The 72,089-nt window shown below is 41.5% G+C and overlaps 1 protein-coding gene and 4 pseudogenes across 1 annotated transcript; 2 read left to right on the top strand and 3 right to left on the bottom strand.

Moving 5' to 3' along the window:
• Nucleotides 1-23,524: 23,524 nt before the first annotated feature.
• On the top strand, nt 23,525-24,483 carry LOC127675203 (uncharacterized protein C12orf29 homolog; annotated as a pseudogene).
• An 11,076-nt stretch (nt 24,484-35,559) lies between these two features.
• Nucleotides 35,560-36,090, top strand: LOC127675211 (ferritin heavy polypeptide-like 17). The gene has a single exon (XM_052171222.1). It carries the CDS (start codon nt 35,560-35,562, stop codon nt 36,088-36,090), a length of 531 nt encoding a protein of 176 aa, XP_052027182.1.
• A 4,381-nt stretch (nt 36,091-40,471) lies between these two features.
• On the bottom strand, nt 40,472-41,093 carry LOC127675208 (ubiquitin-conjugating enzyme E2 E3-like; annotated as a pseudogene).
• Nucleotides 41,094-41,551: 458 nt separating this feature from the next.
• Nucleotides 41,552-42,040, bottom strand: LOC127675526 (vesicle transport protein GOT1B-like; annotated as a pseudogene).
• A 12,909-nt stretch (nt 42,041-54,949) lies between these two features.
• On the bottom strand, nt 54,950-55,909 carry LOC127675205 (uncharacterized protein C12orf29 homolog; annotated as a pseudogene).
• Between the last annotated feature and the right edge of the window lie 16,180 nt (nt 55,910-72,089).

Raw genomic sequence — 72,089 nt, 5'->3', positions numbered from 1 at the left:
AATTCTTCTCAAGTAGTGCTACTTCCTGATGGCTAAGCATGCAAATGTATGAGCCTCTGGGGGCCATTTTAATTCAAACTGTTAACAGTCATGCTGTGTTTAACCCTCCAACATGTGTTTCTGCTTCAAGAGATGCATTAGCTATCCTACGTTTTTTTACAGTTCATATAAATTTTACAATCTGCTTCTCAGCTTCTACCACACATCTTGCTAATATTCTGATTGATATCGCATTGAGTCTGTGAATAAATTTTATGAAACTGGACATTTTACTAATTTTCACTGTGGTAACCTCAGAACAGAGTATCTCTCTACTCCCTTAAATTTGTTTCTTTCTGCAACAATGTGACTTTCATTTTATAAGTTGTCTGCCTGTTTTAAACATCTTAGAATATCACATATTTTGCAGCATTTTCATAGTACTGGCTTTTAGTATTTGTTAATTGTTTGGATGTAATTGTTTATTGGATTTTTTTATTCGATATAATTTATTTACATTTCAAATGATTTCCCCTTTTCTAGCCCCCCACTCCCTGAAAGTCCGGTAAGGCCCCTTCTCTTCCCCTGTCCTCCCACCCACCCCTTCCCACTTCCCCGTTCTGGTTTTGCTGAATACTGCTTCACTGAGTCTTTCCAGAACCAGGGGCCACTCTTCCTTTCTTCTTGTACCTCATTTGATGTGTGGATTATGTTTTGGGTATTCCACTTTTCTAGGTTAAAATCCACTTATTAGTGAGTGCATACCATGATTTACCTTTTGAGTCTGGGTTACCTCACTTAGCATGATGTTCTCTAGCTCCATCCATTTGCCTGAGAATTTCATGAATTCATTGTTTCTAATGGCTGAATAGTTCTCCATTGTGTAGATATACCACATTTTTTGCATCCACTCTTCTGTTGAGGGATACCTGGGTTCTTTCCAGCATCTGGCAATTATAAATAGGGCTGCTATGAACATAGTAGAGCATGTATCCTTATTACATGGTGGGGAATCCTCTGGGTATATGCCCAGGAGTGGTATAGCAGGATCTTCTGGAAGTGAGGTGCCCAGTTTTCTGAGGAACCGCCAGACTGATTTCCAGAGTGGTTGTACCAATTTGCAACCCCACCAGCAGTGGAGGAGTGTTCCTCTTTCTCCACATCCTCTCCAACACCTGCTGGCTCCTGAATTTTTAATCTTAGCCATTCTGACTGGTGTAAGATGAAATCTCAGGGTTGTTTTGATTTGCATTTCCCTAATGACTAATGAAGTTGAGCATTTTTTAAGATGCTTCTCCGCCATCCGAAGTTCTTCAGGTGAGAATTCTTTAACTCTGTACCCCATTTTTTAATAGGGTTGTTCAGTTTTCTGGAGTCTAACTTCTTGAGTTCTTTATATATATTGGATATTAGCCCTCTATCTGATGTAAGATTGGTGAAGATCTTTTCCCAATTTGTTGGTTGCCAATTTGTCCTCTTGATGGTGTCCTTTGCCTTACAGAAACTTTGTAATTTTATGAGGTCCCATTTGTCAATTCTTGCTCTTAGAGCATACGCTATTGGTGTTCTGTTCAGAAACTTTCTCCCTGTACCGATGTCCTCAAGGGTCTTCCCCAGTTTCTTTTCTATTAGCTTCAGAGTGTCTGGCTTTATGTGGAGGTCCTTGATCCATTTGGATTTGAGCTTAGTACAAGGAGACAAGGATGGATCAATTCGCATTCTTCTGCATGCTGACCTCCAGTTGAACCAGCACCATTTGTTGAAAAGGCTATCTTTTTTTCATTGGATGTTTTCAGCCTCTGTCGAGGATCAAGTGGCCATAGGTGTGTGGGTTCATTTCTGGATCTTCAATCCTGTTCCATTGATCCTCCTGCCTGTCACTGTACCAATACCATGCAGTTTTTAACACTATTGCTCTGTAGTATTGCTTGAGGTCAGGGATACTGATTCCCCCAGATTTTCTTTTGTTGCTGAGAATAGTTTTAGGTATCCTGGATTTTTTGTTGTTCCAGATGAATTTGATAATTGCTCTTTCTAACTCTGTGAAGAATTGAGTTGGGATTTTGATGGGTATTGCATTGAATCTGTATATTGCTTTTGGCAAAATGGCCATTTTAACTATATTGATTCTACCGATCCATGAGCATGAGAGGTTTTCCCATTTTTTGAGGTCTTCTTCCATTTCCTTCTTCAGAGTCTTGAAGTTCTTGTCGTTTATTGGATTTTTGAGTTTATATATGAATCCTGTGCCTTACAACAATTCAAGGTTCCTTGTGCTGAGGAAATTTTCAGTGAATTGCATTAAATTTATAATGCAGATTATGTTATAATCTCTATAATTTCTGATGCCAGTATTTAGTAGCTTTTAGTGCCTGTCCCAAGGTCTTGGCCTTACTAAGCAAGTGCTGTATCAGTGAGCATATCACCCAATATGTTGACATTATTGTATTTGTGAGGTAGCGTTACTGGATCTTTCATTAAATTTTTTTTCTTTCTTTTTTCTTGAAAAGGGAAGAAAAACACTTTATGATAAAATTAAAGATTTACATGGAAAATACTTCAGATAAAATAGAAGAGACAAAGAAAAACACGTTAAAATTGACATTTTTTATGGAAAATTAAAGAGTAAAGTGGTACACATAAAACAGTGCTAAATTAATTGAAATATGAAATAGAAACATTTTCTAATAGAACTGAAGATTGATGTGGAAAATATTTCTGATAAAATTGTAGAAAAAACATGTTGGATTTGAAGACTATCATGGAAAATTTTATATAGATTCAATAATGGTAGGCATAAAAGTATCCCTAAGTTGATTAAAAGTGGAATTATAAGCATTTCCTGATAAACTTGAAGATTTACATGGAAAATATAATTTTCTGATAAAATTGAAGAAATATATAGAAAAACATGTTAAAATGAAAGATTATCATGAAAATTGTAAAGATAAAATGATAGGCATAAAGATAATACTAAGTTGACTGAAGTTGGAATTATAAACATTTTCAGATAAAATTGAAAATTTACATGGAAAATATTTCTGGTAAAATTCAATAATTATGTAGACAAACACATTAAAATTGACTATTTCATGGAAAGTTTTACATATAAAATGATAGATATAAAAACTCTTTCTAAATTAATTGAAGGTGGAATTAGAAACATTTGTGATAAAATCAAAGATTAACATTGAAAGCATTTCTGATAAAATAGAGGAAATATATAGGAAGAGATATTAAAATTGAAGATTATCATGAAAAATAATGCAGATCAAATGGTAAACATAAAAACATTGCTAAATTATTTAAAAGGGGAATTACAAACATTTTCTGATAAATTGAAAATTTGCATGAGAAATATTTCTGTTAGTCTATGTCTTTTTATTGGGGAGTTGAGTCCATTGTTGTTAAGAGATATTAAGAAATAGTGATTGTTGCTTCCTGTTATTTTTGATGTTATTTTTATGTTTTTGTGGGTATCGTCTTTTGGGTTTGTTGGGAGAAGATTACTTTCTTGCTTTTTCTAGGGTGTAGCTTCCCTCCTTGTGTTGGTATTTTCCATCTATTATCCTTTGAAGGGCTGGATTTGTGAACAGATTTTGCGTAAATTTGTTTTTATCATGGAATATCTTGGTTTCTCCATCTATGATGATTGAGAGTTTTGCTGGGTATAGTAGTCTGGGCAGGCATTTGTGTTCTCTTAGGGTCTGTATGAGGTCTGCCCAGGATCTTCTAGCTTTCATCGTCTCTGGTGAGAAGTCTGGTGTAATTCTGACAAGTCTGCCTTTATAAGTTACTTGCCCTTTTTCCCTTACTGCTTTTAATATTCTTTCTTTGTTTAGTGAAATTGGTGTTTTGATTATTATGTGCCAGGAGGAGTTTCTGTTCTGTTCCAGTCTGTTTGGAGTTCTGAAGGCTTTTTGTATGTTCCCTGGCATCTCTTTCTCTAGGTTAGGGAAGTTTTCTTCTATGATTTTTTTTGAAGATGCTTACTGGCTCTTTAAGTTGCAAATCTTCGCTATCATCTATACCTATAATCCTTAGGTTTGGCCTTCTCATTGTGTCCTGGAGTTCACGGATGTTTTGGGTTACCAGCTTTATGCATTTTGCATTTTCTTTGACTGTTGAGACAATGTTTTCTATGGTATCTTCAGGACCTGACATTCTTTCTTCTATTTCTTGTATTCTGTTGTTCATGCTTGAATCTATGACTTCTGAATTCTTTCCAAGGTTTTCTATCTCCAGAGATGTCTCACTTTATGATTTCTTTATTGTTTCTACTTCCAGTTTTAGATCCTGGATGGTTTTGTTCAGTTCCTTCACTTGATTGTTTGTGTTTTCCTGTAATTCTTTAAGGGATTTTTGTGTTTCTTCTATAAGGGCTTCTGCCTGTTTACCCATGATCTCCTGTATTTCTTTAAGGGATTTTTGTGTTTCCTCTTTAAAGGCTTTTACTTGTTGACCAATGTTCTCCTGCATTTCTTTAAGGGAGTTGTTTATGTCCTTCTTGAAGCCCTCTATCAGCATTATGAGATACAATTTTAAATCCGACTCTTGCTTTTCTGGTGTGTTGGGGTATACGGAAATTGCTGTGGTGGAAGAACTGGATTCTGATGTTGCCAAGTGGCCTTGGTTTCTGTTGGTTTGGTTTTTGTGCTTGCCTTTCACCATCTGGTTATCTCTGGTGTTAGTTGGTCTTACTGTCTCTGGATGGAGTTTGTTCCTCCTGTGGACCTGACGCCATCTATATCTGCGTGTCTCCTCTTCTGCTCTCTCATGCATTTCCCAGGCTCCCTTTCTCTAAAAATATTTTCTTCTTTAATATATATAATATTTTAATTAATTCTCTGAGATTTTCATATAATGTATTTATATTATAATCACCCTTATATTATATATAATATAATACATTATACTCATACCTCCAGTTCCTTTTTCCTCTACCCCAACCTTTCTATTTCCATATCTTCTTGTTTTCTTTGTTTTTGAAACATATTTTCTCGTGAAGCAAACAGGAGAAAGGATATTCTTCTAAAGCAAGAAGGTGAAAGGACACGTGAGGAAGGATTCTTTACTTAGAGCACACATGTATTGGTCCACCTTATTTCATGTACCTGGGCTCCATTTGTAGGGACTCCATAGAGAGAAATGCACCAAAAAGCTTCTTTTGGTGTGTGTCGGCTTCTTGCCACTTCCAAGGACTTGGGAGGATTGGTAGAGTGATGTCAGCTGAGACAGAGATAGACTCACGTGCTGTGACAAGACCCATGGAGGACATGTGATGTTTGGAGTGAGTATAAATAAGACTCCACACTGACAGAGGCTGAGCTTGGCTTGCTTATAGATGTATAGAGTTAGCTTGCAACACTTGTTCTAGAGTCTTTGATGATCTTTGCTTTGCTGAGAGAGGCTGGGCCAAGGACTTCTCCTGGCATTCCTGCTGGTCCTTCCTGCTGACTAGTGCTGAGACTGAGGCTGAGGCCCATCTGTCTCTGCTAGGTAGTGCCATCGCTGCTGATTTGTTATCTGACTCTATTGAACTGGACTGCTGGTGTACCTGTGAAGTGTTTTCAAGTGGATTGAGCTGCTGTTGCTGACCTGTGAACCGAACTGCCAATTTCCAGACAACAAAGACAGGAATTTGCTCCAAAGAGCCATTTTTAAACTAATCCACTTCCCCTGTATCCTTTCTTTTCCACAACCTCTGGTGGGTGGTGCGTTAAACGGAGGTTAAAGTGTTTAAGAACCATCATTAAAAAATAAAGGTCGATGTCCTTCAATAGAGGAATGGACACAGAAAATGTGGTACATTTACACAGTGGAGTACTACTCAGCTATTAAAAACAATAAATTCATGAAATACTTAGGCAAATGGATGGAACTAGAAAATATCAACCTGAGGTAACCCAATCACAAAAGAACACACATGGTATGCACTCACTGATAAGTGGATATTAGCCAGAAGCTCAGAATACCAAGATACAACTCACAGACCACATGAAGCTCAAGAAAAAGGAAGACCAGTGTGGATGCTCTGGTCCTTCTTAGAAGGGGGAACAAAATATTCACAGAAGCAAATACAGAGACAAAGTGTGGAGCAGAGACTGAAGGAAAGGCCACCCAGAGACCGGCTCACCTGGGGATCCATCCCATATACAGTCACCAAACACAGACACTATTATGGGTGCCAGCAAGTGCTTACTGACAGGAGCCTGATATAACTGTGTCCTGAGAGGATCTGCCAGTGCCCGACAAATACAGAGGCAGGTACTCACAGCCAACCACTCAACTGAGCACGGGGTCTCCAATGGAGGAGTTAGAGAAAGGACTGAAGGAGTTGAAGGGGTTTGCAAGTGCATATGAAGAACAACAATATCAAACAACCAGAGCTCCCAGGGTCTAAACCTCCAACCAAGGAGTACACATGGAGGAACTCATGACTCTAGCCATATATGCAGTAGAGGATGGCCCTGTTAAGCATCAATGAGAGGAGAGGCCCTTGGTCCCGTGATGGCTCCATGCCTCAGTTTAGGGGAATTTGAGGATGCGGAGGTGGGAGTGGGGAGGTGGGTGGGTCTGTGGGAGGGGGCACACCCTTATAGAAGCAGGAAGAGGGGGATGGGATAAGGGTTTTCTAAAGGTAAAAATAGGGAAAGGGGATAACATTTGAAATGTAAATAAATAAAATATTCAATAAAAATAAAAAAGAAAACTACACTTAAAAAGATAAAGATTGAAAAAATAAAGTTACACATGTGTATAAGTGTTTTGACAGCATATATGTGTTTAAACCACATGCATCCCTGCCTGGTGTCTGAAGATGTCCAAGGGAGTTATTGGTTCCCAGGGAACTGCAATTAAGAATGATTGTAAGCCACCTTGTGGGTGCTGGTGACCACAACTCACATTCTCTGCTCATACATATGGAACCATCTCTCCAGCTCCTCTTTCTGCCTTTTTATTATCAATCCATGCTAATTTTGCTATTTGTGTACTACTGTGTGTGAGACCATTCACTGAAGAGTGGCAATGTGTGTGATATGTATTTATTGTAGTCATCTCACACTATAACATCCTGTTGCCTTTCAATTCACATTCCTATTGACCCCTTTAAATTTCCAATATAGTATAGCTTCAATGTTCTTGTCTTTTTTGGGGGGTGCTGTCAAGTGATGAGTTTGATTATGGTTACTTAAAATAGCATGAGTAGAGGAGTTATTTAACAGGAGAATGAGCACAATTCTGAAGCAAACATCTCTTCTGTCCCTAGATAGAGGAGTGTGACCTCATGATCCTCTTCTCCAGCAACTGTCAATTGTCTACAAGTCTTCATGGAGGGAATGGGCTTCCTGAACTTCTAACCCTTCCTTGGAAGAGTGGTCAAGGGCCAATTGTACATGGACTCAAAGTTACCGAGAGTTCAGGATTGTAATTAACTATACCATAACTTGAAGACTGAACTTAGGAAGTTCTTCTTTCTCCAGCTTATAATAACATTTTATGTATACACTTCCTGAATGTTTCTTGACTCCTGGAGTGCGTGATATATGTCCCATTCAATGCAGAATACTCACTAGTAACTTACTCTCAGCACTTTGGCCACTTCAGAGTCTCTGCAGAAACTGTTGCCTAATGCAAAAAGACAAATTTCTAAGCCAAACTGAAAGCAGCCTTAACTTATGAACATAAACATAAAGATAACTATTTAGAAGACAAGTGGACTAAATTTGGTGAAATATTCTTATTTCAGCAATGGGCTTACTTTTTATATGCAAGTTTGCCCTTTTAATGTATAACTCTTTTAGTACATTTTACTGAAAAGTCTATAGAAAATTGAACATAGAAACCATTTCACAAGACCTTTCACTACAGATTTGCTCTCTTAATCAGTGAATGGTTAGTATTTTGATTCCCAATCAAAATTTTTATTCCTGTTTTTCTTTCTCAGGACATTCAGACTTTCCTATCACAGTCAGTGTGAGATATACGTGCTGAATTGTGGGGATAGAGCTCAGGGATACTTCTAGACCTTCATTAGTGTCCAGAACAGCTCCTACTAAAAGAATGGTGCATGTAACTCCAGCCACTATTTATTAGAAGCAGGTGCACAGTCAAATTGTTCAAAATACCTAACTTGGTCAAAGAGTCCAGTGTGAGCAGATGTAGCAGAGCAAGGATAATTTGAAATTTCACCTTTCATCAAGTCCTGTACTAGCTCCAACTTTTGCTTTGTGTTTGGAAACACTCCAGGATACTCTTAGCCTTCAGTCACCATCATTGCAAGACACAATCCTCTTGACATGATCAGCTACTTTTCTTCTTCATGCTGCTAATCTCATGGAGATAAGCGAAATTGATGATATCAATTCCAATCCAATATCCAATTGGATATCAAATCCAATTCTCCACTCCAAAAGGTGTTTCTGGGGAAAGAGCTAGGCCAGACATTCGAAGAATAAGAAGAGAGGTATAAAGCATTTCAAATGAGCCTCTGAAAGTAGGAGAGCTAAGAACCCAATTGACCAGCATCCAGAGCTCAAACAATTCCTCTAGCATTGACTCTACCCTTCACTTCCATGTACCGGCAGCTTTTTCAACATATGCCACCTTAATTTCTAGCTGACATCATAGAGTGGGCTTCTGAACCTCTGGAAGAATGGATATATGAAGAGGATGGTTATTTTGGACCCTATAAGAAAATCCTCTCTTTTGTTTTATTTTGACAAGGTGTGTCCTGAAATAAATATCAATTCAATATGAAAAAAATCCTCACTCAGTTGGCTCATCAAGCACATTACCCTTGAAGGCTGGCCCCCATGTTAAATATCAATGTCCTTTTAGGTGGATCTAGATCTACCTAGTGCTTCCACATTGGAACATTCAGATGTCAGTGTTCATCCAATCCTGAATAACTTGACACAAATTCATGGTCCTCCTATCCAGAAGTTCCAATTGTCCTATTGGCCTTCGGATCAAATAAGTTATACTAGTTGTGAAATCAGTGCTTTCACCAAATGTTATCGTTTATTTGACACTCAGCATGTGCAAAGCACTTGATATATATCCTCTCAGGTACATGCTGGGCCCTGGGTATCATTATTCACTTCTAAAGACCGTAATGCAACCTGATTTAGGCAATATTTCTTGAAACATAGGTCATGGAGCCCTTCCAGTCAACTTTTGATTAAACTGCTGTAGCTGCCGTAGCCTAGAATCTATATATCCAGAGACAAACAGTTGGACCAAATGACCTGCTTGGGCACAGACACTAGAGGAAATGGACACTATAGCTCAGTACTAATGGTGTTGGCTGTTCATCCTTTCTGAATGCTCTGATGATGTAACAGCTGTTACTGAGAAGATTCTGTGTTTCCTATCCCCCCAGCCCTGTAGTCTCTCTTACCATGTAGAAAAGATGGAAGGCACTGGGCTGCAGTCCTGCTATCACAACTGCTATAAACTATTATGTGTCCCCATGTTTTGTTGAGAAAAATTCTGTTTCTTTGACATAATTCACCATCTTCTTTTCTCACCCTCTTTCTGAAAGATCCTTGAAACTTGTTTGTGTGTGTGTCGGGGGTTGGGGGAAGCTGAGAGGGGGGCGGAAGTAGGCACACGTGTGTCACATTAAGGACTAAGCATTACAAAGGCTCTTATGCTCTTCACAGTAAACAGCCAAGGATTTCTATTAATTGCCATCTACTTCAGCTTTCTCTGAACAAGGTCAAAAGATGCTCTAATCTATGACTATATCAATAAGTTGTTGGGAGTCACTTTAATATTAATGTCTGTTTAGCAGAATAACAGTAGTGGGTTGTCCCCTAGTATCTATGGCTTATCAAGTTGCAGGTTCTTAGACCCTTTCACAGAACCAGATGTGTATACAAAATCATATAGTGAGCTTTACAGCCAATCAGAGAATGGTTGACTACTCTTGTAATATTCCTGCCACTATCGATCTAGTGCACACATCATATCAGGCTAGGTATTGTCGTTTTGAACATTCACAGTTGAATGAGACTAATGATTCCATTTTCACTCTTGTAGCATGCATGGCACCATGAAAAGCATACTTCAGGTTGGCTCCCATTTTAATGTCTCCATGTTCCATGGCACAATTTAATCTTAAGGAATATATATATATATATATATATATATATATATATATATATATAGAGAGAGAGAGAGAGAGAAGAAACGGAAGTTGTAATTAAATTATAATTATGGAAGATGTAATTAAATTATAATTTTTTTTTTTTGGTTTTTCGAGACAGGGTTTCTCGTATAGCCCTGGCTGTCCTGGAACTCACTCTGTAGACCAGGCTGGCCTCAAACTCAGAAATCCACCTGCCTCTTCCTCCCATGTGCTGGAATTACAGGTGTACACCACCACTGCCTGGCTAAATTGTAATCTTAAAAATAAAAAGTAAAATGGATGATCTCTAAGAATCTGGTGTTTTGTATAGCATATGCAGAGTGCCTTGTGTTTTATGACTTCAGAGATCAGGAAATCTGTAATATACAGGACAAGCCACAGACTAGCAGCTCATGAAATAACAGTTGGCAGTTTGAAGCAGAAGATATTTAGCTTATAGACCTAGGAAGAACTGATGCTGTGAATGAGGTCTTCAGGAAATCCGCATGTTGACAACTGCTTCCATTCCCCTGCTTCAGTTCAGGTTCAACCTTGCTACCCTAAAACCAATAAGATAGCCTGTAGGTCAGAAGGCTAGGTAGATGCTAGGGGGTGCTTGACCCAGAGTCAGACCAGTAGGAACAGAATGTTTGAAACATAGCATGAAAAAGAAATGTTAACAGCATGCTTGTCACTCAGTAAGAATAAAGCATGTTCGAGAACAATGCCTGCAATGCAGCACACAGTGAGAACAGTGGTAACACCATGTTTGCAGTGAGAAAGAACAGCACTAGCACACTCTTTTCACGTTGTAGGAGCCAGGGTTGAAGAAGCTGCAGAGATGTCTCAGTAGTGTAAAGTGCTTTCTGCTTTCCCAGAGGACCTACGTGGGGAGCCCATCATTCACATTAGACAGCTCGCAACCAATTGTAGCTCCATCATCTCTGAGGAATCCAGTGTTGTCTTCTGGCCTCTGTAGCTCCACCCCCACCCCACCCACCCCACATGCACTTACACATTCCTTAAACACCCATGGGCCAACACACACATATTGGTAAAAATAAATACTAAGTCTTAAGAAAACAGAGAAGCAGATTTGGGGACACTGACACTGAACCCTTCACTGTAGGAAATATTCATTTCACTTAGCTGTAAGTTGATATTCAAGATTCTAGTGGATTGCCTGTGCTCTGGAGTGACTGCTATATTCTCATCATCAACTTTTCCCTCTGTCTGGGGCTGAGAAAAGAAACATTAGTGACTTTCCATAGCTGCTCAACCAGTCAGTAAGTCTTCCTGCTGCCCAGCAAGGATTTCACATTCTCCTTCTATCCCATATCAGAGCCTGCATGCACACTAAGCAAACCCTCTGCTCAGGTCGCAGAGACAGCCTCATCTGGTGTCTATGCTGCCTGCACATTGAGACCCAGAACGCCCTGGGTAAGGAAGGCTCTTACTATCCAGAACATTGGTAGAGAAAATCATGAGATATTTCATTGAGACTCGACGCTTTACTTCAATGCATTTGAATAAGTCGATCACTGTGACATAGGAAAAGGGATGATTTTAGAATAAAAGCAATACTGTTCCAAGCTCATTTGCTCTATGATCTTCTGGCCCCTCCCATTTTCATATGCAGATTTCCCCTCTCTTCCCTCACTACAACATTCTCCTATCCATATTTCATTTAGCATGATATTGTGAAGGTGATGCTGTATATAAGATACTTAGTAGAGCAAGCTGTATTCCAGGTTATCCTGGAGAGAGAATTTTTGTGAGCAATTGTGTTCTGAGGCTCTTGGAATTTCATGATAAGCTTGTAAGAGTATTTGAATAAACAAGTCTTTAACTATATCCCATGGACTAATGATGTAAAGTCCAGAGTGTGTTGAAGACTTTTCCAGTGCCACATGGGTTTTTAGATCGAGGACAAAGGAGAGTGTGATTGCAAAGTAGTGTTTTAACCTCTGAGGCAGTGCTGCAGCTCATCTCTCCATACAGCCCTGCCTTTGTGCAGAGCCTGTGTCACACAACCAGATCCCAACACAGAACAGGCAAGGAAGCCAGGAGGTGTTTACAAATTCATTCCTGGCATCTGATGCCTTTTTACTGTGTCCCTGAGATCCAAACACTTTCCATTGGGTGTGCTGCGATCTCTGAGCCCTTCCAAAGTCAGGTGAACCTGTCATTGCCTTTAAGTTATCCCCTCCCTGTGCTGCTTCCTTCTGCATCTGTTAACTATTACAGATACATATGAGTTGTGTTTCTACAGTACTTTCAAAGTTACAAACATCTTCTCATGCATTTTCTTTTTCTCATGTTTTAAAGCATATATTGCTTATACTTAATATTGAGTTTCATTATAACAGGTTCACATATGAATATATTTTGATGTCATTCACTCCACATTATGCTCTGCCGACTGCCTCCCACTCATACTGATGTCCTTTCCCATCTCAGTCACTTTTCCTTTTTACTTTCATGCTGGCTTATTTCAGGAGGAAACCAATGGTTTTGATTAGGATTTCTTAGCAGAGCCTAGGCAACGGGTTATTTATATTGCATGTGCCGCTTATCCCCACTCCTTGGGTAAAAGCTCCCTAGGGAAGAATGGAAACTGTTAACTGCCTAAAATTGCCCTGGGGATGACAGAGCCTGGTGAGCCCCTCCCTTCAAGAGAAATAAAAAGAAAATTCCTTTTACGGAATGTATTCTTTAAGTAACTTCCTGTAGTTAGCATCCAAAGGTGGACTTTTGCTATGATGTGCTCTGTAAGTGCATATCATACTTTTCTCACATTTCTCCTGCCATTTCCTTTGCTGTGCCGTCTGTAGACAATTCATCGCATGAAAGAGTCTTAGGAATTCATCCCCTTCTTCATCTCATTATAGTCACTGCTTCAGTCAACCCTTACCAAGTTTATTCTTTCTCAGTAAATTTTAATGTATTATATAAAAATTAATCAACACAACAAATTGCATGTATTTCTGGGTACATGGAAGCTTCCATCCATGTATGTGCATATCTTAGATCTGTAAATTTTTTTGTAATTTTGATTTTGTTCTGGAGAGAGAGAGAGAGAGAGAGAGAGAGAGAGAGAGAGAGAGAGAGAGAGAGAGACAGAGACAGAGAGAGAGAGAGATCCTGGGCTAAAGGATTCTTTTGTGCCAGGCTATTACATAACTTACATTACAGTGTTGTGCTATGGTGTCACTCTATGTGTGTGTGTGTATGTGTCTGTGTGTGAGTGTGTGTGTTTGTGTGCACTCCTGTTCTGAGGTAAAAGGGTAGAGCCAATGGCTGCAAGCTCAATGGAAGGCTGATGGCTCTCTGTTGTCTGTCTCTATCATGAGGAAGAGAGGTACATCTGCTAATTTGAATGGATTTCAAGGCTGCTAGTTGGCTGTTTTCAAAAGAATTGTGACAAAGAGCTATGATCTCTGATACTACCAGACCATGTGTCATTTCATGCTGAAGTGTTTAGAGACATCACTCAAAACTGAAGTCATTGGGTAGTTTTGGAGAATACACATTCTGGGGTATCTGGGAACATGAAGATTGTAGCTTTATCCAAAAGAATGCAGCAAAGTTAGTCCCTCAGACTGAGGCTATTTGGCCTTTGTCTCAAGACAAAGAACTTGGGTGGTCTACATAGGCTCCTTAGAGATCTAACTGCTCCATTTTAACTTGGTGTGTGTCTCAGAGAGAACCTACCTTAGACAAGAAGGGATCAAGAAGTGTTTTTCCAGGAAGAGACCAAGGAACTTAAAAACAGCTGCCTCTGGAGGATCAAACAACTAGGGTAACAAGGGCCCTTGAATGCTCAAAGAAATTGGGTGGGGCAAGCAAGGGAGGAATGGAAGGAGCTGCTCTGGAGTTCCATTGCTGGGAGTACTTTACAACAAAGATGTTGTCCTTGAATGTTTCTGCCTAAATTAGCATCTTTGATCTTCCTGTCACTCGGGATTCACTCACCTGTTGAACATGCCTATGGATACCAGAGGCTTCCCTTATATCTAAATGGTATTATTCCAACCAGATGTGCAGTTCTTCATGTAAAGGAATGATCTTCATGCTGAAGGTGAAGGGGCTTAAAAGGGGAGAGTATAGGGGGTTAGGGGAGTGTGGCAAGGCGGCGTGGGGGAAGGTGTCCAGGCGGGCCCTTGCCTGGGCACCTCTGCCCCTGAGGGACCACACACACAGGCATAGTATATAATAGAGTTTATTCAGAGTAGGGGATGGGAGTTAGTGGTAGAGAGTGGGCAGAGAGAGAGAGAGAGAGAGAGAGAGAGAGAGAGAGAGAGAGAGAATAGAGAGAGAGAATAGAGAGAGTGGAGGCCGGCCATGACCATGTGGAGGGGGGAAGAGCCCAAGGGGCAGAGAGGTGAGAGAGTGTGGGAGAGCAGAGAGCAAAGAGTGAGAGGAGGGGCAAGTAGCCCCTCTTATAGTGCAAGATCTCTGGGGCGGGGCAGAGCTGGCTATTGCCAGGTAGGTGTGGGGTGGAGCTTAGACAAAACATCAACAGAAGCTCCCCACCTCAATCCTTCACCTCAGTCTCTTTCTACCATAGGTGATCAATCTTACCATTTCTATGCAGTAATATAACAAACTTTCAATAGTTTATAAAGGTAGTATTAGAGTTTAGAAACACAACTTTGTATGCCTTTTCCTCAAAGACCCCAGAACTTGAAGCATATTTACTATTTGTTTTATGATAACTTTCTGATCAATAGTAGGAAAGATCAGGCTGTTGATTAGAATTTGTGTGTTCTCTACTTGGTTTCTAAGAAACCGCAGTAAGAGATACTCTCCTAAACTAGTTACATGTGACAATGATGCCCCCCCCCCATAACATCCCCTATGCTTTAGTTCCAGAGATCAGATCTCCCAAATTGGACCTCGCCAGAGTTAGAGTGTCCATTTTTCTGGAAGGGAAAGAGTCCATGACCAATGCGCCCCACAATTTCTCTCCTTTTGATTTTGCTTTGTTCCCAAAGGGAATTGCTTGTTTAAATCGACAGTTCTGAGATTCCTTATATAGCCTTATATACAATACATGTGTCTTTATGCTTGCATGTACACGGTGTGTGTAGGACTGAGCTATCCATTGTGGCTACATGTGCACAGATAAAATCGGATGATCTGCGTGTCCCCTACTCTCAGTTCTGGAATTGCAAGCATGTAGGGTCATGGCTGTCTTTTGTAATCATAATGAATATACAAACATATTATCCACACTAAGCCAGCAAGCACATTTCCCACTGCTTTGGTTGGTATACTATTGCTGTGAAGAGACATTATCACCATGGCAATTCTTTTTGCTTTTTAAATATTTATTATAAACAAAATTTTTAAATCATTTATATCCATGTGCTCACTCATTTAACATAGCAATCAGTATTTTTCAGTTTTTGGACAACCATGTTTTTACTGAAAAAGGAATTAAAAACACTTTATGATAAAATTGAAGATTTACATGGAAAATATTTCTGATAAAATAGAAGAGATATATAGAAAAACACATTAAAATGGACAGTTTTCATGGAAAAATTAAAGAGTAAAGTGGTAGACATAAAAACATTGCTAAATCAATTGAAAAATGAAATAGAAATATTTTATCATAGAATTGAAGATTTATGTGGAAAATATTTCTGATAAATTGTAGCAAAAGGTAGAAAAACATGTTAAAATGGAAGATTAGCATGAAAATTTTTATATAGATATAATAATGGTAGGCATAAAAGTATTCCTAAGTTGATTGAAAGTGGAATTAAAACATTTCCTGATAAAAGTGAAGATTTATGTGGAAAATACATGTAAATTACATTTACACCATAAAATTGAAGAAATATATATATATATACAGAAAAACAGGTTAAAATTGAAGATTACCATGAAAAACTATACAGATAAAATGATAGGCATAAAGTAATTCTATATTGATTAAAAGTGGAATTATAAACATTTTCAGGTAAAACTGAAGATTTGCATAGAAAATATTTCTGATAAAATTCAAGAAATAGAAAAACATGTTAAAATTGAGTATTTCATAGAAAATTATACACATAAAATGATAGCTATAAAAACCTTTCTAAATTAATTGAAGTTGGAATTAAAAACTTTTTTGTGATAAAATCAGAGATTTACATGGAAAACATTTCTGAGAAAATAGAAGAAATATATAGAAAAACATTTTAGAATTGAAGATTATCATGAAAAATAATGCAGATAGAATGGTAGACATAAAAACATCACTAAATTAATTGAAAGGAATTACCAACATTTTCTGATAAAATTGAAGATTCTGAGAATGGAGTGTTCCCTCCCCCAGCGTTTGAGCTGGGCTTTCGCATCTCTGCATTATCATCAGTTCTCAGCCCATGAAGTCCCTGGCCCTTTGTTCTTTTTTTTTTTTTTTTAAATTTCATTATTTTTTTTATTCGATATATTTTTTATTTACATTTCAAATGATTTCCCCTTTTCTAGCCCCCCACTCCCCGAAAGTCCCATAAGCCCCCTTCTCTCCTCCTGTCCTCCCACCCACACCTTCCCACTTCCCCGTTCTGGTTTTGCTGAATACTGTTTCACTGAGTCTTTCCAGAACCAGGGGCCACTCCTCCTTTCTTCTTGTACCTCATTTGATGTGTGGATTATGTTTGGGGTATTCCAGTTTTCTAGGTTAATATCCACTTATTAGTGAGTGCATACCATGAGTCACCTTTTGAGTCTGGGTTACCTCACTTAGTATGATGTTCTCTAGCTCCATCCATTTGCCTAAGAATTTCATGAATTCATTGTTTCTAATGGCTGAATAGTACTCCATTGTGTAGATATACCACATTTTTTGCATCCACTCTTCTGTTGAGGGATACCTGGGTTCTTTCCAGCATCTGGCAATTATAAATAGGGCTACTATGAACATAGTAGAGCATGTATCCTTATTACATGGTGGGGAATCCTCTGGATATATGCCCAGGAGTGGTATAGCAGGATCTTCTGGAAGTGAGGTGCCCAGTTTTCGGAGGAACCGCCAGACTGATTTCCAGAGTGGTTGTACCAATTTGTAACCCCACCAGCAGTGGAGGAGTGTTCCTCTTTCTCCACACCCTCTCCAACACCTGCTGTCTCCTGAATTTTTAATCTTAGCCATTCTGACTGGTGTAAGGTGAAATCTCAGGGTTGTTTTGATTTGCATTTCCCTAATGACTAATGAAGTTGAGCATTTTTTAAGATGCTTCTCCGCCATCCGAAGTTCTTCAGGTGAGAATTCTTTGTTTAACTCTGTACCCCATTTTTTAATAGGGTTGTTTGGTTTTCTGGAGTCTAACTTCTTAAGTTCTTTATATATATTGGATATTAGCCCTCTATCTGATGTAGGATTGGTGAAGATCTTTTCCCAATTTGTTGGTTGCCGATTTGCCCTTTTGATGGTGTCTGCAGGAGCTCATGGGACAACTCATTTACCCCATGATGGTGAACCAGAACACAGAGGGTATGGGCAGGGAAACTATCTGGCCTGGAGCCCCTTATGTACCATTCCGATGTCCCAGTGTCTAACAACAAGGCCTCGTGTCCAAAAGGTTTCAAAACATTCCACAGTGGCACCCCTGATTGCAGCCAAAGTGCCAACACCTGAGTGTCTTAGTGGACACTTCACATTTAAACTGTAACAGACTCTGCTGTTTTACTTTTTTTACTCAATTTCAACATGTGGCAATCCAACCTGTTCACGTTTGGCGTACATATTTATTCTATGTTTGAGCACATTTGCTATGTTGCCAGTTCTAGCACACATTAATGTTAAAGCTTATAAGATGCACCATGACTGCTGGGTTGGTGGTGTGAACCTGGTGCAGACCACTGCGGGCCCTGTGCTTGCTGCTTCGGTCTCTGCGAGCCCCTGTGAGCCCTGCTTAATTGATTCACTGGGCCATGTTCTCTTGGTGTCCACTATCCCCTCTGACTCATTTGATCTTTCATTTCAATCTTCTGTGAGATTCCTTGAGGCTCTGAGGGGAGGGACCCGAGGAAGACCTCCAATTTAGACTCTCTCCACACAATGGCTGTGGGCGTCAGCACCTGCTTCCATCTGCTGTCAAAAGAAGCATCTCTGATGACGGCTGCACAAAGTACCGATTTATGAGTATATCAGGAAAGCAATAGGAATCATTTCATTGAATTTTGGGGGTAGTTGTGTTTGGACTAGGACTCTGGGCTATCTAGTTCCTGGCCATCTGGACAGCAAGGGCTCCCTCTAGTGGCATAGGCCTCAAATTAAACCCATTCAAGTTTATATGTATTTTTATTTTCTATATTCTTTGTTTACATTCCAAAAGCTTTCCCCTTTCCCAGTTCCCCCCTCCATATGTCCCGTAAGTCCTCTTCTCTCCATCCATTCTCCTGTCTTTCCCCCTCCCTTTCTCTGTCCTGGTACTCCCCTACAATGCTGGATTCAAGCCTTTCCAGGATTAGGGCCCTCTCCTTCCTTCTTCTTGGGAATCATTTGATATGCTAATTGTATCTTCAGTATTCAGAGCTTCAGGGCTAATTAATATCCACTTATCAATGATTGCATTCCATGTGTATTCTTTTGTGATTGTGTTACCTCACTTAGGATGATATTTTCCAGTTCCAACCATTTACCTAAAACATTCATGAATTCATTGTTTTTAATTTCTGAGTAGTATTCCATTGTGTAAATATACCACATTTTCTGTATCCATTCCTCCATTGCGGGATATCTGGGTTCTGTCCAGCTTCTGGCTATTATAAATAAGGCTGCTATGAACATAGTGGAGCATGTGTCCTTATTGCATGCTGGGGAATCCTTTGGGTATATGCCCAGGAGTGGTATAGCAGGGTCCTCCGGAAGTGTCATGTCCAGTTTTCTGAGGAACAGCCAGACTGATCTCCAGAGTGGTTGTACCATCTTACAGCCCCACCAGCAGTGGAGGAGTGTTCCTCTTTCTCCACAACCTCTCCAACACCTGCTGTCTCCTGAGTTTTTAACCCATTCAAGTTAAAGCCACTTCTGCAAGTTCTGCATACCGCTGTCCCAGAATATCTTGAAGGCAGGACAAATTGTAGGTCAAAGGTTTGGTTGCTGGGTTCGGGTCCAGCCTTCTTTCTCCATAGCCTGCAGAGTGCCTTCTTGTGCCAAAGAGACTCGAACTTAGGGGTGAAGGCTCTATGCAGGCACCAGCTTGACTTCCCTTTGTTCAACGAGCTATGGGTATGGAGTCCTCAGCAATGGGGCCCCACTGTGAGTTTGAAAAGTGCGACCCTTTGTTCTAGCATCAGCCTGGGTTGTTTATGGAGCTTCACAGGACCCCTTGGGCCAACAACTCAACTGAATGTAACCCAACCCCATCACTGAAATCTTTGATTTTTTTTAAAGTCCAGTTCAGACTCTGTATCCTCCATGTCTAGATTCCAGGAAGTTTTCACTGCACGAGTTTTTCACACCATCCTCCAGATAACCCCTCCTCCATTCCAGCTGCTTCACCCTGCATTCTCTGTCTTCATCCCTTTATCTGATCCCTCCTGTTCCTGTCCTCAGCCATTCCCAGCACACCCACAAAATTATTCTATTTCCCCTTCCCAGGGAGATCCACACGTCTCCCCACACCTAGTTTGCTCCTTTCAAATACTTTAGCTTGTGTCAAGTTGACATAAAACTATCCAGTACATGAACATATAAGTACTGGTGTTCTGGTGCAAGCAACTTCAGAGCTGTACAAGTGAACTTGTCAGCTTCTTTGTAAATGCAATTTAGATTTCATTGTACTGTGTTTCAGTCACATCTCTGTGTTTTCCAAAGTTTCCCCGTGTACAGTTTCAGTTATATATGTGTCAGTAAAGAGCATATGATGAGGAGCATATGCTGTGCACTCCTACAGTATCATAGTTCAATCAGTGTCCTGGTGACGTACTAAAATAATAGTCTCATGTGCTCTGTTTTTTTGTAAATCAGTGAGCACTTTTATTACAGTATTCTGAGCAAGACATTGGTATAGCAAAGCTCTACCTACCTTTAACATTTAACTTGCTTTGTAACTGCATGTTTAATAATCCCTCTCCACTTAGGAACATAGGTGCAGTTGTTCTCATGCAAACAACTTAAGAGTTCCACAATAAAACATGTCCACTTTGTTTAAATGGAGGTTAGACTTAACTGCAGCAGTAGTACAGGGATATATGGACATATGTCATTGTGTGGTATTTTAGTCATATGTGAGTCTGTCGTCCAAAGATGCCATTATGTATTACTTCAGTTATAGATGTGTGTGCTGTGCTCTCCCAGCCCATTAATACCCTGGGACACTCCCACAATAATAATCTCATCTCTTAACTTGTCTGTATCTTGGTCCTTGTATGGTATTCTAATATCATGTGTGTGGTTTTCTAAGATGCCACCCAGAACTGCTTCAATTTTAGACACAAATGCTGTGCTCCCATATTCCATTCCTGCTCAATCAGTGTGCTTGCAGCAGCACTACAATGATAATCTGACTTCATCTGCTTTCCTACGAATCAATCCTGACTTGCGTCACAGTAAATCATTGGTATAAGAGACTTCATGATGTTGGGAAACTGCAACAATTTTCACTGTGTTTTTTTTTAAAGATTTATTTATTTATTATATGTAAGTACATTGTAGCTGTCTTCAGACACTCCAGAAGAGGGTATCAGATCTCATTATGGATGCTTGAAAGCCACCATGGGGTTGCTGGGATTTGAACACAGGACCTTCAGAGGAGCAGTCAGTGCTCTTAACCACTGAGCCATCTCTCCAGCCCCTTTCACTGTGTTCTTAACAATTCGAGACTACCTAGGAATGTCTGCACTTCTTTTTTTTCCTTTTTTAAAAATTTTCTATATTCTTTGTTTACATTACAAATGATTTCCCCTTTCCCAGTTCCCCATCCCCATATGTCCCATAAGCCTTCTTCTTAGAATGGGTGGAGACCCATTCTCCAATCACCCCCTCCCTTTTCTCTGTCCTGGTACTCCCCTACAATGCTGGATCAAGACTATCCAGGATCAGGGTCCTCTCCTTACTTCTTCATGGGAGTCATTTGTTATGCTAATTGTGCCTTGGGTATTCAGGGCTTCTGGGCTAATTAATATCCACTTATCAGAGATTGCATTCCATGTGTATTCTTTTTTGATTGGGTTACTTCACTGAGGATGATATTTTCCACTTAAATTCTGATGTAAACAACAAAGTAGTTATATGAGTGTTCTGATTCAGTGCCACAATTAGAATCTCAGGTCCTCCACTTTCCTTCAAATCAATCACCTCTTATGTCACAGTACATCTCTGTGAGTTGCATTGGTATAACAAAGTTCTTGATGTTGTAAAAGTAATATAATTTCCACTGTATTCTTTTTGGTTTTTGGTGTTTTTCGAGACAGGTTTTCTCTGTGCAGCCCTAGCTGTCCTGGAACTCACTCTGTAGACTAGAAATCCCCCGTGTGTGCCTCCCAAGTGCTGCAATTAAAGGCGTGCACCACGACTGCCCACCTTCCACTGCATTCTTTTTTTTTTAATTTATTTAATGTATGAGTGTTCTGCCGCATATACACGCAAATGCCAGAAGAGGGCATCTGATCCCCTTGTAGATGGCTGTCACCCACCATGTGATTGTTGGGAATTGAACTGAGGACCTCGGGAAGGGCAGCCAGTATTCTTAACCACTGAGCCATCTCTCCAGCCCCCTCCACTGTGTTCGTAATAATCCTGATGTACTTAGGATTGTATTTGCTGTTGTTCAGATGTAAGCAATTTCAGAATTGTGTGAACAAAACAGTTCACTTACTAGCAAACAGAATTTACATTTTATTGCAGTTGAACAATTTTGGTTTGGAGTCATTTAAGTCACAGGGACATGTGTTTTCAAAGAAGCCACAGCAAACTGCTTCATTTATCGATGTGTAAGGACTACTTTACTATTCCACTAAAGTTCAGCCATTGACCACTTGCACGTCTATAAAGACAATATCACCTGCTATCTTCCCAGTATATCAATCAGCACTTCTGCTACAGCACAGAACTGTATTTGTTGTGTTGGTATTGGAAAGTTCTTGCTCTTGCAATACTACTGCCCTTTTCCACACTGTTCTTCCCTATTCCATAGCACTGAAATCTATGTACTGCTGTCATGATGCAAACCACTTCAGAGGTGTGTAAGTTAGCAGGTATGCATTGTTGTTAAAGGAATTTCAATTTCTCCATGATAGAATTGCATCTGTTTTTCAAAACACCGATGAGAGTCACATGCACTTGTGTTTTCCAAGGCTGCCACCGGGTTCTCCTTCAGTTGCAGACATGTTTTCCCTGCTGTCATGTAATCTTGTTCAGTTACTGTCCTGGGGCGGTCCTCTGTTAATGAGCTCATGTATTTGCTTCTCTGTATATTGGCCACCACTTCTCTTACAGTCAGTGTATTACTGTGATGTTAACTGACAGGACAAACTTCTCGCTGTTGTAAATTTATTATCATTTTAACTGAGATCTTAACAATTCTAGTCCACTTAGGAACTTATGTGCTGGTGTTCTGAATCAAGCAACTTCAGAATCTAATGATTAAGCCTGTATCCTTTGTTATAGATGGCATTTAGATATCTTTGCACTAGTTTATGCATTTGTATATACATTGTTATAGACGAATATGCCCTTGAGCAACATTTTAAATAACGTGTATTTTGTCCAAGGAGACTACTGTGTACTGCCTCAGTTACAGATGCACATGCTGTTGTCTCCTATACCATACCATTCTTGGTCAGTCAGAGTTCTGGTGTGGTGCTACAATTACTATCACAGGTCCTGGAAGGTGAGAAACTCTCAGAACTCAAAGGGAGGGACCTTGAATGGCATGCATTACAGTGGGAGGGAGAACTTGTAGGGTCCACCTCCAGTGGAGGGACAGGACATCAAGTGGGGCGGAGACTGGGGTTGCCATCCCACAGTCAAAAACTCTGACCCATAATTGTTCCTGTCTGAAAGAACTGCAGGGGCAGAGATGGAGAGGAGACTGAGGGAAAGGAGGTTCAGTGACAGGCCCACATTGGGATCCAGCTCAAGGGGAGGCCCTGGGGCCTGAGACTGTTCCTGGTGCTGTGGTGTGCTTGCAGACTGGAGCCTAGCATGGCTGCCCTCCAAGAGTCCCAACAAGCAGCTGAAAAGAGCCAGATGCAGATACCCAACCAATGGACAGAAGCCTGGGGCTCCTGTGGTTGAATTGAGGAAAGGCTGGAAGAAGCTGAGGAGGAAGGAGACCCCATGGTAAGAACAGCAGTCTCGGCTGTTTGGATCCTCTGGATGGTGTTTGTATTCTTTCTGCTTGTTGCTGCAGACCTCTTCCCCCGGGGTCCCAGCGCAGTGGAGACAGGTTGCGCGTGGGCACCATGAACCACCTAGGCTCTGTGCAGTGGAAGATGCCGTGTGTGTCGGTGATGGACATAAAAGTTGAGCCTTCAGCCAGGTGGGGTCATCAACCATGTAAAGTTTTGGCAACTGAAACACTAAGTGAAAAGGCATTTGATGCAGATGTGTACAATGCGGTTGCTACAGAAAAAGTGGACGGAACATGCTGCTATGTCACTAACTACAGAGGTCAGCCATACCGTTGGGCTCAACTAGGTAGAACACCTAACAAGCAAGCGGACAAAGATTTAAAAAATTTCTACATTCAAAAGAAAGCACAAAAGAGGAAGACTTCAAGCCTATCCCAGAGTGCTGGATACCAGCAAAGGAAATAGAAAAACAGAACGGGAAGCCAGTACCTAATGAAAACGGGCACATTCCTGGTTGGGTACCAGTAGAAAAGAACAGCAAACAATATTGCTGGCACTCATCTGTAGTCAATTATGAGTTTGGAATTGCCCTGGTACTAACGCACCATCCTGATGATCCTGGAGTTTTGGAAATTAGTGTTGTTCCCCTGTCAGATCTCTTAGAGCAAACTCTGGAGCTGATAGGAACAAATATCAATGGAAACCCATATGGGCTAGGAAGCAAGAAATACCCATTACATTTTCTTACACCACATGGAGCATTCCAGGTCGGAAATCTGCCTACACTGAAACACAACGAACCTGCTGTCCTGGTTTGAAGACTGCAGAGAGGGTCAGATTGAAGGGATTGTGTGGCATTGCTGTGACGGCTTTTTAATTAAGGTCCACCGCCACCATCTTGCTTTATTCTGGCCACTTCCAGATACTTACATGAATACCAAACCAGTTATTATTAACATGAACCTGAACAAATATGGCTGTGCTTTTGATAATCAGTCTTTGTTTAATCAGTTTTTGAAAGTAGATAAACAGAAATTTATAGGCTCAAAGACATAATACTTGATGTGTAAAATGGAAATAATAGTTGGGATTATTGTGATTTTCTAATATTCACAAGTTTGTCGTGTTTACAGAGGTTGAACCTTCATTTTAATGTTGCTAGCTGTTTGGCAATATATATGTCAACTTCTAAACAGTTTTCTACGTATCTATAGAAATCATAGTTAGAATTTGAATATCTTAACACAAAAATAAATATAAAATAATCAATTTTAAATAGTAAAATTGTTATAAGCTTACCCTTATGCTTTTCAAAATTTTAAGACATTATGAAAATAGGAATATTTATCATAGCTGTATAATCATATATTACTGAAGTCTTCAAAAATATGATTTTCTAACAAGTAAAAACTAAATATGATTTTATTTTTAAGCAAAATATACAATATTTTGAGATGTAAATTCTGTAGTTCTGGAACTGCTTGATTTCCAGCTGAGACTTAACTCATAAAATAGTTTTAAATCTACAGTTAAACAAGTCATTAATAGATAGGGAAACTATTAGTACTTTCTCCATCTTCTGGCTGTTCAGAAACAACAAGAGGGCTAGACAGTTCAAATCCAAATTGTTCTGAAACTTTTTTTAACTTTGCTTCTAATAGGATATTCTTTTTCATTTCTTCCTTATAATTGTACGTCAGCACTTCAATTTCTTCAAAAAACCAAGGATCAAATTTTCCAGTTCCCTTTTCAGCTTTTTAATTTCCTCCTAAAAGTTACAAACAGGATACATGTTTTTGGTTTGAAATTTAGAATTACTAATAAATATAAAAACTCAAAATCTTAAGTATAAATATTTTTCTTTATATTTTACTGTTCAAGGTTCTGTTGTGCCATGTGAATAATGTACAAGCTGCTATCTTTGTCTAAATTTTAAGATTGAATCTTTAAACAGCCTCAGATATTCTCAGGCAAGTGAAAGGGACTTTGTTTTTTACAACATTTAAGAGTTTTCAGTATTTTTAATGTTCTGATTTTTTATCTTTTATATATAATATTTATGATCATGGGAACTCTGGGACGTGTAAAGGTTTAGCGCCTGGGGAAGGAGGCGCATGCACTTGCACACAGAGCAGTGAGGAACAGCCAGTGTTCAGTTCCAGACCATTGTGTTTCTGGAGTCTTAAGGAAGGGAACAGAAATGATTTAATGGGAAGATCCCTGAAAATAATTTTGAAAGGTACTTAGAAAACTCTTTCCCCAGCATGACTCAAAAATTGCAAAAATAGTTTTTAAAAACTATTAAGACATGTGCATTGGTTACAATTTAAAACAATTTTTTTTTATTTTTTGGGACAGGGTTTCTCTGTGTAGCCCCTGGCTGTCCTGGAACTCACCCTGTACTCCAGGCTGGCCTCGAACTCAAAATCCACCTGCCTCTTAAAAATAAATTTATTCTTTAGTACTTTCTGTTTCTTTGTCTGATTTTTTTTTGTAGTTGAGAGTTGTTTAATAAAAAGATGTCATGAGTCAAATTTAAAAAAAAAAAAGCAATCTCAACTGGCCTGGACCCCTGAGATATCTCAGACACTAACTAGGCAGCATACAGCAGCTGATATGAGGCCCCCAACACATATACAGCAGAGGACTGCTGGGTCTGTCCTCAGTGAGAGAAGATGCACCCAACCCTCGAGTGACTTGGGGCCCAGGGAGTGGGGAGGTCTGTGTGTGTGTAGGAACATTGAATTGGACACAGGACCCGGGGAAAGGAGGTATGGGATGGGTCACAGGAAGGCAGACCTTAAAGGGGATGAAGTCTGGACTATAAAAAGGATTAACATTTTATTAAAAATAGAAAAAAATTAACATTTCTTCTAACACCAAAAATAAATAATAAAAATAAAATAATAAATAAAATAAATCGCAGGTCCTGTACTTTCCCTTAAGGCCAACAGTATTTTTGTCAGCTGCATAAGTATAAAAACATTGTCATCATTGTAAAAGTGCTTTCATTTCCCTCGTGTTCTGAACAAACGTGGTCCACTTCAGAATATATGTGTTCGTGGGTTTTTTTGTTGATGTTAACAAGATAAAATATAGTGACTTAAACAAAGCCCATTACATTGGAGCTGGACATGGCAAACCAGCACAAGAGCCTCAAGAGAAGGCTCAAGAATCAGACCCACTCCTTCATATATGCAGGAATCCCATAAAAATACTAAACTGAGGCTTAGGGGATAGCTAAGTGATTTAGAGCACTGACTGCTTTTTCAGAGGCCCTCAGTTCAAATCCCAGCAACCACATGGTGGATCACAACCATCTGTAATGAGATCTGATGCCCTCTTCTGGTGTGTCTGAAGATGACAGTAAACTCACATACAAAAATAAGTAAGTAACTAAGTAAACAAGCAAACAAGCCAACAAATAGATAAATAAATCTTAACAAAAAAAATACTAAACTGTGAGTACACCAAGTAAGCCTTTGTCAGATCCATACTTCTCCTACTGCACCTGAGATCCGGTCCCCCAGTCTCATCCCCAGATGGGTAGCAGAAAACCTGCTGCAGTCTCTGACCTCTCTGACCCCATCCCCCAGTGGTCACAAAGACCTGTGCTCCCAACCTCTCTCCCCCAACTCAGCTCATTATCTCTGCCTCTAGCACCAGCAGGCTTTCCCTGGGAACAATCCAGCTGAACAGGCCAGGGAAATCTGTTCACGGAAAATTTCCTATCAGACAGCACACAGGCGCCACACTCTCCCAAAGTCCAGGAAGAAGCAGAAACCAAGGAACCAAGCATTGACTCAACAGAGACAACAGCAGATATCATGATCCAGGCCCATATGCACCTATGACTGCACAAGGATAGGAAAGAAAAGCACAGCATACTTGCCCCTCTAAAACTGAAGCAGGACACTTGCAAAAGCTGATGTGCTACTACTGCAGCTACTCTTAAATTCTGTCACAAGAAAGCACGTGGGATTGCTTCTGAAGCACTGAGTCTGCTTGCTTCAGAAGAGCAGTGCATGCATTCCTAAGTACAATAAGATTGTTAGGATCACAGAGAAAAATGGTGGAAAATTTTATAATAGCAAGGACTTTGTTCTGCCAATGAACATTACAACGGAGGAGTGCTCTACCACAAAGGGACAGACAGGGCTTGACCTGGAGAAATGCAGAGGAGATCAGATTATTATTTTATCCCTGCACCAGGACACTGATTGAACAAGAAGAAGAAAAGAGAGCACAGCATGTGCTTCCATAGCTGAAGCTGTACACAGAGGAATTTTGGGGAAATACCCACAGGTGATATTGAAATACCACACATGAGCATGCTGGCCTATACCTGGGTACTGCTCCTGCAGTGATGTGCAAACTCCATTTACAAGGAAGCAAGACTACTGCTACAACTGCCAAGATGCTTTTTTCGGCACAGCAGCACCTATGTTGCTAGCTAGACCAGGATTGTAAGAGCACAGGGAAAATGGAATCACTTTTACAGCAGCAAGAGCTTTGTTATAAAGATGGAATTGACAGCAGAGAAGTACTGTCAGACAAGTCAGCACAGATTTACAGAAAGGCAGAGAAAATGAGAATATTCCTGTAGCATTGCTGCAGGATGCTGGCTGAACAAGAATGGAACAGGAGAGCACAGCTTATGTGTCCAAGTCTCATGCAGTACACAGTGGCACCTTTGGAAATCACAGCCATGTGATTTTGAAAGTGCTACACAAGTGTACACAGTGATATCTCAACTCCATCCTCAACAAATAGATGAGATTACTCACACAACTATGAAGTTGTGTGCTTCAGAAAAGCACTCCACACATTCCTAACTAGATTGGGTTTGTTAAGAACATAGTGATCATTTTTTTAAACCAGTAGTATTTAGTTTTTCCCAAGGCCATCTATTCTCTGGAAGTAACTATAAGATGGCTCCTAGTGATACTCTGCCATATTTATAAATCAGTGTCTCATTCAGCCATACCCAAAGAAGTTTCCATCTGCATCAGAAGGGAAAAATATGCAATGACCAGAACACACACACACACACTCACACACATGCACGTGCACACACATGCTCAGAGAAAGAGAGAGAGAGAGAGAGAGAGAGAGAGAGAGAGAGAGAGAGAGAGAGAGAGGGAGAGGGAGAGGGAGAGGGAGAGAGAGAGAGAGAGAGAGAGAGAGAGAGAGAGAGAGAGAGAGAGAGAGAGAGAGAGAGAGATGGATGGACAGGCAGACGGACAGACGGACAGACAGACAGACGGACAGACAGAAAGACAGACACCTTGGAACACAGAGCCTTAAATGAGACGTTTCCATCAAATCCCTGCCCCCAGATTTCAGGGAAGCCCACAGAGTGTAAGAGATGGAGGGGATGGAGGACACCAAGATGGAGGGCATGATGCCCTCTAAGTCCACATGGCCAACTCTCATAGGAACTCACAGAGACTGAAGGAGCAAGCCCAGTCCCTAAACCAGTCTGCAGATGAGCCTTTGCATCCATACTATAATTTTCAGCTTAAAGCTTTGAAGGGACGCCTGAATGTGTGCTCAAGGTAGTCTCTGATTCTTTGCCCGCTCCTGAGGTTCTCTTATTCTTTTGTTAGCTTCCCATCTCCACCTTTCATATGATGCCTTTCTTTTTATCTTATTATATTTTATTTTGTTATGTTTGTGGTTATCTCTAAGGAGCCAGTTCTTTTCTAAGGAGAGACAGAAAGGAAGAGATGGCAGAGGAAGTGGAGAGGAACTGTGAGGTGTTGAGAGAGGGGAAACGGTATTCTGAGTATATAGTATGACAAAAGAACCTGTGTTTAACAAAAACAAAAGGTGAGCAAAAAATAACCTGGAATGTTTACAGACAACAGGAAATGAAACATAACATCATGCAAGCCGTGTGAATTAGTTAGGGTCTTACTGCTGTGAACAGACACCATGACCAAGGTAACTCTCATAAGGACAGCATTTAATTGGGGCTGGCTTACAGGTTCAGAGGTTCAGTCCATTATCATCAAGGCAGGAACATGGCAGCATCCAGGCAGGCATGGTGCAGGAGGAGTTGAGAGTTCTGCATCTTTATCTGAAGGCTGCTAGTGAAAGACTAGCTTCTGGATAGCTAGGACGAGGGTCTTAGAGCCCACACCCACCTCCAACAAGGCCACACCCTCTAATAGTGCCACACACAGGGCTGAGCATATAGAAACCATCACACTATGCTCACAAATTGAAGAAGGTGAGAAAGAAAGAATGTTGTCACACTTTCACAACAAGAGCTTTGTAATAGCAATGGTGTTACAACAGAGAAGGGCTGTTTCACAGGAGGGAAACATGACTTACAGGAAAGCAGAGGAAATGATATGCTTTTCAAAGCATTGTGCCAGGTCACTGATTGAACAAGAGTGGAATAGAAGACAGCACATCACACAAGTATATAACTGAAACAGTACAGTGGTATCCTTTCAAAGCATGCACACAGGACACAGCACCTCAGAATGGCATATTTTCACACTATTATGTCGATGACGGCTGCATCAATATCTAAACTCCATGACAATAAAGCTTACCAGATTCCTCATGCAATTCTGTAGTTGCTTGCTTGAGAATAGCATAGAGTTTGTTCACAGTGGAAGGGGATTTGTTAGGAGCATGGTGAAAATGGAAACACTTTGCCAACACCATGAACTTCCTGAAACAGTGAATGTTAAGATGCACCAGTTGTTGTGATCATAAGAAAGCATCGTGAGAATGTGCTCCATGGGGTGTGGGGAAGGGGGAGCATCAGCGGGGCCATGCTGAGGCTTCCCTTCCCACCCAGGACCAGCCACAGGAAGCTATAGTATAAAATAGAGTTCATTTTGGGCATGGGGAGGGGAGTTAAGGGAGTGGTAGAGGTAGAGAAAGGCAGAGAGAAGGAGAGTAGAGTAGAGGCCGGCCATGACCACATGGAGAGAGGAAGAGAGGAGCAGGAAGGGAAGAGCCCAAGAGGGCAAGAGAGGGGGAAAGAGGAGAGTAAGAGAGGCAAGAGAGGGGGGACACAGGAGGGGGCACGCAGCGCCTGTTCTAGTGGGCCAGACCTACCTGGTTGTTGCCAAGGAACTGTGGGGAGGGGCATACCTGGCTATTGCAAGGTCCCTTTGGGGAGGGACATACCTGGCTGTTGCCAGGTGACTGTGGGGTGGAGCTTAGCCAGAAACCTAGCACAAGTACTATAACTCAGGTCTGAATAGATTTACAGGAAAGTATTAAAAAGTACATTATAGTGGCACTAAAACAGGCCACTGGGTGGACAGGAATGGCAGAGAGGAGCACAGTATTCCCATTCACACCTGAATCAGCCCTCAGTGCCACTTTAGGAAAGCACATGAACGTGATATTGAAATGCAAACCAAGAGCATATTGGCCTATACCCACTTACGGCTACTGCAGTGGTTTCCAAATGTCATCTGTAACGAAGCACAGATTACTTGGACAAGTCTGAAGTTGGTTTCCAGAGAACTGTAATGCATAGGTTCCAGCATGGATAGTGATTGTCAACAACGCATTGAAAAGCATTGTCCTTGGACAGCCGAAAGATGTATGGCATAATGGTGGATGTCATGGAGATGTACTGTAACAGAAGTGGTGACTGACTTACAAAAGGGCAGATCTCTGACCTATGGCTGACTGAGTGACAAGAATGGAAGTGGAGAGCAGAGCAAAAGCATCAGTCACTGAAGCTGGACAAAGAGGCGTCCTTGGAAAAAACAAAAAGTTCCTGTGACTAAAACAGCCAACGGTGGCATATTTGCAAACAGCAATGTGCTACTGCTGTAGAGTTATCTAAGCTCCGTCTACAACAGTGCTGGAGAGATCACTTCTGCAACTCTGAAGTTGCTTATTTGTGAACAGGAGCACCTAAGACCCTAATGTACAGTGATTGTTAAGGACACAGTGAAGATTATGCTACTTTTACAAAGCAGAACTTACTTTCCTAGATGCAGCTTACCAAGAAGCACTGTCCCTTACATGAGGATAACCGACAAGAAAGCAGAGGACCTGAGAATGCTCCAGTAGCACTTACCCAAACCCTAACTGAACAAGAATGGATAGGAGATCACAGCATAGGCCTGTATAACTGAAGCAGTGCTCTGTGGCATCCCTGCAGCACAAACTGACACGTGACTAAAACGCCTCACGATGGCACATTTGCAGAAATCTATGCACTGTTACAGCAGTGGTGACTCACCTAACTCCATTTAACAGGAAGCACAGGAGACTATGTGTTCAATCTAAAGTTGCTTGCTTCAGTACATCTCAAGTGGATCAGGATAGTGAAGAATACGGTTAAGGGGCTGACTGAAGATCTCCTCTCCTGTTTCCCCAGATCCTAACTGCAGTCTCATTCCCAGCTCTTCTGAAGAATAATTATGGCAGCCTTAACTGCCCACCCTGCCCCTTGATTCCCTTTTCTGTGGTGTCCACAGATCTTCCCATTCCAACCTCCTTTGGCCTTGCTTGGTCCCAGCCTCCAAAACCCACAGCCACCCCCTGATAACCCAAGGAGGACTCCTGCCTGAGAAAGCAATTGACTGAAGTCTGAAGCCCAATTCATACTTCTCCTTCTGTAACTCCACATCCAAACCTTCTCCCAGGTTTATCTTCAGCTGTGTAGCAGGAAACCTGCAGCAGTCTCTTTCTTCTCTGACCTCATCTTCAATGGATTCACAATCTTTTCTCCCAAACGTGCTTTGCCCAACTCATTTCATTATCCATTTAACAGCCAACCTCAGCAGGCTTTCACTGGGAACAAAGCAGCTGAGCTGGCCAGGGAAATAGATTCAGAGAATTTATCCTCTCAGGGAACACACAGCCATACACACTTTCCTAAGTTCAGGGAGGAAGAAGCAGTGTGGAGAACTTTTTGGACCACTTCAAGAAATTTGGCAGTAAATCAAGTTTTGTTGATTGTTCACTATCTGATGGTGTTTATGTGTTGAAATCTAGCATGTCTGTGATAGTGGTCTATCAACCAGCTTTTGTTTTATTGCCTGTGAATATTACAGGACCTTGGTATTTTAAAAAAGCTTGCAGGTACTGAAAGAAGTGAGTCAGGCTTTAAGCAGAAGCAAGAGGGTAGTGGGCTTGATTATAGCTGGTATAGCAGCTTTAATTACATTGATAGCTAGCACCACTGCCTCTGCAATTGCTTTGACACAAGAAGTTAAGTCAGCTACTTAAGACTTGAGAAACAGGTTTTTTTTGCCTTCAGAAGTATGTTTGTTGAGTTTGAGATGATACATCAGTGTTATCTGGGCTACAAAGGGTAGAAGGAAATCCTCTCATTACAAACTGAGAATGGTAAAATATTTTCACATCAGCATGTACCACATACTCCGAAGTAAATCTGGGCGCAATATAAATGACATAATTCCTAGTCATCTACAGCTACTTTTATAACTTCATACAGATGAATTAGGCTAAAATGCACTATAATATTTGGTAGACTTCAGGACCGGTATCCTTAGTACATCACAAAATACATTTTGATATCCCAAAGAAGCAAGTCTTGCAAGTAGGCATTTTAAACATAACTAATCTACAGCTACAAAGTTCTACTCTTGGTATCTTTTATCTTTTGGAGTACTCTCCCAGTCTCCAGAGGATAAAGGCAAGAGTAGGATCAGGATAACATATACATAGAAGTCCATATTGTAAAGGCTATAAAGATCTGCAGCACAGTGGGAAGAGGCCTTCTGCTCCTTCGCACTGCATACAAATTATGTGAATTATGTTGCAAATCTCTGTCCACTGTCTGGCTATCCTACCATGTTCTGCTCTGTTGTTCAAATACTGAGTGGCTGTGCTTCCAAACAGAGCATCCACGGGGTTGCAAACTGTCAAAAGGGAGCAAATAGGGAACACATCCTTTGAAATATTCAAAACAGGGCTCCAGCTGTCTTTCAGAGAATTCAGGCAGATGACTCCATGACTGTTGATGGTGTGGTGATAGATTCTGGTATGGAAGGTAACCTTTGGTGGCTTAAATGGATAATCTGAAGAAAATGTGATGTCCAGAAAAAAAGACACCGCCAACCTGCCCAGAGGAGAAGGGATCAGGATATTGGGGAATCGATTGTGGGAGGGTGTGACTAGAAGAAGAGCAATGGTTGGGATATAAAGCAAATAAAAAATTAAATAAAAAGGCCTGATTTTAGAGCTGAGGCAGTAGAGAGAATGTTGAAGTCACTGAATTGCCATGAATTTTACCCATAGAAAGGCACAAGCGTTTCCCTTTTCTTAGTTACCATGCACATTAATGAAAAAACTACTTTCACTCTTATTATTGAAAAGCTTTGAAAATCCTATATAGATGTGAAGTTGCCTGGTTTCTTGATGGCACTGAACAGACCTATCAATCTCACCCTTGACCCTGTAATAAAAGAGACAGATGACTCCTGCTTGAGGTCAGTGATGAGAGCTGACTTTCAAACAAAACGTTATGATATTAAATTGACCTAAGGAGACCAACGGCAGAGTTGCTGAGAGACTTGACATTGTAGAGCTATTCAGAGAAACTGTTTTATAAAGCATCCAAAGAATTTCATCCAAAACATTGGAGTTTATTAATAGAAGGTATTAAAAATTACGGTGTAGCTCAGTAAGTGCCCAGTATGCCCCGACTCTTCTGAAATCAACACTTCTGGCCCGCCCCCTCCAATAGCCCTGCCCCTGAAGTGACATCATCATTGTGCACCCTCATATCAGCGGCTGCTCCGCCTTCTCACATAATCCCTGGGTCTGAAATGACATCATTATTAGGTGCCAACACTCATTTCCATTGATGCCCTGCCCCTCGCATAAGCCCTGAGGCTGAAATAATTTAATGATTAGTGGCAAACCCTCATTTGTGTCGATGCTCTGTGGTCTCTTATAAGCCCAGAAGATGAAAAATGTCATGATTAGAACCAACACTCATTTCCGCTGATGCCCCGCTCCTCCCATAAGCCCTGAGGCTGAAACAATGTCATGATTGGGCACCAACACCCATTTCTGTTGATGCCTCTCCCCTCCCATAACCTGTGGGGTAGAAACCTCAAGAGTGGTCGCCAACACTCATCTCCGCTGATGCCCCGCCCCTCCAATAAGCCCTGGGGCTGAAACAACCTCATGATTGGTCGCCAACATTCATTTTCGCTTATGCCTCTCCCCTCCAATAAGCCCTGGGGCTGAAACAATGTCATGATTGGTCGCCAACACTCATCTCCGCTGATGCCCCGCCCCTCCAATAAGCCCTGGGGCTGAAACAATGTCATGATTGGTCACCAACACTCATCTCCGCTGATGCCCCGCTCCTCCAATAAGCCCTGGGGCTGAAACAACCTCATGATTGGTCGCCAACATTCATTTTCGCTGATGCCCCTCCCCTCCAATAAGCCCTGGGGCTGAAACAATGTCATGATTGGTCGCCAACATTCATTTTCACTGATGCCCCGCCCTTCCAATAAGCCCTGGGCTGAAACAATGTCATGATTGGTCGCCAACATTCATTTTCGCTGATGCCCCGCCCCTCCAATAAGCCCTGGGGCTGAAACAATGTCATGATTGGTCGCCAACACTCATTTCCGCTGATGCCTCTCCCCTCCAATAAGCCCTGGGGCTGAAATAATTTAACGATTAGGGGCAAACCCTCATTTTTGCCGATGCCCTGCTCCTCCCATAAGCCCAGAAGATGAAAAAAAGTCATGATTGGTCGCCAACATTCATTTCTGCTGATGCCTCGCCCCTCCCATGACCCGTGGGGTAGAAACGTCCTGATTGGTCCCTAACACTCATTTCCGCTGATGCCCCGCTCCTCCCCATGATTGGTCACCAACACTCATTTCCGCTGATGTCCCACCCCCCAATAATCCCCGGGGCTAAAACAATGTCCTGATTGGTTGTCAACACTCATTTCCATTGATGCCCCGCCTCTTCCTGTAAACCCTGCCCTTAAATACCGAGGTCGTTGGGTGGGAACAGCCATATTGGCTGCTGCCTCCGGCTCCAGCTGAATCCCTCTGGTCTCTTCAGAGGTGCTTTGGGACTGTGGGACTGTGTTCTTTGGACCCGACCTGCCCCTCTGAGCAGGTGGGAACTGCTGAGGCTGTTGTGTAAGTGCCACCGCCATGGCCGAAGCTCCTTCTCAAGTGCGACAGAACTATGACTGGCACTGCGAGGATGCCATCAGCACCCATGTCCAGCTGGACCTCTATGCCTCCTACATGTACATGTCGATGGCCGTCTACTTCGACCGTGATGACGTGGCCCAGGAGAACTTCAAGCGGTTCTTCTTGAGCAAGTCACACAGCTGCCAGAGCAGGGCCGAGATGTTCATGAACCTGCAGAACAAGCGTGGAGGCTGCGTCAACCTTCGTGACCTTGCAAGACCAGAGCGCGAGAGCTGGTATGGGGGCTTCCAGGCCTTGGAATGCGCCTTCCACATGGAGATGATGATCAACCAGAGCCTGCTGAACATGCACAAAGTGGCCAAGGAAAAAGGCGACGCCCACCTCTGCCAATTCCTCGAGCAAAACTGCCTGGATCAGCAGGTCCAAGTTCTGAAGGAGATGAGCGGCTACCTGACCACCCTGCGCCAGATGGGGGATGGAGAGCATAACATGGTCGAGTACCTCTTTGAAAAGCTCAGCCTGTCATAAAGTTTCAAGTGGACTGAACCGGGATGCCCCTCTGCCATGGGGTCTGTCTCTGGTCATTACACCTGATGTTCATGTCGGTTTTGAAGCAAAGTTCACTTGTGTTCTGTTTCTGTTTAAAATAAAATTTGTGTGTTTGCAGCAAAATTGAAGTTGATGTTTAAATTCTTAACTTTGGGGACTGGGGGTGTAGCCACTTGTCACAGTGTTTATAGTACTCAGGAAACCGTAGCAGGCATCTCAACCTTGGCAATAAGCAGGGATATGGTGGTGCAGACCTGAAATCACAGCACCATGGAGTTAGAGGCAGGGATATCAAGCATTCATTGCCATCCTCTGCTTGATAGCAAGGTGGAGGCCCTCCTGAGGTACAGGAGACGGTCCCATAAAATTACACCACTACCAAAAATCCCTCTCTCTGTGGGAAAAATGAATGTGGATCTCACGGGAGTTGTAAAATTGGTGGTCTGGAGAATATCTCCACAGTTTTCCCATTATTTTTTAACTTTGAATATCCAGAAGACTGTTGGCGAGAGGGGGATGGGAGGAGAGTGTGTATGAAGGGGAAACTGAGAGGGGACAGCAATCGGAATGTAAAGTAAATAAATAAATGCGGGCTTGTGTACTGGAGACTTTCCAGAGAGATCTCTGGCCATCTGGGTGTGAGTGTTCAGGCAAAGGGGAGAGAGTAAGAGCAGGAAGGGGGAGTCGTCTCCACAATCTCCACCACCCCTGCTGCTGCAGCTGGCCTCACCTCAGTCTCTGCCATGCTGTCTCAGCTGCTCCACATCATGCAGCACTGAGTCAGGCTGGGCTGGGCTGAGCCAGGAGGCAGGGCAGCTTCAGGTGGTGTTTTGGGAGAGCTGATTTCTTCCCAATGGGCAGCATTACAGCTCTTGTTGACAGAAGCTCTTGGAGGACGGAGTAGTTCTCACACACAGTTATTCTTTCTGGATAGGACTCCTATATACAGTTTGGGGATGGGTCAGGGGCTGAGAGCTTGGGGTACCTTATCTGCATGTGGGAGGGCTTGGTGCTCCTCCTATGTGCCTGCTGAGCACAGACCTCTCTATGGGGCATGGGGGGGCAGGTGTTGGGAGCTGTAGCTACATGACAGGAGCCAGGGTCCCAAGGAGTGTAGCCAAACACCTATCTTTCCTTGCAGGCGATAGTCACCTGCTGGGTCACCAGAGTTTTAAACCTGAGCTCTACCAGTGGCCAGGCTGCCTATCACAGCCCACCACCCCACAAATGAATTAATTCTTAAAAAAGATAGGGGTGGACATCTAAACAATTAAGCGACTTAGTTCTGTGGGATGAACAACGAATGGGTTTCCAGGAGAAGCAGAAGACCAACACATGAAAGAAACAAGAGTGTCAGGACACAGTGAATTTAAAGTAAGGGGAAGAATGTGGAAGTCCCAAATAGAGACAAAGGAGAATGAAAATGACAAATTTTATTAGAACTTACAAAGAGCTTCCATCGAGAGGATGGAAAGACCCCACCCCCACCCCCAGAGCTGGAGTTCCCTCAGGGGTCTCACAGTCGGGGGCTTAAAGACTTCCAGAGCATTCCACCTTTCAGGTTCCCTACCAGTGCCTGAGGCATACTATTTATGCCAGTCTTTAGCAGGTTGTAACAGTTGATGTGTCCTGGAGGAGCATGTCACAACCCTAGTGGAGGCTCCTAAAATAGCCGTCCCTGCTTTCCTAATGGTTGAGCTTAAGATTCTCTGACCCTCCTCCAGGACTCAGTCTCAGAAATCAACACAGACTGTCAGTAGGTTTTATAGTGACTATTGCTGTGCCTGCCTACTGCTATGGTGCTGTTTTTAGGGTGTCAAACAGAAAGAGACCTTCAGGGGTGGGCCATTAGGGCATACACAGAAAGCTGCTGCAGACCTCAGTTGGCCACGAAGGTCTAAGGCCCAGGGCAGCTACTTGATGATTATATACTAACATACAAATGGTAAAATCATGAGAATAACTGTAACCTCTACTAAAAGCATGACAAACAAAACAGTTGGGGAAATGAGCCCTCATTGCTGGAGAATGGGTAAGGAAATCATCAAAGCAACAACAATAAAAAAAAAAACCCAAAACGTCTATAACATCTGCCATAACTGTCAGCAAGGCTGATGAGTCCCGTGCTGCTTTTCTCTATTTTAAGGTGCACACCCTGGAGAAGACCACTGGTATATTAAGCTATTTTCTATTTCTATGATAAAATGCTATATCAAAGGTAACTTGTGGAAGAAAGGGTTTGTTTGGTTCATGCATCCAGAGTTTTAGAGTCCATTAAGATGTAGTAAGGCATGACAGTGCAATTGGAACCTGAGGGCTCACATCTTAAACCATTAATACAAAGCAGAGCACAAGCTTGAAATGGTGGGTCTCCTAACTCTCAAAGACTTCCGCCAGTATCATATGTCCTCCAACGAGATCAAACCCCCAAGCCTCCTCAGAACAGTGCCACCACATGGGACCAAGTATTCAAATACCTGATACTATGGTGTGTCATCCCATGGAAAACACCACATTCCACTGCGTGGTACCAATTGTCTTCTGAATATATATATTATAATATATATATATATTTCAAAATGAATGTAGTCTAACTTTAAGAGCCTCCATATTTTTCCCACCATCACTACATTGCTCAAGATGTTCCTAGCCTCACAGACTTAAAGTACGAGGATGGAGAATACCCAGAAAGCTCCAACCCACTTAGAAAAGAAAGGTTGTGGTTTCAGGTAAAGGGAGGGGGGACTTATCGGGATGCAAAGTGAATAAGTAAAAAAAAAAAATTAAATTAGAAAACCCGTCAAGTCTCTTTAGAGACACTAGGCAATCTCCTAATTGTTACTCCTTATAAAATAAAAAGTTAAATGACATATTTCTCATATATAATAAAATATACCCTACAATTTCAAAAGGGATGACTATAGACATAATGAGGAAAAAGTTGCACCAATCAGTACTGAAACCCAGCAGGGCCAATGCCATCCCCTGTACCTCCATGGTTGATACCAAAGGGCTTACACAGCTGCACCCTCCCAGCTTTGCTGCCTTTAGCATACTATCTATCTCTTGGGCTGGGCCCATCCTCCGAAGTCAGCCATGCTGAATAGATGTTGCACAGTACTGGCATCTCCAACATCTTGGGGTCTCCATGTCAACTGAGGCTTAATTTTCAGAGCTGCATGGTTGGCTTTCTTAGGGTCTCTTGTCCCGCAGGTCCTTCATACTCGCACTTGTCTTCCACACACTGCCTAACCCCAGTGGTTCTCTGAAACTGTGAGGGAACAGTCCATGCATGACCCCTTTACTCTTACAGCTGCATGTGACTTCGTGTGACTGTATGTGACTTTACATGACCTTAAAGCCATCGTGGCAACAGTGCCTAGTTTAGCTGTCAGCCTGGCGTAACCTTGGCTCCCTTTTGCCAGTTTAACAGCTTTCTGTGTTGTAGCGTTGTGGCATCCCAAATGTCCTTAGGCACTTTTCTTTCACAATACAGAAGCATAGCTGGGTGGGATCATTTCACAAGGGTACCATATTCTTAGTTGAGTGCACCTCAGGTGTTTCTGTAAGGACATCAACTTCCCCAACAATGACATCTCCAAGCACAAGCTTTGACAGTGGTCCTAACCTTGTCAGTCTCAGTGGCTTGTACATTCTGTATTTCAATCTGGTCTTTTTTCTGATGTTCATTACAAACATGCACAAGAATGATTACTAATAACCACGTGACAGACTGCAATGCACTTCTCTGTTCGGCTGATTCCATCCCCTGGTAGCAGCTTTCCTCAACAGGTATACAGCAACTCTGGCATCTCTAATTCTCAGAGTCTCCAAGGCAATCCAAGCTTAACCTTAAAGCTTAGTTCACTGGCCTCTCTGGGCCTCCATGCAGGGACACTCCCATGACACACGCCTGGCCTGGACACTTCTCCTTAGCTGCAGAGGGAAATTCCACAATCCTCCCTTTTCAATCCTTGCTCTGAAGTCACAATCAAATTGCCTATACTGTCAAGGTTTTCTGCATGCTGGTGTGGCCACAAGGCCCCCTCATTCAAATGCAAATCTACCAACTTTCTGGTTTTTACTGCAATAGCTTGGCTATCTGAGAACCCATTTTGTAAACCAGGTTGACCTGAACTCAGAGATTCACCTGCCTCTGCCTCCCAAGTGCTGTTATTAAAGGCAGACATCACCACACGTTGCCCTACACTTTAATTTCTCTTTACAGGTGGGAAGCTTACTTGCATAAGGAGTTACTCTCCAAGGTCACCGCTCCCTTTATTCCTTTAGCATGAGGCTTTTGTGTACAAAAGTGGGAAGAGGCCTTCTGCTCCTTCGCACTGCATACAAATTATGTGAATTATGTTGCATATCTCTTGGTCCACTGTCTGGCTATCCTGCCATGTTCTGCTCTGTTGTTCAAATACTGAGTGGCTGTGCTTCCAACCAGAGTATCCACAGGGTTGCAACCTGTCAAAAGAGAGCAAATAGGGAACACATCCTTTGAAATATTCAAAACAGGGCTCCAGCTGTCTTTCAGAGAATTCAGGCATTGACTCCATGACTGTTGATGGTGTGGTGATAGATTCTGGCATAGAAGGTAACCTTTGGTGGCTTAAGTGGATAATCTGAAGAAAATGTGATGTCCAGGGAAAAAAGACACCACCTTCATATGCAGAAGCTGGTGAAGTAAGTATAGTTGACCTTCATTCATAAATATTATCTCCTTTAGGCCCAGCACCGTAGTCAGGAGGAGGATCCAGGGAGATCTCAGCTAGCTCCTGAATTCTTTTAGCATTAGTGGGTAACTTAGAAGGCATTTTGCTACAGAGTTTGGTGTTTTTCTTCTGCTGGGTGGCAGAAGGTTTTCTTTCTTCCTGTTCCCCAGGCTCTGGAGCAGCAGGGTCTCCCCGGTCTGCATCTGAACTGCCACAGCTGGTGCTGGGGCTCTCATGGTCTGACCTTTGCCTGTCACTGGACATCTTGGTGAAGTTATGTCTGGGAAAAATGTCTTGACTGCTGGTGCACGCAGCCCTCTCATGCTCCACTATGCTGTGCGGGAGGGAGAGTGCCGAGGAACCTTCCTTGAGAAAATGGAGGCAGCCTGGGTGGGTATCTGAGCAGGGACTCTGGGCAAGAAGGCAGAAAAAAAGCAGCCTTGGAGGCTCAGACCCAGGACTGTGGAACATCCAAAGTCACAGATGGTTGTGTAGTGCTGCACTGCTGCAGCAGGAAGGTAGCACCAACCTGCGCTCGTGGAGCCACTGTGGAGTGGGCGCTCCGGGACCCGGGAGACTCCAGGGCGCTCCAAGAAACACAGGCTTCAATGTAAGATATTCTCCATAAATTCCTAAAAGTCCCTGATTCTAGAGGAGGGTCCGATGATAATGTCTATTTCAATTGCTTAAGTAGGACTTCCCCTATTTTAGGAACATTTTTTTTAAGATCCAAAAGCACCATAAAACGGCTTTATAAATAATACATTTTTAAAGTTCTTCAGCTCCCTTGTTATTATCCCATTGTTGCTTTCTCAAACTTTGTCTACGAATGATCTGATTCCAGGGAGATTTAGGAAGGATCTGAAGACAGGCACTCTTCTGAAAAAGCCAACCACCACTGGAAAAATGGCCCTGAACAAGAGAAAGAATCCCTCCCTAAATTTCAGAGATCATGCCTATGAAAGGCCAACGAATAAGAAGCACAAACACACCGCCCAGGAAAATCTAGTGACTTTCATGTTGTGCTTCCAGAAGAAGAATCTGAATGTTCTTTCTAGACCAATCACAAAAGTCAAACCGGCCACAAACAGAACATTTCCAACATCCAATTTCCAACTGCTTTGTCAAAAAAGAGAATCATTCCAACGAACAGAAAGAGAAAACAACGCTCCAAATCCTGTTAAGCCCATGCGTATTTTCTGCATATCCATGAGTCAGTCTGTGAGGGAGGTTATGGTGGCAGCGCAGGCTAGGATCCTGGTACCTCGCTGCCCACGCAGCCTGGTCCCGAGAAGAGCCTCGGCGATGCTGCCCAGGCCCAAGACGCCAAGTGTCTTTAGGAACATCTTATAAAAGACTTTATTTTTAATATCATGTGTATGAGTGTGTAACTGAGTATGTGTCAGATGTGCCATGGGCATGCAGTGCCCAAAGAGGCCAGGATAAACTCACACAGAGGGAAGCAAAGCAAGTAATAAACTGAATGCAAATAAGGCCTGCTCTTTCTATAGAGTGCATATACCTGGCCTTACTTAAAGGTCCTTTCACTTACACAGCCCTGTAATGATTATTTTTGCTTAAATTTAGATAGCTCACACAAGAGAGATCTGCCTGCCTCTGCCTAGTTGCCAAGTTTTGGAACTAGTGGTATGTCTACCACATGCATCATCTTTTGTTTTTTTAAAGGTGTGTGTGTGTGTGTGTGTGTGTGTAAATTTAATATTTAAACTATCTTGTGCCAAGGGACTTCCTTTTCTGGTCCATTCTATTTTCTCTTTTGTATGCTTCATATGCCTTTATTGGCATCTCCATCTTCCGGGTTAGGAAAAGTTCCTTTTTTTCTTCTTTCTTTTCAAAAGCATGTTCTTTCATTGAAAAAGGAAGTAAAACCATTTTATGATACAATTGAACTTTTATATGGAAAATATTTCTGATATAATAGAAGAGATATATAGAAAAACACGTAAAAATGGACAATTTTCATGGAAAATTGAAGAGTAAAGTGATAGACATAAAAACATTGCTAAGTTAATTGAAAAAGGAAGTAGAAATATTTTATGATAGAATGGAAGATAACATGGAAAATATTTCTCATAAAATTTGTGAAATATGTAGAAAAACATGTTAAAATTAAGGATTGTCATGGAAAATTATACAGATAAAATGAGAGGCATAAAATAATTCTAAGTTGGTTGAAACTGGAACCATAAACTTGTTCAGGTAAAATTGAAGATTTGCATGGAAAATATTTTGACAAAATTCAAGAAATATATAGAAAAACATTAAAATTGACTATTTCTTGCTAAATTATACAGATAAAATGGTAGACAAATAATACATTTCTAAATTAATTGAAGGTGGATTTAAAAACATTTTGTGGTAAAAACAGAGTTACATTGAAAACATTTCTGATAAAATAGAAATACATAAAAACATGTTAAAATTGGGGATTGTCACGAAAAATAATGCAGATAAATGGTAGATATATAAAAATTACTACATTAATTGAAAGAGGAATTACAAACATTTTCTGATAAAATTGAAGATTTACATGAAAAATATTTCTGTTAGTGTATGTTGTTTTTATTGGGGAATTGAATCCATTGATGTTAATGAATAATGATTGTTGCTTCCTGTTATTTTTGATGTTATTTTTATGCCTGTATGGCTATCTTCTTTTGAGTTTGTTGGGAGAAGATTACTTTCTTGCTTTTTCTTGGGTGAAGTTTCCCTCCTTGTGTTGGCATTTTCCATCAATTATCCTTTGTTGTGCTGGATTTGTGGGAAGATATTGTGTAAATTTGTTTTATCATGGACTATCTTGGTTTCTCCATCTATGGTGACTGTGAGCTTTCCTGGGTATAGTAGCCTGGGCTGGCATTTGTGTTCTCTTAGGGTTTGTATGACATCTGCCCAGGATCTTCAAGCTTTCTTGGTCTCTGGTGAAAAGTCTGGTGTAATTCTGATAGGCCTGCCTTTATAAGTTACTTGCCCTTTCCCCCCTTACTGCTTTTAATATTCTTTCTTTGTTTAGTGCATTTGTTGTTTTGATTATTATGTGCTGGGAGGACTTTCTGGTCTGGTACAGTCTGTTTTGTGTTCTGTAGGTTTCTTTTATGTTCATGGGCATAACATCTCTCTCCTTAGGTTAGGGATGTTTTCTTCTATAATTTTGTTGAAGATATTTACTGGCCCTTTAAGTTGGAAATCTTCACTCTCTTCTATACCTATAATGCTTAGGTTTGGTCTTCTCATTGTGTCCGGGATTTCCTGGATGTTTGGGGTTACAAGCTTTATGCATTTTGCATTTTCTTTGGCTGTTGAGTCAATGTTTTCTATGGTATCTTCAGCACCTGACATTCTTTCTTCTATCTCTTATATTCTGTTGTTGATTCTTGAATCTACGACTCCTGAATTCTTTCCAAGGTTTTCTATCTCCAGAGATGTCTCACATTGAGATTTTTTTTCTTCGTTTCAACTTCCATTTTTAGATCCTAGATAGTTTTGTTTAGTTCCTTCACTTGTTTGTGTTTTCCTGTAATTCTTTAAAGGATTTTTGTGTTTCCTCTTTTAGGGTATCTGCCTGTTGACCCATGTTCTCCCTTATTTCTTTAAGGGATTTTTGTGTTTCCTCTTTAAGGGCTTTTACCTGTTGACACCTGTTCTCCTGTATTTCTTTAAGGGAGTTATTTAAGTCCTTCTTGAAACCCTCAAACAGCATCATGAGATATGATTTTTAATATAGCTCTTGCTTTTCTGGTGTGTTGGGGTATCCAGGACTTGTTGTGGTGGGAGAACTGGATTCTGATGTTGCCAGGTAGCCTTGGTTTCTGTTGGTAGGGTGCTTGTGCTTGCCTTTCACCATCTGGTTACCTCTGGTGCTGGTTGGTCTTGCTGTCTCTGGATGGAGCTTGTCCCTCCTGTGGGCCTGTAAGCCTGTGTCCATACACCTGGGAGACCAACTCTCTTCTGTCAGGGTCTGTGCACAGAAGGCTGTGGAGACACCTGGCTCCTTGGTATAAATGGAAGCCTGAAGGCCTCTGTCCAAGCTGCTCCACGGATCATATGGCCCTGTGCTCCTAGCTCTTCCCCTCCAGAGAAAAGGTGGAGATCTCACCTCTGAGCTCAGAAGTGAAAGCAATGCTGGGAGATCACTCTCTCCTGGTGTATTGTGCACTGAAGGCTATGGAACTACCTGGCAGGAATACTTCCATCCAAGCTGCTTCACTGATCATGTTATAAAATTTTCTTTTATGATTTTGTTTAAAATATTTCCTCTGCTTTTGAGATGGGTTTCTTCTCTTTCCTCTGTTCCTATTAATCTTTGATGTGGTCTTTTCATTGTATCTGAGATTTCCTGTATGTTTTCTGTTAGTTTTTAAATTTAACATTTTTGAGTTGCTGTATCCATTTCTTCTATCATGTCTTCAATACCTGAGAGTCTTTCTTCCAGCTCTTGTGTTCCATTGGTGAAACTTGCCACTGTAGTTTCTGTCCATATTCTCAGTTTTTCATTTCCAGAATTTATCCATTTTGGGTTTCTTCATTAATTCTCCTTCCATGTTCAGAACTTGAAAAGTTTTATTCATTTCTTTTCAATGTTTGTATTTGCCCAAATTTCTTTCAGGTGTTATTTCTGCATTACGACACTCTATCACCTTCTTACTGGCTGTTTCAGGGACCTTTTCTGGAACTTTGGCTATGTTGGAATATTCAGGACTGCTGTGGGAGGAGAGCTGGGCTCCAGTGGAGGCATATTGTCCAGGCTGTGAAGGATTGTGTGTTCATGCTGGAATCTAGTCATTTATAGTTCTGGGTGATGAATCTGGTTTTTCATTTCCTTGGTGAGTTTTCTGTTCCTTTGTTTCTGCTTGGACCAAGCCAGCTCAGTCAGTCTTCAGGGTCTCAAGGGCAGGAGTGAAGACTGAAAAGAAAAAGATGAATTGACAACATTATGACATGACTCCAACTTGTGCTAAGGCCTATGTGGCTTTAATTTTTTTCAAGCCAGCTTTCATACCATTTTAGGTCCTAGCAGAGAATAGGGTCAGTTCTTTGATCAAAGACAAAGTGATTAAACAAGGTAAAGAACAAAGAGATCACACCAGGTAGCAATCAAAAAAAAAAAAAAAAAAAAAAAAAAAAAAAAAAAAGCAAAGAAACAAAGTCCCAAAGTCACTGGGTCTGGGTCTTATCAGGATTACCAAGACAAAAGGGAAGTCACACATTCCTTGGCTGTCTACACCTTGATCATTGCATTACATAAATGTGAATATTCTTTTCTGAGCCTACTTCCTTGAGCCCAGTGACAAGGCCTTGCCAAATTTCTATAACCTGCACCAAAAGCTCTCCACATTTCTCCCTTTTATTTCATAAACATGACTGACTCTGTCTTAGGTTATTCTGACGAAAAATGCCTTCCATACCAGTCATGGAATTAGCATTTTCAAAAGCAATGCTATTCTGCCCTAGGTTGGTACGGCACTGTACAGAATTTGCCCATCATTGGCTATGAGCCTGTAAATGATTCTCTGGGAATCCCTTTTTAGTTTCAAGCTATGTATTTGGGCCGCCAAATGCAAGTTTACCACAATGGGCAGGAGTAGAAGTATTCCCAGGACATGCATGATCAAGCTGTATAAGCCATTCTTTAAGTTTGACCAAGATGGAAATACTGACCTTGAGCCATGAATAATTTTACCAGCAATTTCTGCAGCATAAAAATGCAGTGAAACAGCATTCTTTAAATTCAAAATCTCAGTATACAAAGTTAAAACATCCACAGAGGTGTAAGAATTACGCCAATTACCTTGCGAGTGTCTTTGAACTTTTGCCCAACTATAGTAACTCTCATTGTAAACATTAGAAGAGACACAAATACACTGGTGTTCAACATGACACTCAAGATGGTGTCCTCTCTAATTATTTGAATAATATCATAATGAGCATCAATTCGCTGTTCCAAATGTCTCTTTAAATCTTCTTGCTGATACTCAGAGCATTAGCAACAATTTTTACCTAATGATTAACAAAAGTAGCTGACTTACTTCTTGTGTCAAAGCAATTGCAAAAGCAATGGTGCTAGCTATCAATGTAATTAAAGCTGCTATACCAGCTATAATCAAGCCCACTACCCTCTTGCTTCTGCTTAAAGCCTGACTCACTTCTTTCAGTACCTGCAAGCTTTTTTCAAAATACCAAGGTCCTGTAATATTCACAGGCAATAAAACAAAAGCTGGTTGATAGACCACTATCACAGACATGCTAGATTTCAACACATAAACACCATCAGATAGTGAACAATCAACAAAACTTGATTTACTGCCAAATTTCTTGAAGTGGTCCAAAAAGTTCTCCACACTGTTTCTTCCTCCCTGAACTTAGGAAAGTGTATGGCTGTGTGTTCCCTGAGAGGATAAATTCTCTGAATCTATTTCCCTGGCCAGCTCAGCTGCTTTGTTCCCAGTGAAAGCCTGCTGAGGTTGGCTGTTGTATGGATAATGAAATGAGTTGGGCAAAGGAAGATTGGGAGAAAAGATTTTGAATCCATTGAAGATGAGGTCAGAGAGGAAAGAGACTGCAGCAGGTTTCCTGCTACACAGCTGAAGATAAACCTGGGAGAAGGTTTGGATGTGGAGTTACAGAAGGAGAAGTATGAATTGGGCTTCAGACTTCAGTCAATTGCTTTCTCAGGCAGGAGTCCTCCTTGGGTTATCAGGGGGTGGCTGTGGGTTTTGGAGGCTGGGACCAAGCAAGGCCAAAGGAGGTTGGAATGGGAAGATCTGTGGACACCACAGAAAAGGGAATCAAGGGGCAGGGTGGGCAGTTAAGGCTGCCATAATTATTCTTCAGAAGAGCTGGGGATGAGACTGCAGTTAGGATCTGGGGAAACAGGAGAGGAGAAGATCTTCAGTCAGCCCCCTAACCGTGTTCTTAACTATCCTGATCCACTTGAGATGTACTGAAGCAAGCAACTTTAGATCGAGCACGTAGTCTCCTGTGCTTCCTGTTAAATGGAGTTAGGTGAGTCACCACTGCTGTAACAGTGCGTAGATTTCTGCAAATATGCCATCGTGAGACGTTTTAGTCACGTGTCAGTTTGTGCTGCAGGGATGCCACAGAGCACTGCTTCAGTTATACAGGCCTATGCTGTGATCTCCTATCCATTCTTGTTCAGTTAGGGTTTGGGTAAGTGCTACTGGAGCATTCTCAGGTCCTCTGCTTTCTTGTCTGTTATCCTCATGTAAGGGACAGTGCTTCTTGGTAAGCTGCATCTATGAAAGTAAGTTCTGCTTTGTAAAAGTAGCATAATCTTCACTGTGTCCTTAACAATCACTGTACATTAGGGTCTTAGGTGCTCCTGTTCACAAATAAGCAACTTCAGAGTTGCCGAAGTAATCTCTCCAGCACTGTTGTAGACGGAGCTTAGATAACTCTACAGCAGTAGCACATTGCTGTTTGCAAATATGCCACCGTTGGCTGTTTTAGTCACAGGAACTTTTTGTTTCTTCCAAGGATGCCTCTTTGTCCTGCTTCAGTGACTGATGCTTTTGCTGTGCTCTCCACTTCCATTCTTGTCACTCAGTCAGCCATAGGTCAGGGATCTGCCCTTTTGTAAGTCAGTCACCACTTCTGTTACAGTACATCTCCATGACATCCACCATTATGCCATACATCTTCCTGCTGTCCAAGGACAATGCTTTTCAATGCGTTGTTGACAATCATTATCCATGCTGGAACCTATGCATTACAGTTCTCTGGAAACCAACTTCCGACTTGTCCAAGTAATCTCCTGTGCTTCTTTACAGATGACATTTAGAAACCACTGCAGAAGCAGTAAGTGGGTATAGGCCAATACGCTCTTGGGTTGCAATTCAATATCACGTTCATGTGCTTTCCTAAAGTGGCACTGAGGGCTGATTCAGGTGTGAATGGGAATACTGTGCTCCTCTCTGCCATTCCTGTCCACCCAGTGGCCTGTTTTAGTGCCACTATAATGTGCTTTTTAATACTTTCCTGTAAATCTATTCAGACCTGCCTTATAGTACTTGTGCTAGGATTCTGGCTAAGCTCCACCCCACAGTCACCTGGCAACAGCCAGGTATGTCCCTCCCCAAAGGGACCTTGCAATAGCCAGGTATGCCCCTCCCCACAGTTCCTTGGCAACAACCAGGTAGGTCTGGCCCACTAGAACAGGGGCTGCGTGCCTTCTCCTGTGTCCCCCCTCTCTTGCCTCTCTTACTCTCCTCTTTCCCCCTCTCTTGCCCTCTTGGGCTCTTCCCTTCCTGCTCCTCTCCCCCTCTCTCCACTTGGTCATGGCCGGCCTCTACTCTACTCTCCTTCTCTCTGCCTTTCTCTACCTCTACCACCCCCTTAACTCCCCTCCCCATGCCCAAAATGAACTCTATTTTATACTATAGCTTCCTGTAGCTGGTCCTGAGTGGGAAGGGAAGCCTCAGCATGGCCCCGCTGATGCTCCCCCTTCCCCACACCCCATGGAGCACATTCTCACGATGCTTTCTTATGATCACAACAACTGGTGCATCTTAACATTCACTGTTTCAGGAAGTTCATGGTGTTGGCAAAGTGTTTCCATTTTCACCATGTTCCTAATAAATCCCCTTCCACTGTGAACAAACTCTCTGCTATTCTCAAGCAAGCAACTTCAGAATTGCATGAGGCATCTGGTAAGCTTTGTTGTCATGGAGTTTAGATATTGATGCAGCCGTCATCGACATAATAGTGTGCAAATATGCCATTCTGAGGTGCTTTGTCCTGTGTGCATGCTTTGAAAGGATACCACTGTACTGTTTCAGTTATATACTTGTGTGATGTGCTGCCTTCTATTCCACTCTTGTTCAATCAGTGTCCTGGCACAATGCTTTGAAAAGCATATCATTTCCTCTGCTTTCCTGTAAGTCATGTTTCCCTCCTGTGAAACAGCCCTTCTCTGTTGTAACACCATTGCTATTACAAAGTTCTTGTTGTGAAAGTGTGACAACATTCTTTCTTTCTCACCTTCTTCAATTTGTGAGCATGGTGTGATGATTTCTATATGCTCAGCCCTGGGTGTGGCACTATTAGAGGGTGTGGCCTTGTTGGAGGTGGGTGTGGGCTCTAAGACCCTTGTCCTAGCTATCTGGAAGCTAGTCTTTCACTAGCAGCCTTCAGATAAAGATGCAGAACTCTCAACTCCTCCTGCACCATGCCTGCCTGGATGCTGCCATGTTCCTGCCTTGATGATAATGGACTGAACCTCTGAACCTGTAAGCCAGCCCCAATTAAATGCTGTCCTTATGAGAGGTGCCTTGGTCATGGTGTCTGTTCACAGCAGTAAGACCCTAATTAATTCACACGACTTGCATGATGTTATGTTTCATTTTCTGTTGTCTGTAAACGTTCCAGGTTATTTTTTGCTCACCTTTTGTTTTTGTTAAACACAGGTTCTTTTGTCATACTATATACTCAGAATACCGTTTCCCCTCTCTCAACACCTCACAGTTCCTCTCCACTTCCTCTGCCATCTCTTCCTTTCTGTCTCTCCTTAGAAAAGAACTGGCTCCTTAGAGATAACAACAAACATAACAAAATAAAATATAATGAGATAAAAAGAAAGGCATCATATGAAAGGTGGAGATGAGAAGCTAACAAAAGAATAAGAGAACCCCAGGAGCGGGCAAAGAATCAGAGACTCCCTTGAGCACACATTCAGGCGTCCCTTCAAAGATTTAAGCTGAAAAATTATAGTATGGATGCAAAGGCTCATCTGCAGACTGGTTTAGAGATTGGGCTTGCTGCTTCAGTCTCTGTGAGTTCCTATGAGAGTTGGCCATGTGGACTTAGAGGGCATCATGCCCTCCGTCTTGGTGTCCTCCATCCCCTCCATCTCTTACACTCTGTGGGCTTCCCTGAACTCTGGGGGCAGGGATTGGATGGAGACATCTCATTTAAGGCTCTGTGTTCCAAGGTGTCTGTCTGTCTGTCTGTCCGTCTGTCTGCCTGTCCATCCATCTGTCTGTCTGTCTGTCTGTCTCTCACTCTCTCTCTCTCTCTCTCTCTCTCTCTCTCTCTCTCTCTCTCTCTCTCTCTCTCTTTCTCTGAGCATGTGTGTGCAAGTGCATGTGTGTGTGTGTGTGTGTGTGTGTTCTGGTCATTGCATATTTTTCCCTTCTGATGCAGATGGAAACTTCTTTGGGTATGGCTGAATGAGACACTGATTTATAAATATGGCAGAGTATCACTAGGAGCCATCTTATAGTTACTTCCAGAGAATAGATGGCCTTGGGAAAAACTAAATACTACTGGTTTAAAAAAATGATCACTACGTTCTTAACAAACCCAATCTAGTTAGGAATGTGTGGAGTGCTTTTCTGAAGCACACAACTTCATAGTTTTGTGAGTAATCTCCTGTATTTGTTGAAGATGGAGTTGAGATATCACTGTGTACACTTGTGTAGCACTTTCAAAATCACATGTCTGTGATTTCCAAAGGTGCCACTGTGTACTGCATGAGACTTGGACACATAAGCTGTGCTCTCCTGTTCCATTCTTGTTCAGCCAGCATCCTGCAGCAATGCTACAGGAATATTCTCATTTTCTCTGCCTTTCTGTAAATCTGTGCTGACTTGGGTGACAGTACTTCTCTGCTGTAAAGTCCATCGGTATAACAAAGCTCTTGCTGCTGTAAAAGTGATTCCATTTTCCTTGTGCTCTTACAATCCTGGTCTAGCTAGCAACATAGGTGCTGCTGTGCCGAAGCAAGCAGCTTGGCAGTTGTAGCAGTACTCTTGCTTCCTTGTAAATGGAGTTTGCACATCACTGCAGGAGCAGTACCCAGGTATAGGCCAGCATGCTCATGTGTGGTATTTCAATATCACCTGTGGGTATTTCCCCAAAATTCCTCTGTGTACAGCTTCAGCTATGGAAGCACATGCTGTGCTCTCTTTTCTTCTTCTTGTTCAATCAGTGTCCTGGTGCAGGGATAAAATAATAATCTGATCTCCTCTGCATTTCTCCAGGTCAAGCCCTGTCTGCCCCTTTGTGGTAGAGCACTCCTCCTTTGTAATGTGCATTGGCAGAACAAAGTCCTTGCTATTATAAAATTTTCCACCATTTTTCTCTGTGCTCTTAACAATCTTATTGTACTTAGGAATGCATGCACTGCTCTTCTGAAGCAAGCAGACTCAGTGCTTCAGAGGCAATCCCACGTGCTTTCTTGTGACAGAATTTAAGAGTAGCTGCAGTAGTAGCACATCAGCTTTTGCAAGTGTCCTGCTTCAGTTTTAGAGGGGCAAGTATGCTGTGCTTTTCTTTCCTATCCTTGTGCAGTCAGAGGTGCATATGGGCCTGGATCATGATATCTGCTGTTGTCTCTGTTGAGTCAATGTTTGCTTCCTTGGTTTCTGCTTCTTCCTGGACTTTGGGAGAGTGTGACGCCTGTGTGCTGTCTGATAGGAAATTTTCCGTGAACAGATTTCCCTGGCCTGTTCAGCTGGAATGTTCCCAGGGAAAGCCTGCTGGTGCTAGAGGCAGAGATAATGAGCTGAGTTGGGGGAGAGAGGTTGGGAGCACAGGTCTTTGTGACCACTGGGGGATGGGGTCAGAGAGGTCAGAGACTGCAGCAGGTTTTCTGCTACCCATCTGGGGATGAGACTGGGGGACCGGATCTCAGGTGCAGTAGGAGAAGTATGGATCTGACAAAGGCTTACTTGGTGTACTCACAGTTTAGTATTTTTTTTTGTTAAGATTTATTTATCTATTTGTTTGCTTGTTTGTTTACTTAGTTACTTACTTACTTTTGTTCATGAGTTCACTGTCATCTTCAGACACACCAGAAGAGGGCATCAGATCACATTACAGATGGTTGTGAGCCACCATGTGGTTGCTGGGATTTGAACTCAGGGACTCTGGAAAAGCAGTCAGTGCTCTAACCCACTTAGCTATCCCCTAAGCCTCAGTTTAGTATTTTTATGGGATTCCTGCGTATATGAAGGAGTGGGTCTGATTCTTGTGCCTTCTCTTGAGGCTCTTGTGCTGGTTTGCCATGTCCAGTTCCAATGTAATGGGCTTTGTTTAAGTCACTATATTTTATCTTGTTAACATCAACAAAAAACCCCCACCAACACATATGTTCTGAAGTGGACCAGGTTTGTTCAGAATACGAGGGAAATGAAAGCACTTTTACAATAATGAGAATGTCCTTATACCTATGCAGCTGACAAAAATACTGTTGGCCTTAAGGGAAAGTACAGGACATGTGATTTATTTTATTTATTATTTTATTTTTATTATTTATTTTTGGTGTTAGAAGAAATGTTACTTTCTATTTTTAATAAAATTTTAATCCTTTTTATAGTCCAGACTTCATCCCCTTTAAGGTCTGTCTTCCTTCCTGTGACCCATCCCATACCTCCTTTCCCCATGTCCTGTGTCCAATTCAATGTTCCTACACACACACAGACCTCCCCACTCCCTGGGCCCCAAGTCACTCGAGAATTAGATGCATCTTCTTTCACTGAGGACAGACCCAGCAGTCCTCTGCTGTATATGTGTTGGGGGCCTCATATCAGCTGCTGTATGCTGCCTGGTTAGTGTCTGAGATATCTCAGGGGTCCAGGTCAGTTGAGATTGCTTTCTTTTTTTTTAAATTTGACTCATGACATCTTTTTATTAAACAACTCTCAACTACAAAAAAAGCAGACAAAGAAACAGAAAGGACTAAAGAATAAATTTATTTTTAAGAGGAAGGTAGATTTTGAGTTCGAGGCCAGCCTGGAGTACAGAGTGAGTTCCAGGACAGCCAGGGGCTACACAGAGAAACCCTGTCCCAAAAAATCAAAAAAAATTGTTTTAAATTGTAACCAATGCACATCTCTTAATAGTTTTTAAAAACTATTTTTGCAATTTTTGAGTCATGCTGGGGAAAGAATTTTCTAAGTACCTTTCAAAATTATTTTCAGGGATCTTCGCCTTAAATCATTTCTGTTCCCTCCCTTAAGACTCCAGAAACACAATGGTCTGGAACTGAGCACTGGCTGTTCCTCACTGCTCTGTGTGCAAGTGCATGCGCCTCCTTCCCCAGGTGCTAAACCTTTACACGTCCCGGAGTTCCCATGATCATAAATATTATATATAACAGATAAAAAATCAGAACATTAAAAATACTGAAAACTCTTCAATGTTGTGAAAAGCAAAGTCCCTTTCACTTGCCTGAGAATATCTGAGGCTGTTTAAAGATTCAATCTTAAAATTTAGTCAAAGATAGCAGCTTGTACATTATTCACATGGCACAACAGAAACTTGAACAGTAAAATATAAAGAAAAATATTTATAGTTAAGATTTTGAGTTTTTTATATTCACTGTTAAATCGAAATTTCAGACCAAAAACATGTATCCTGTATGTAACTTTTAGGACGAAATTAAAAAGCTGAAAAAGGAACTGGAAAATTTGATCCTTGATTTTTTGAAGAAATTGAAAATTATAAATTTTCTGATGTAAAATTATAAATAAGAAATGAAAAAGAATATCCTATTAGAATTGAAGTTAAAAAAAGTTTCAGAACAATTTGGATTTGAACTGTCTAGCCCTCTTGTTGTTTCTGAACAGCCAGAAGATGGAGAAAGTACTAATAGTTTCCCTATCTATTAATGACTTGTTTAACTGTAGATTTAAAACTATTTTATGAGTTAAGTCTCAGCTGGAAATCAAGCAGTTCCCGAAATACAGAATTTACATCTCAAAATATTGTATATTTTGCTTAAAAATAAAATCATATTTAGTTTTAACTTGTTTGAAAATTATATTTTTGAAGACTTCAGTAATACATGATTATACAGCTATGATAAATATTCCTATTTTCATAATGTCTTAAAATTTTGAAAAGCATAAGGGTAAGCTTATAACAGTTTTACTATTTAAAATTGATTATTTTATATTTATTTTTGTGTTAAGATATTCAAATTCTAACTATGATTTCTATAGATACGTAGAAACCTGTTTAGAAGTTGACATATATTTTGCCAAACAGCTAGCAACATTAAATTGAAGGTTCAACCTCTGTAAACACGACAAACTTGTCAATATTAGAAAATCACAGTAATCCCAACTATTATTTCCATTTTACACATCAAGTATTATGTCTTTGAGCCTATCAAATTTCTGTTTATCTACTTTCAAAAACTGATTAAACAAAGACTGGTTATCAAAAGCACAGCCATATTTGTTCAGGTTCATGTTAATAATAACTGGTTTGGTATTCATGTAAGTATCTGGAAGTGGCCAGAATAAAGCAAGATGGTGGCGGTGGAGCTTAATTAAAAAGCCGTCACAGCAATGCCACACAATCCCTTCAATCTGACCCTCTCTGCAGTCTTCAAACCAGGACAGCAGGTTCGTTGTGTTTCAGTGTAGGCAGATTTCCGACCTGGAATGTTCCATGTGGTGTAAGAAAATGTAATGGGTATTTCTTGCTTCCTAGTCCATATGGGTTTCCATTGATATTTGTTCCTATCAGCTCCAGAGTTTGCTCTAAGAGATCTGACAGAGGAACAACACTAATTTCCAAAACTCCAGGATCATCAGGATGGTGCCTTAGTACCAGGGCAATTCCAAACTCATAATTGACTACAGATGAGTGCCAGCAATATTGTTTGCTGTTCTTTTCTACTGGTACCCAACCAGGAATGTGCCCGTTTTCATTAGGTACTGGCTTCCTGTTCTGTTTTTCTATTTCCTTTGCTGGTATCCAGCACTCTGGGATAGGCTTGAAGTCTTCCTCTTTTGTGCTTTCTTTTGAATGTAGAAATTTTTTAAATCTTTGTCTGCTTGCTTGTTAGGTGTTCTACCTAGTTGAGCCCAACGGTATGGCTGACCTCTGTAGTTAGTGACATAGCAGCATGTTCCGTCCACTTTTTCTGTTGCAACGGCATTGTACACATCTGCATCAAATGCCTTTTCACTTAGTGTTTCAGTTGCCAAAACTTTAAATGGCTGATGACCCCACTTGGCTGAAGGCTCAGTTTTTACGTCCGTCACAAAAACACACAACATCTTCCACTGCACAGAGCCTAGGTGGTTCATGGTGCCCACGCGCAACCTGTCTCCACTGCGCTGGGACCCCGGGGTAAGAGGTCTGCAGCAACAAGCAGAAAGAATACAAACACCATCCAGAGGATCCAAACAGCCGAGACTGCTGTTCTTACCATGGGGTCTCCTTCCTCCTCAGCTTCTTCCAGCCTTTCCTCAATTCAACCACAGGAGCCCCAGGCTTCTGTCCATTGGTTGGGTATCTGCATCTGGCTCTTTTCAGCTGCTTGTTGGGACTCTTGGAGGGCAGCCATGCTAGGCTCCAGTCTGCAAGCACACCACAGCACCAGGAACAGTCTCAGGCCCCAGGGCCTCCCCTTGAGCTGGATCCCAATGTGGGCCTGTCACTGAACCTCCTTTCCCTCAGTCTCCTCTCCATCTCTGCCCCTGCAGTTCTTTCAGACAGCAACAATTATGGGTCAGAGTTTTTGACTGTGGGATGGCAACCCCAGTCTCCCTCCCACTTGATGTCCTGTCCCTCCACTGGAGGTGGACCCTACAAGTTCTCCCTCCCAATGTAATGCATGCCATTCAAGGTCCCTCCCTTTGAGTTCTGAGAGTTTCTCACCTTCCAGGACCTGTGATACTAATTGTAGCACCACACCAGAACTCTGACTGACCAAGAATGGTATGGTATAGGAGACAACAGCATGTGCATCTGTAACTGAGGCAGTACACAGTACTCTCTGTGGACAAAATACACGTTATTTAAAATGTTGCACAAGGGCATATTCATCTATACCAATGTATATACAAATGTATAAACTAGTGCAAAGATATCTAAATGCCATCTATAACAAAGGATAGAGGCTTAATCATTAGATTATGAAGCTGCTTGATTCAGAACACCAGCACATAAGTTCCTAAGTGGACTAGAATTGTTAAGATCTCAGTTAAAATGATAATAAATTTACAACAGCGAGAAGTTTGTCCTGTCAGTTAACATCACAGTAATACACTGGCTGTAAGAGAAGTGGTGGCCAATATACAGAGAAGCAAATACATGAGCTCATTAACAGAGGACCGCCCCAGTACAGTAACTGAACAAGATTACATGACAGCAGGGAAAACATGCCTGCAACTGAAGGAGAACCCAGTGGCAGCCTTGGAAAACACAAGTGCATGTGACTCTCATCGGTGTTTTGAAAAACAGATGCAATTCTATCATGGAGAAATTGAAATTCCTTTAACAACAATGCATACCTGCTAGCTTACACACCTCTGAAGTGGTTTGCATCATGACAGCAGTACATAGATTTCAGTGCCATGGAATAGGGAAGAACACTGTGGAAAAGGGCAGTAGTATTGCAAGAGCAAGAACTTTCCAATACCAACACAACAAATACAGTTCTGTGCTGTAGCAGAAGTGCTGATTGATATACTGGGAAGATAGCAGGTGATATTGTCTTTATAGACGTGCAAGTGGTCAATGGCTGAACTTTAGTGGAATAGTAAAGTAGTCCTTACACATCGATAAATGAAGCAGTTTGCTGTGGCTTCTTTGAAAACACATGTCCCTGTGACTTAAATGACTCCAAACCAACATTGTTCAACTGCAATAAAATCTAAATTCTGTTTGCTAGTAAGTGAACTGTTTTGTTCACACAATTCTGAAATTGCTTACATCTGAACAACAGCAAATACAATCCTAAGTACATCAGGATTATTATGAACACAGTGGAGGGGGCTGGAGAGATGGCTCAGTGGTTAAGAATACTGGCTGCTCTTCCAGAGGTCCTGAGTTCAATTGCCAACAATCACATGGTGGGTGACAACCATCTACAAGGGGATCAGATGCCCTCTTCTGGCATTTGCGTGTATATGCAGCAGAGCAGTCATACATTAAATAAATTTTTAAAAAGTATGCAGTGGAAGTTGGGCAGTGGTGGTGCACGCCTTTAATCCCAGCACTTGGGAGGCAGAGGCAGGCGAATCTCTGAGTTCACATCACCCTGGTCTACAGATTTAGTTCCAGGACAGCCAGGGCTATACAGAGGAATCCTATCTCAAAAGCAAAACAAAAAACAAAAAGAATACAGTGGAAATTATATTACTTTTACAACATCAAGAACTTTGTTATACCAATGCAACTCACAGAGATGTAATGTGACATAAGAGGTGATTGATTTGAAGGAAAGTGGAGGACCTGAGATTCTAACTGTGGCACTGAATCAGTACACTCATATAACTACTTTGTTGTTTACATCAGAATTTAAGTGGAAAATATCATCCTCAGTGAAGTAACCCAATCAAAAAAGAATACACATGGAATGCAATCTCTGATAAGTGGATATTAATTAGCCCAGAAGCCCTGAATACCCAAGGTACAATTAGCATAACAAATGACTCCCATGAAGAAGTAAGGAGAGGACCCTGATCCTGGATAGTCTTGATCCAGCATTGTAGGGGAGTACCAGGACAGAGAAAAGGGAGGGGGTGATTGGAGAATGGGTCTCCACCCATTCTAAGAAGAAGGCTTATGGGACATATGGGGAGGGGGAACTGGGAAAGGGGAAATCATTTGGAATGTAAACAAAGAATATAGAAAATTTTTAAAAAAGGAAAAAAAAAGAAGTGCAGACATTCCTAGGTAGTCTCGAATTGTTAAGAACACAGTGAAAGGGGCTGGAGAGATGGCTCAGTGGTTAAGAGCACTGACTGCTCCTCTGAAGGTCCTGTGTTCAAATCCCAGCAACCCCATGGTGGCTTTCAAGCATCCATAATGAGATCTGATACCCTCTTCTGGAGTGTCTGAAGACAGCTACAATGTACTTACATATAATAAATAAATAAATCTTTAAAAAAAAACACAGTGAAAATTGTTGCAGTTTCCCAACATCATGAAGTCTCTTATACCAATGATTTACTGTGACGCAAGTCAGGATTGATTCGTAGGAAAGCAGATGAAGTCAGATTATCATTGTAGTGCTGCTGCAAGCACACTGATTGAGCAGGAATGGAATATGGGAGCACAGCATTTGTGTCTAAAATTGAAGCAGTTCTGGGTGGCATCTTAGAAAACCACACACATGATATTAGAATACCATACAAGGACCAAGATACAGACAAGTTAAGAGATGAGATTATTATTGTGGGAGTGTCCCAGGGTATTAATGGGCTGGGAGAGCACAGCACACACATCTATAACTGAAGTAATACATAGTGGCATCTTTGGACGACAGACTCACATATGACTAAAATACCACACACCGACCATATATCCCTGTACTACTGCTGCAGTTAAGTCTAACCTCCATTTAAACAAAGTGGACATGTTTTATTGTGGAACTCTTAAGTTGTTTGCATGAGAACAACTGCACCTATGTTCCTAAGTGGAGAGGGATTATTAAACATGCAGTTACAAAGCAAGTTAAACGTTAAAGGTAGGTAGAGCTTTGCTATACCAATGTCTTGCTCAGAATACTGTAATAAAAGTGCTCACTGATTTACAAAAAAACAGAGCACATGAGACTATTATTTTAGTATGTCACCAGGACACTGATTGAACTATGATACTGTAGGAGTGCACAGCATATGCTCCTCATCATATGCTCTTTACTGACACATATATAACTGAAACTGTACACAGGGAAACTTTGGAAAACACAGATATGTGACTGAAACACAGTACAATGAAATCTAAATTGCATTTACAAAGAAGCTGACAAGTTCACTTGTACAGCTCTGAAGTTGCTTGCACCAGAACACCAGTACTTATATGTTCATGTACTGGATAGTTTTATGTCAACTTGACACAAGCTAAAGTATTTGAAAGGAGCAAACTAGGTGTGGGGAGACGTGTGGATCTCCCTGGGAAGGGGAAATAGAATAATTTTGTGGGTGGGCTGGGAATGGCTGAGGACAGGAACAGGAGGGATCAGATAAAGGGATGAAGACAGAGAATGCAGGGTGAAGCAGCTGGAATGGAGGAAAGGTTATCTGGAGGATGGTGTGAAAAACTCGTGCAGTGAAAACTTCCTGGAATCTAGACATGGAGGATACAGAGTCTGAACTGGACTTTAAAAAAAATCAAAGATTTCAGTGATGGGGTTGGGTTACATTCAGTTGAGTTGTTGGCCCATGGGGTCCTGTGAAGCTCCATAAACAACCCAGGCTGATGCTAGGACAAAGGGTCGCACTTTTCAAACTCACAGTGGGGCCCCATTGCTGAGGACTCCATACCCATAGCTCATTGAACAAAGAGAAGTCAAGCTGGTGCCTGCATAGAGCCTTCACCCCTAAGTTCGAGTCTCTTTGGCACAAGAAGGCACTCTGCAGGCTATGGAAAAAGAAGGCTGGACCCTAATCCAGCCACTAAACCTTTGACCTACAATTTGTCCTGTCTGCAAGATATTCTGGGATAGTGGTATGCAGAACTTGTAGAAGTGGCTTTAACTTGTGGGTTAAAAACTCAGGAGACAGCAGGTGTTGGCAAGGATGTGGAGAAAGAGGAACACTCCTTCACTGCTGGTGGGATTGTAAGATGGTACAACCACTATGGAAATCAGTCTGGAGGTTCCTCAGAAAACTGGGCATGACACTTCTGGAGGACCCTGCTATACCTCTCCTGGGCATATACTCAGAGGATTTCCCAGCATGTAACAAGGACACATGCTCCACTATGTTCATAGCAGCCTTATTTATAATAGCCAGAAGCTGGACAGAACCCAGATATCCCGCAATGGATGAATGGATACAGAAAATTGTGGTATATTTACACAATGGAATACAACTCAGAAATTAAAAACAATGAATTCATGAATGTTTTAGGCAAATGGTTGGAGCTGGAAATATCATTCTAAGTGAGGTAACGCAATCACAAAAGAATACACGTGGAATGCAATCATTGATAAGTGGATATTAATTACCCTGAATTTCTACATACTGAAGATACAATTAGCATATCAAGTGATTCCCAAGAAGAAGGAATGAGAGGGCCCTAATCCTGGAAAGGCTTGATTCAGCATTGTAGGGGAGTACCAGGACAGAGAAAAGGGAGGGGGAAAGACAGGAGAATGGATGGAGAGAAGAGGACTTATAGGACATATGGAGGCGGGAACTGGGAAAGGGGAAAGCTTTTGGAATGTAAACAAAGAATATAGAAAATAAAAATATATATAAACTTTGAATGGGTTTAATTTGAGGCCTATGCCACTAGAGGGAGCCCTTGCTGTCCAGATGGCCAGTAACCAGACACTAGATAGCCCAGAGTCCTAGTCCAAACACACCTACCCCCAAAATTCAATGAAATGATTCCTATTGCTTTCCTGATATACTCATAAATCGGTACTTTGTGCAGCCGTCATCAGAGATGCTTCTTTTGACAGCAGATGGAAGCAGGTGCAGACGCCCACAGCCATTGTGTGGAGAGAGTCTAAATTGGAGGTCTTCCTCGGGTCCCTCCCCTCAGAGCCTCAAGGAATCTCACAGAAGAGAGAAATGAAAGATCAAATGAGTCAGAGGGGATGGTGGACACCAAGAGAACATGGCCCAGTGAATCAATTAAGCAGGGCTCACAGGGGCTCGCAGAGACCGAAGCAGCAAGCACAGGGCCCGCAGTGGTCTGCACCAGGTTCACACCACCAACCCAGCAGTCATGGTGCATCTTATAAGCTTTAACATTAATGTGTGCTAGAACTGGCAACATAGCAAATGTGCTCAAACGTAGAATAAATATGTACGCCAAACATGAACAGGTTGGATTGCCACATGTTGAAATTGAGTAAAAAAAGTAAAACAGCAGAGTCTGTTACAGTTTAAATGTGAAGTGTCCACTAAGACACTCAGGTGTTGGCACTTTGGCTGCAATCAGGGGTGCCACTGTGGAATGTTTTGAAACCTTTTGGACACGAGGCCTTGTTGTTAGACACTGGGACATCGGAATGGTACATAAGGGGCTCCAGGCCAGATAGTTTCCCTGCCCATACCCTCTGTGTTCTGGTTCACCATCATGGGGTAAATGAGTTGTCCCATGAGCTCCTGCAGACAGAGTCATAGCTTCCCGGCCTCCACCTATCAATCACAAGTCTAAATAAATTCTCACTTCAGTTGCTTCTTTCAGGTCTTTGTACAAATAATGTAGTAAGTTCAAAAAAAAAAGTTCTCATCCAGAAGGGGAGTCATTGCTCTGGTAAGTGGAGCAGTGGGGTTCTTCAGCCTTCAACTGGTTTGTGTAAAGAATAAATGTGGGTTTGGAAATACTGTCCAGAGAAAAGCATATACCCTTATAAGCACAGATTAGTAGGCACTGTAAAGGTGAGAACTGGGGTAGGAATGCAAGCACTGGAGGTCATGCTCAGGAGGTTTCAGATGATAATAAGGACAATATTAGGAAATGAGTTGGATGATATTTCAGTTACACTGTAGAAAACAATTTAGGTGTATCCCGTTTATACTGAAATATTGACTGAGATTGAATTTTGTCATATTATGAGCTAATTAGCTTCCTGATAGAAGAATTTTCAGGAACATTTGGGGTCTGAGAGATGTGTCAGTGGGTGCTTTGAATACGAATGGCCCGCATAGACTCATATTTGAATGTTTAGGGAGTGGCCTTGTTGCAGTAGATGTGGCCGTGATGGAGGAAGTGTGTCATGAGGAGTAGGCTTTGTGGGGTTTCAAATGCTCAGGCCAGGCCCAGTTTCCCTCTCGCACCTCCCACCTCTCTCTCCCCCACCCCTGCTGCCTGCTGCCTCACCAGCACACCAGCCTGCATGCTGCTGTGCTTCCCGACAGGATGATAATGGACTGAACCTCTGAGCTGTAAATCAGTTGCAAGTAAATGTTTTTCCTTTATAAGAGTTGTCATGGTGCTCCTATCTGTTCCCGTCCATAGAGAAGGTGGAGATCTCACCTCCATAGTAGCTGCTAGCAGCTACTGAACTGGGTTCCTTCAAGAGAAGCTGTGGAATAAATGGGGGGTGGGGGGGAGAACGAGAGCCAGGACAACGGGATTGCTGATCAAGGCCAAAGATTTTAATGGAGGTCTGACAATATAACAGTCTGGGCAAGCTGTCCTCCTAGACCCCAGGGCGAGTTCTGGGGAAGCAGTCTGGTGCTCCATTGGCTCCACTGTCAGCAGGTGGCCTTGCTGGGTTCAGGAAACTGCAAGTCTGGCAGATCCGCAGATGCTCCAGGTGGTGGCTGGCCATGGCTCCCAGGTGAAAGCAGGAAGCTGTATTGTTCTATTAAGAACAAAGGGCCAGGGACTTCATGGGCTGAGAACTGATGATAATGCAGAGATGCGAAAGCCCAGCTCAAACGCTGGGGGAGGGAACACTCCATTCTCAGAATCTTCAATTTTATCAGAAAATGTTTGTAATTCCTTTCAATTAATTTAGTGATGTTTTTATGTCTACCATTCTATCTGCATTATTTCTCATGATAATCTTCAATTCTAACATGCTTTTCTATATATTTCTTCTATTTTCTCAGAAATGTTTTCCATGTAAATCTCTGATTTTATCACAAAAAGTTTTTAATTCCAACTTCAATTAATTTAGAAAGGTTTTTATAGCTATCATTTTATGTGTATAATTTTCTATGAAATGCTCAATTTTAACATGTTTTTCTATTTCTTGAATTTTATCAGAAATATTTTCCATGCAAATCTTCAGTTTTACCTGAAAATGTTTATAATTCCACTTTTAATCAATATAGAATTACTTTATGCCTATCATTTTATCTGTATAGTTTTTCATGGTAATCTTCAATTTTAACCTGTTTTTCTGTATATATATATATATATATCTTCAATTTTATGATGTAAATGTAATTTACATGTATTTTCCATGTAAATCTTCACTTTTATCAGGAAATGTTTATAATTCCACTTTCAGTCAACTTAGGAATACTTTTATGCCTACCATTATTATATCTATATAAAATTTTTCATGCTAATCTTCCATTTTAACATGTTTTTCTACCTTTTTCTACAATTTATCAGAAATATTTTCCACGTAAATCTTCAATTCTATCATAAAATATTTCTATTTCATTTTTCAATTGATTTAGCAATGTTTTTTTATGTCTACCACTTTACTCTTTAATTTTTCCATGAAAACTGTCCATTTTAATGTGCTTTTCTATATATCTCTTCTATTTTATCAGAAATATTTTCCATGTAAATCTTCAATTTTATCATAAAGTGTTTTTAATTCCTTTTTCAGTAAAAACATGGTTGTCCAAAAACTGAAAAATACTGATTGCTATGTTAAATGAGTGAGCACATGGATATAAATGATTTAAAAATTTTGTTTATAATAAATATTTAAAAAGCAAAAAGAATTGCCATGGTGATAATGTCACTTCACAGCAATAGTGTACCAACCAAAGCAGTGGGAAATGTGCTTGCTGGCTTAGCGAGGATAATATGTTTGTATATTCATTATGATTACAACCATGACCCTACATGCTTGCAATTCCAGAACTGAGAGTAGAGGACACACAGATCATCCGATCTTATCTGTGCACATGTAGCCACAATGGATAGCTCAGTCCTACACACACATGTGTACATGCAAGCATAAAGACACATGTATTGTATATAAGGCTATATAAGAAATCTCAGAACTGCCGATTTAAACAAGCAATTCCCTTTTAGAACAAAGCAAAATCAAAAGGAGAGAAATTGTGGGGCGCATTGGTCATGGACTCTTTCCCTTCCAGAAAAATGGACACTCTAACTCTGGCGAGGTCCAATTTGGGAGATCTGATCTCTGGAACTAAAGCATAGGGGATGTTATGGGGGGGTCATCATTGTCACATGTAACTAGTTTAGGAGAGTATCTCTTACTGCGGTTTCTTAGAAACCAAGTAGAGAACACACAAATTCTAATCAACAGCCTGATCTTTCCTACTATTGATCAGAAAGTTATCATAAAACAAATAGTAAATATGCTTCAAGTTCTGGGGTCTTTGAGGAAAAGGCATACAAAGTTGTGTTTCTAAACTCTAATACTACCTTTATAAACTATTGAAAGTTTGTTATATTACTGCATAGAAATGGTAAGATTGATCACCTATGGTGAAAGAGACTGAGGTGAAGGATTGAGGTGGGGAGCTTCTGTTGATGTTTTGTCTAAGCTCCACCCCACACCTACCTGGCAATAGCCAGCTATGCCCCGCCCCAGAGAGCTCGCACTATAAGAGGGTCTACTTGCCCCTCCTCTCACTCTTTGCTCTCTGCTCTCCCACACTCTCTCACCTCTCTGCCCCTTGGGCTCTTCCCCCCTCCACATGGTCATGGCCGGCCTCCACTCTCTCTATTCTCTCTCTCTATTCTCTCTCTCTCTCTCTCTCTCTCTCTCTTTCTCTCTCTCTCTCCCCCCTCTCTCTCTGCCCCCTCTCTACCACTAACTTCCATCCCCTACTCTGAATAAACTCTATTATATACTATGCCTGTGTGTGTGGTCCCTCAGGGGCAGAGGTGCCCAGGCAAGGGCCCGCCTGGACACCTTCCCCCACGCCGCCTTGCCACACTCCCCTAACCCCCTATACTCTCCCCTTTTAAGCCCCATCAGCTTCAGCATGAAGATCATTCCTTTACATGAAGAACTGCACATCTGGTTGGAATAATACCATTTAGATATAAGGGAAGCCTCTGGTATCCATAGGCATGTTCAACAGGTGAGTGAATCCCGAGTGACAGGAAGATCAAAGATGCTAATTTAGGCAGAAACATTCAAGGACAACATCTTTGTTGTAAAGTACTCCCCGCAATGGAACTCCAGAGCAGCTCCTTCCATTCCTCCCTTGCTTGCCCCACCCAATTTCTTTGAGCATTCAAGGGCCCTTGTTACCCTAGTTGTTTGATCCTCCAGAGGCAGCTGTTTTTAAGTTCCTTGGTCTCTTCCTGGAAAAACACTTCTTGATCCCTTCTTGTCTAAGGTAGGTTCTCTCTGAGACACACACCAAGTTAAAATGGAGCAGTTAGATCTCCAAGGAGAGTATGTAGACCTCCCAAGTTCTTTGTCTTGAGATTTCTTCAATCTAAGACAATGCCAAATAGCCTCAGTCTGAGGGACTAACTTTGCTACATTCTTTTGGATAAAGCTACAATCTTCATGTTCCCAGATACCCCAGAATGTGTATTCTCCAAAACTACCCAATGACTTCAGTTTTGAGTGATGTCTCTAAACACTTCAGCATGAAATGACACATGGTCTGGTAGTATCAGAGATCATAGCTCTTTGTCACAATTCTTTTGAAAACAGCCAACTAGCAGCCTTGAAATCCATTCAAATTAGCAGATGTACCTCTCTTCGTCATGATAGAGACAGACAACAGAGAGTCATCAGCCTTCCATTGAGCTTGCAGCCATTGGCTCTACCCTTTTACCTCAGAACAGGAGTGCACACAAACACACACACTCACACACAGACACACACACACACACACACACACACACACACAGACACACACACACACACATAGAGTGACTCCATAGCACAACACTGTAATGTAAGTTATGTAATAGCCTGGCACAAAAGAATCCTTTAGCTCAGGTTCTCTCTCTCTCTCTCTCTCTCTCTCTCTCTCTCTCTCTCTCTCTCTCTCTCTCTCTCCAGAACAAAATCAAAATTACAAAAAAATTTACAGATCTAAGATATGCACACACATGGATGGAAGCTTCCATGTACCCAGAAATACATGCAATTTGTTGTGTTGATTAATTTTTATATAATACATTAAAATTTACTGAGAAAGAATAAACTTGGTAAGGGTTGACTGAAGCAGTGACTATAATGAGATGAAGAAGGGGATGAATTCCTAAGACTCTTTCATGCGATGAATTGTCTACAGACGGCACAGCAAAGGAAATGGCAGGAGAAATGTGAGAAAAATATGATATGCACTTACAGAGCACATCATAGCAAAAGTCCACCTTTGGATGCTAACTACATGAAGTTACTTAAAGAATACATTCTGTAAAAGGAATTTTTTTTATTTCTCTTGAAGGCAGGGGCTCACCAGGCTCTGTCATCCCCAGGGCAATTTTAGGCAGTTAACAGTTTCCATTCTTCCCTAGGGAGCTTTTACCCAAGGAGTGGGGATAAGCGGCACATGCAATATAAATAACCCGTTGCCTAGGCTCTGCTAAGAAATCCTAATCAAAACCATTGGTTTCCCCCTCAAAGAAGCCAGCATGAAAGTAAAAAGGAAAAGTGGCTGAGATGGGAAAGGACATCAGTATGAGTGGGAGGCAGTCGGCAGAGCATAATGTGGAGTGAATGACATCAAAATATATTCATATGTGAACCTGTTATAATGAAACTCAATATTAAGTATAAGCAATATATGCTTTAAAACATGAGAAAAAGAAAATGCATGAGAAGATGTTTGTAACTTTGAAAGTACTGTAGAAACACAACTCATATGTATCTGTAATATTTAACAGATGCAGAAGGAAGCAGCACAGGGAGGGGATAACTTAAAGGCAACGACAGGTTCACCTGACTTTGGAAGGGCTCAGAGATCTCAGCACACCCAATGGAAAGTGTTTGGATCTCAGGGACACAGTAAAAAGGCATCAGATGCCAGGAATGAATTTGTAAACACCTCCTGGCTTCCTTGTCTGTTCTGTGTTGGGATCTGGTTGTGTGCACAAAGGCAGGGCTGTATGGAGAGATGAGCTGCAGCACTGCCTCAGAGGTTAAAACAGTACTTTGCAATCACACTCTCCTTTGTCCTCGATCTAAAAACCCATGTGGCACTGGAAAAGTCTTCAACACACTCTGGGCTTTATATCATTAGTCCATGGGATGTAGTTAAAGACTTGTTTATTCAAATACTCTTACAAGCTTATCATGAAATCCCAAGAGTCTCAGAACAAAATTGCTCACAAAAATTCTCTCTCCAGGATAACCTGGAACACAGCTTGCTCTACTAAGTATCTTATATACAGCATCACCTTCACAATATCATGCTAAATGAAATATGGATAGGAGAATGTTGTAGTGAGGGAAGAGAGGGGAAATCTGCATATGAAAATGGGAGGGGCCAGAAGCTCATAGAGCGAATGAGCTTGGAACAGTATTGCTTTTATTCTAAAATCATCTCTTCTGGGCCAGACATATCAGAAGAGAACAGGGGGAAGGCCTATAGCCTTGTGGATAGAAGAAGTTCCCTGCTTTTCTGATGCAATGGGAATTAACACCTCTTTCCTGAACCAGCCCTCATTTGGCAACCTTTCTCCACACCAGGCCTCAAGAAGAGTACCAAGACCCACAAGCTGCCAAACAGAAAGCATCTCCTGACATTTTAACGGTGCAAAAAAAAAAAAAAAACCTGAAGAAAATAACTAAATCTGTAAGTGAAGCCTCACCATCTCTCAACAACCTTTAAGCGAAATGTACCCTTTTCCTATGTCACAGTGATCGACTTATTCAAATGCATTGAAGTAAAGCGTCGAGTCTCAATGAAATATCTCATGATTTTCTCTACCAATGTTCTGGATAGTAAGAGCCTTCCTTACCCAGGGCGTTCTGGGTCTCAATGTGCAGGCAGCATAGAAACCAGATGAGGCTGTCTCTGCGACCTGAGCAGAGGGTTTGCTTAGCGTGCATGCAGGCTCTGATATGGGCTAGAAGGAGAATGTGAAATCCTTGCTGGGCAGCAGGAAGACTTACTGACTGGTTGAGCAGCTATGGAAAGTCACTAATGTTTCTTTTCTCAGCCCCAGACAGAAGGAAAAGTTGATGATGAGAATATAGCAGTCACTCCAGAGCACAGGCAATCCACTAGAATCTTGAATATCAACTTACAGATAAGTGAAATGAATATTTCCTACAGTGAAGGGTTCAGTGTCAATGTCCCCAAATCTGCTTCTCTGTTTTCTTAAGACTTATTATTTATTTTTACCAATATGTGTGTGTGTTGGCCCATGGGTGTTTAAGGAATGTGTAAGTGCATGTGGGGTGGGTGGGGTGGGGGTGGAGCTACAGAGGCCAGAAGACAACACTGGATTCCTCAGAGATGATGGAGCTACAATTGGTTGCGAGCTGTCTAATGTGAATGATGGGCTCCCCACGTAGGTCCTCTGGGAAAGCAGAAAGCACTTTACACTACTGAGACATCTCTGCAGCTTCTTCAACCCTGGCTCCTACAACGTGAAAAGAGTGTGCTAGTGCTGTTCTTTCTCACTGCAAACATGGTGTTACCACTGTTCTCACTGTGTGCTGCTGCATTGCAGGCATTGTTCTCGAACATGCTTTATTCTTACTGAGTGACAAGCATTCTGTTAACATTTCTTTTTCATGCTATGTTTCAAACATTCTGTTCCTACTGGTCTGACTCTGGGTCAAGCACCCCCTAGCATCTACCTAGCCTTCTGACCTACAGGCTATCTTATTGGTTTTAGGGTAGCAAGGTTGAACCTGAACTGAAGCAGGGAAATGGAAGCAGTTGTCAACATGCGGATTTCCTGAAGACCTCATTCACAGCATCAGTTCTTCCTAGGTCTATAAGCTAAATATCTTCTGCTTCAAACTGCCAACTGTTATTTCACGAGCTGCTAGTCTGTGGCTTGTCCTGTATATTACAGATTTCCTGATCTCTGAAGTCATAAAACACAAGGGACTCTGCATATGTTATACAAAACACCAGATTCTTAGAGATCATCCATTTTACTTTTTATTTTTAAGATTACAATTTAGCCAGGCAGTGGTGGCACACGCCTGTAATCCCAGCACGTGGGAGGAAGAGGCAGGTGGATTTCTGAGTTTGAGGCCAGCCTGGTCTACAGAGTGAGTTCCCGGACAGCCAGGGCTATACAGAGAAACCCTGTCTCGAAAAACCAAAAAAAAAATTATAATTTAATTACATCTTCCATAATTATAATTTAATTACATCTTCCGTTTCTTCTCTCTCTCTCTCTCTCTCTCTCTCTCTATATATATATATATATATATATATATATATATATATATATATATTCCTTAAGATTAAATTGTGCCATGGAACATGGAGACATTAAAATGGGAGCCAACCTGAAGTATGCTTTTCATGGTGCCATGCATGCTACAAGAGTGAAAATGGAATAATTAGTCTCATTCAACTGTGAATGTTCAAAACGACAATACCTAGCCTGATATGATATGTGCACTAGATCGATAGTGGCAGGAATATTACGAGAGTAGTCAACCATTCTCTGATTGGCTGTAAAGCTCACTATATGATTTTGTACACACATCTGGTTCTGTGAAAGGGTCTAAGAACCTGCACCTTGATAAGCCATAGATACTAGGGGACAACCCACTACTGTTATTCTGCTAAACAGACATTAATATTAAAGTGACTCCCAATAACTTATTGATATAGTCATAGATTAGAGCATCTTTTGACCTTGTTCAGAGAAAGCTGAAGTAGATGGCAATTAATAGAAATCCTTGGCTGTTTATTGTTGAGAGCATAAGAGACTTTTTAATGCTTAGTCCTTAATGTGACACACGTGTGCCTACTTCCGCCCCCCTCTCGGCTCCCCCCAACCCCCGACACACACACAAACAAGTTTCAAGAATCTTTCAGAAAGAGGGTGAGAAAAGAAGATGGTGAATTATGTCAAAGAAACAGAATTTTTCTCAACAAAACATGGGGACACATAATAGCTTATAGCAGTTGTGATAGCAGGACTACAGCCCAGTGCCTTCCATCTTTTCTACATGGTAAGAGAGACTACGGGGCTGGGGGGATAGGAAACACAGAATCTTCTCAGTAACAGCTGTTACATCATCAGAGCATTCAGAAAGGATGAACAGCCAACACCATTAGTACTGAGCTATAGTGTCCATTTCCTCTAGTGTCTGTGCCCAAGCAGGTCATTTGGTCCAACTGTTTGTCTCTGGATATATAGATTCTAGGCTACGGCAGCTACAGCAGTTTAATCAAAAGTTGACTGGAAGGGCTCCATGACCTATGTTTCAAGAAATATTGCCTAAATCAGGTTGCATTACGGTCTTTAGAAGTGAATAATGATACCCAGGGCCCAGCATGTACCTGAGAGGATATATATCAAGTGCTTTGCACATGCTGAGTGTCAAATAAACGATAACATTTGGTGAAAGCACTGATTTCACAACTAGTATAACTTATTTGATCCGAAGGCCAATAGGACAATTGGAACTTCTGGATAGGAGGACCATGAATTTGTGTCAAGTTATTCAGGATTGGATGAACACTGACATCTGAATGTTTCAATGTGGAAGCACTAGGTAGATCTAGATCCACCTAAAAGGACATTGATATTTAACATGGGGGCCAGCCTTCAAGGGTACTGTGCTTGATGAGCCAACTGAGTGAGGATTTTTTTCCTATTGAATTGATATTTATTTCAGGACACACCTTGTCAAAATAAAACAAAAGAGAGGATTTTCTTATAGGGTCCAAAATAACCATCCTCTTCATATATCCATTCTTCCAGAGGTTCAGAAGTCCACTCTATGCTGTCAGCTAGAAATTAAGGTGGCATATGTTGAAAAAGCTGCTGGTACATGGAAGTGAAGGGTAGAGTCAATGCTAGAGGAATTGTTTGAGCTCTGGATGCTGGTCAATTGGGTTCTTAGCTCTCCTACTTTCAGAGGCTCATTTGAAATGCTTTATACCTCTCTTCTTATTCTTTGAATGTCTGGCCTAGCTCTTTCCCCAGAAACACCTTTTGGAGTGGAGAGGATATTGGATTGGAGTGGATATCATCAATTTCGCTTATCTCCATGAGATTAGCAGCATTAAGAAGAAATGTAGCTGATCATGTCAAGAGGATTGTGTCTTGCAATGATGGTGACTGAAGGCTAAGAGTATCCTGGAGTGTTTCCAAACACAAAGCAAAAGTTGGAGCTAGTACAGGACTTGATGAAAGGTGAAATTTCAAATTATCCTTGCTCTGCTACATCTGCTCACACTGGACTCTTTGACCAAGTTAGGTATTTTGAACAATTTGACTGTGCACCTGCTTCTAATAAATAGTGGCTGGAGTTACATGCACCATTCTTTTAGTAGGAGCTGTTCTGGACACTACTGAAGGTGTAGAAGTATCCCTGAGCTCTATCCCCACAATTCAGCACGTATATCTCACACTGACTGTGATAGGAAAGTCTGAATGTCCTGAGAAAGAAAAACAGGAATAAAAATTTTGATTGGGAATCAAAATACTAACCATTCACTGATTAAGAGAGCAAAT

This window comes from Apodemus sylvaticus, chromosome X (genome assembly GCF_947179515.1).
Source record: "Apodemus sylvaticus chromosome X, mApoSyl1.1, whole genome shotgun sequence".
NCBI classification, from domain to species: Eukaryota; Metazoa; Chordata; class Mammalia; order Rodentia; family Muridae; genus Apodemus; species Apodemus sylvaticus.
The sequence above is the reverse complement of the archived record's forward strand: the minus strand, read 5'-3'. Positions and strand labels throughout refer to the sequence as shown.

What these genes read in the sequence shown, in the direction of transcription:
- LOC127675211 (XM_052171222.1), top strand. Translation starts at nt 35,560, where the DNA reads ATGGCCGAAGCTCCTTCTCAAGTGCGACAGAACTATGACTGGCACTGC.